We start from the raw sequence: 51,466 nt of genomic DNA, 5'->3' as shown, positions 1-51,466 counted from the left end.
CCGAGGGCATTTTTACAAAAGTCTTGGGTTAGACAGAGTAACACACTTGAGCAATAAGCTCATATGGACATCTTGAGCTAGTTTTAAGTGTAGCCAAATCTGCCTGAGAGGAGCTCATACTTTATCGAGCCAGTAATACCACAAATACCACTACTGACGCGAACTCGTTGTTCATTGGTGGACGCATTAGTAACGTACTGCCTTGCATTAATGATGTAGTGCCTTGCAAGAAGTATAAATGAATCTTTGAACTTCACTTGTGTTTTGTTTGTGGTAACAAGCAACAACTAAAAATCGTTTTCCCAATTAGAGCTCCACCTTGTCTAGAGAATATAATTTTACACCAACAATCCACGATTCTTCAGGAACAAATAGCATGAAGTACTTGCTGGAACTACAATATAAGTTAGTAATACTATTATTTTGTATTATATATACTTATGTGTGTGTGTAATTGTTATGGTTCTAATTCCAACCGTCAAATGGGGACGTTCAGTTTCTCCCCGATTACATCTGCTACCTGGGATCCAATGCGGTACTATCATTCCTGGCCGTCTACATGCCAGTTTGAAACGACAGTCAGACCTTTTTTCTATGAAATTTTTAAGGTTTTTGTGGAAAAAAGTTTTCGATTTTGCCTCCATACTGTGTTGGTCCCTGCCAAGCCACCTTTGAACATTCAATTTTGATAGGCTTAGTACAGCATTGATTCTTCCAGTTTTAAGTTAGATTTCGACATACTGCTTGATATAGTTATCATACATAAACGACATGTTTTCTAGCGCCCGCCACTGTCTGCTAAAACGGGGACTTTGAGGGTAATAAAAAACGGTGTCGTCCCCGTTTTGAACGCCACCGACCAATATTGAAATATATTTTAACTATTAGACCTATGCTTTAGTTCTGAGGCAAATCTGTGATAATATGTTGTTTATTGAGTGTTTAAATTGAGTAGTTGTTAGTGTAGATGTTAAAAAAATAAAAACAAATGACAAAAATACTTCTTGTCTTGTAATTTTATTATATTTTTCATGGTTAACTTTACTTTTCTTCTTTCAGTAACAATTTTTTTCATTAGACTTCGAATTTACATTGTTTCATGTGAGTACCCCATTTTACCCAACAGGTTGTCCAAAACGGGGACATTGCATATTTTTCAGAAAAATGTTCTCTCTGCTTCTATTTTTCTCTCACAAACGATGTTGTTTCCGTATAGCCTAGGGCCTACTCAGAAAAGAAAAAGTTTGATTTTTGTTTTAAATTTGCTTTTTTAGGCCAAAATATGTTAAGTGTCCCCCACTTTGGAGGACTCTCCCCTACGATGTAATGACGTAAGGTGGGAGGGATCGTGTGAACCTAACCCACAGGGACGACGCCAGGAAATTATTGACCCATGAGCAGGAGCTGTATGTGGATATAAGGATGGGCAAGTATAAATTACACGAGTTTCACAAATACGTATTCATGCCCCCTACCCCTCACTCTCCTTTCCCTCTGTATTTGTGCATTAGTCTTTTTCTATAATTTTTCCTTACTCAAGTATACGTTGCATTCTTCAAACTTTATTTCAGTTAGCAAGCTATCGTGGGAATCTCATTGTGTTATTTTCTTTAAAAAATAACTTTAATGCAGGCCCGTAGCTAGGGGGGGGGGCACGAGTTATCAGGGGGCTTTGTAAACCAAGTCCATTTTTCAAAAGTTTAATAGTATTAAATGAGGGTAAATTATGTGTCGGGGGTCATTAAATTAATTTAAAATATAAAATTTAGAAATATCATACAAATACTTCTGTTTCTTTTTCTATATCTTCTAAAGCATCTCTTGAAGTGCTAATGACTGCTACTGACACCATCTCTTAATACACACTCCATACTACAGAGCATTCCGTGACATTCGCTACGAGACTCGGCGGCAAGCGGCCCGGCGATCAGCGCCGGGCCGCTTGCCGCCGAGTTTCGTAGCGAATGTCACGGAATGCTCTGTATTTTTGATGATACAGATATTTAAGTTAATATGTACAATATTCACTTCAATCATAGTGCCTACCGTACATTCCACCCCCAGCCAAAGCAATAAAACTTGTTGACATTTAACGCAAATGCGGAAGGAATGTGGATAATGACATCAAGGTCACAGATTTCTGTCAAACTAGAGGCTGCAACAGGGGCACGGAAAGTACAGATAAAGAAGGCTCCCTATGAAAGAACTTTCTAAAGTCTGGAGAATCTTCTAAACACTTGCTGCTGCTTAGACTTCTGGTCATGAACAAGATGAACGAACGAAGTTGTGAACAAAATAATATATTATGCCTACATTTTCACTCTTCACCTCAAACAAATTAAAATACAAAATAGTTTTACCTAATGTCAAGGGGGCTGGCGACCCTGTCAGTGGGGACTGAGCCCCCGGCCCCTGCCTGGCTACGGACCTGCTTTAATGGGAGCTTTGGGAAAAATAATATAAATATGGGAAATTATAATTTCTAGGACTGAACCGATACCGTTGAAATTGCAATAATTTAAATTTGTTCAAAATATTGATCAATGTTGATGTATACATTTTCTTCTCCAATTATATGCATCAATTTACCAAGAAATTTGCTTTAGACTATTCAAGAATTGCATCAGAATATTAAAATATTAAAATACCGATACATCGGCTGAGCCCTAATAATTTCCATATCTTACTATTCAGAGCTATTATCCTTTCCCTGTGTCTATCTTGACACGATTTTCCTTTTTATATTGCATCTAATTTTATTTTCTCGTACCGTAATGATGACTACTTATCCTTGTCCTACAACACTGTGCTACCCCACGCTTTTATCCCATACATACTTTTCTTATCCCTTTAAAGTAAGAAGTTTCCCACATATTATGCAGGGTGGCGCATATTGTATCTACCAACATCATTTGGCAACACTGTGGGACCCGTTCGGATGAACGCCTCTACTGCCACGATTCGTGTCTGAACCGGCCAACGTTCCATGGCAGACTAATTGCTAGACTTGCAGCTCCCTAAGCATGGGAAACTTCTGCGCATGCGCACCTTCATTCCGACAGGGTTGCCAAATGATATTGGCAGATATAATATGCGCCACCCTATATTAGGTGACCGAGGCAGATTACAGTATGCTATATAACGATGACCACCATGAAAATTATCGAACATATTATTTACTAATGTAAAAGGCTGAAGCCTGTGTTCATGTGTGCGTCTGTTCAATCGGTTCTACAGTCGCCCTAGCTTTTTTTCTTTTGGGTCAGAATTTGTTTCTCGGAGAATCACAGAAAATGCTGTGAACATATATTTCCAGCGTTACATCTTGATCTTATATGTGCAGAATTTTCGATATATTGAAAACAGCCTAAGCGAATAAAATATCAACATCAAGACAATTGCAAGAGTTTGTTTTGGGATTAATTTGTGGTCAGATAAACTAATCGGGACTGCATCTTCAAAGTTTAATTTTAATTGCTGTGCAATGTACCTCCACCAGGAAACTAGCTAAGGACCCTTTGATTATAAAAGTGATTGATTGAATTGTTGTTTTAAGTTTACTTTATGCACAGTTAAATAGAATTAGCTCTGTATTGTTAGTATCAAATATACAACCATACTCTAGCTAGAAATTTTATAGTCAAGGATTTAGGGGTTATTTTTTATTCAAATCTTACTTTTAATAAACACGTAGAGCAAATAGTGAAGCGTTCAAGAACCTTGGGTTTATTCTTAGAATGGGGAGGGATTTCAAGAGTATAGATACACTAAAAGTTTTGTATTATTCATATGTAATGCATCTGTTATATGGAATACAGACGCAGCAAAGTACAGTGTAGCAATTGAAAGAGTCCAATCGAGATTTCTTAGATTTTTAAAATACAAATTTCAGAAAGTTTACCCCACATTTGAACACTACGACAACCTAATATATGAAAGTCGGTTTACAAAGCTGTGTCATAGAAGAACGTTACAGGAAATAGTATTCTTGTGAAAGTTGTTAAATAACGAAGTAGATGCTGAACATCTACTCTGCAAGATACATTTTCGAATCCCGTCGTCGAAAATTAGACTCCAAAACGAAGTTTTTCTTATAAAGAAGGCTAGATCGGAAATTAAAAAAAAATCTCCATTGTGGAGAATGTGCATCAGTTATAATAAATTGCTAATCAAGAATAACACCATTGACATCTTTTCTATGAACCTAAGGGACCTCAGTAAAGCCACTATTAACACAATGACCTAAGCTTCAACATATAATTTCCTAATGAAATGGTGTGATAAAGTGTGTGTGTATATATATAAAATAATTTTAAATGTAGTTTTATGTATGTATATATATATATATATATATATATATATATATATATATATAATATCTATCTCTATATTACAGAAATGTATGTATTTGTATTCACTATGTATCCTTCACATGGGCTCTGCAATTAGGTATGTACCTGTTGAGTTCAATAAATAAATAAATGCTGTAGCATGGTATTAACAATGATTACAGAAAAGACAAGCTTATGAATTCATTTCCTTAGGTAAAAAAAAAGAAAATTACAAAGACGGGGGGGGGGGGGCATTTGACCTAGAATGTTCTCGTTTTCTGTCCATCAGTCGATTTCTCTTGTTGGCTTATTTATTGTGTAGTAAATCTAGTTCCAATTAATGTATTTGTGCTAAAACAGTGTTTTATTATACACCAAATAAAGTTAGGGGAAAAATAACTGCATATTCTTATCTCTGAGAAAACGCACATGTAAAATAATATGCTACATGACCCCCTTCCCATTTGAAAATCTGGATGTAATTCCAAGATGGCGGCTTTTAAGATGGCCGCCATGATACACACTAGCCATATCCGAAATTTCACCGCCCTCCGTCAAGTCGTTTACAAATTAAAATGGTGGGGCCGAACTTGTGCCTCACCCTGTACTATCTGGAAAAGGATTGCGCGAACATTTTTTGTTCGTTATAATGCTGCCAATACTTTTTATCATACTTAGTCATCCCTTTTCAGAGGGAGGGTGACCCACGCGTTCGACTAGTGCGATTAAAATTATCCGATACGCCATCTGGTGGGCTTTTCAGGAACCACACTATGTAGGACACTTTGCTGTGTTGAAGTCGTTCAAAGCATGGGGAATGTGCGAAAAAGTAACTTCTATACTGTTCAGTTCTTGGCTTTAAATCGTTTTATGGGTCAGAACAAGCAAAAACTTTTCACGTGTTTCCACCCTGTGGAATAAACAAAATGACATTTGTAAATAAATCAGGGAAAACACAATTGATTGACAGAAGACAGGCATGGGGGAAAAATCTGAAATACAGCAAGGAAATTACGAAGAATGCACGAGTTTGCTAATTATTATTTTTTTTTCGAAAGAAGATTAGCCAATATTACCATGAAAAAAAAAGGTTTAAATTTTACTTTATAAATAAAATATTTTTCTTTCGAAAATTCATGAAGTGGCTTGCCCAATGCATCTACAGAGCATTCCCTGACATTCGCTACGAGACTCTGCGGCAAGCGGCACGGCGTCAGCGCTTGTCTTTCCCGGTGAACGGTGACTGGGAAATCATGTATTTTTCAAGAGAAATATCTCACCGACGCACAAATGCCATTGCTTTCATTTGCTTGCCCTACGACAACCGGATGCTGCGTACGTTTGATGACGTAAGCCCCTGTCAGTGTTTCAACCCCCCCTTTTTTTTTTAGCATAACGTAACCAAACCTAACCTAACCTTATCGGAAATTGTTCGTGGGGCTATCCGTGAATGGTTCGTGGGGCTATATGTCAGCTACCGTGCATAATGGTTTGTGGGGCTATCCGTCAGCTACCCGTGCATAATGTACAATTTGCACGAGTTACGAACACGATAGTAGGTATTTTTCGGTGAAGTATGTTGGAAACACTGCATGCCCACTACGGTAGTCAAGATTTGCCCGCTCTATTCTGTTATGGAAGCGAAAAAGGGAGTCAAAGAAATTACTCTATGTGAAAAATTTTGTTTTGTTTTGTGTAAAAATCATAATGGCTCCTTGAACTATGTTCCGCAATACACAATTGGCAAGTACGAACCATGCGAAACACAAAATATCCGATTTTAATGTGTCTCCGATCTATGAAACTGGTATCTGAAATCGACAGAGAGTACGTTTCAAACATGTTCGTCATTGAATTTTTTCGTGACCAAAAAAAGCAAATGCCTCTGTATAACATAACCACGCACGTGTCAGCAGTAAGAATAAGCGTCAAATTTGCTGCTGCCACGTAATTCGTCTGCTAAGAGGATGTTACAAATCTTAAGAACAGATTAAGACGAGAGAAATGCAAGTTTATGATTAGTGGGAATGAATGTACAGGTGATTTAGAACCTTTTTCTTTAGAAAGCATTTAGCGATATTATTTTAATGCTAACAGAACTTAACCTAACTACGAGAGCTTTAGGTTTAGTATTAGAAGAATGCTGAGGGACCTAATCTTAAAACATTTTTGTGAAAGTAATCGCTACAACTTCACAGTATGTGTTACAGACGTAATTGCATACATAGCATGATGAAATCACGATAAAACAAAGACCGAGTCTACTGCCCCGCGCATCTTTTTTGAGGTTCCAGCAGAAAAAGAACGTGGCAGCAGACACTGCCATAACATAAACATCCTGTAAAACATTTAAAAATATATAAAAACCTTTTGAAAAGCTTTTAGGGCATAAACTTAAAATAGGTTTTTAGACACAATAAAACTCCATCAGTTGTTGCGTTTTTTAACGATACCTGTAAAGGAGAAAAATAGGTTAAAAACCTAAAATCCGAGGTCTAATTATTATCCACAGAATAAGTGGATTTCTTCAAACCTATTTCATAACGCATTGAAAGCACAGTGTCCATTTCTTGTGGAGAAGGGAAATTTTCGCTGCGTCACGGGAAAGTATGGGCATTAAAGGGTAATTTCTCTTAGTTGGAGGGAAATATTTCACGACTGTGTAATGAAACGGGGAATAGTCTGTGATCTTTGCATCGAGGTCTCTAGTGTCTGAATTTTGTATTTTAATTCCAAGGAAAATACATCTACTCAATTCACAATGTTGTATTTAGAAGACTACCTTGAAAGTACGTGCTTATTATCTTTTTAGTTTCCGAGAAGTATGCCACATAGCGACTATTGTAGTTTACCAACATAGGCTACTCTCGTGCTCAGCATGCATGTATTTAATGTCCTTTCATTTCTACTAATTACCAAGTGTATTATGCTGTATTCAATAAACAATGCGTTTATCACAATATTTAAGGTCTGTTTAAAAGTTTTTCAGCGAATTCACATTATATTTGATTTTCGAGTTAATTCATGTTTTAAGTACAAGGCTATTTTTGCGACTGTGTTTAAACCAATCTGAAGTTACAGGAATTAACATTAGTTACAAAAAAAGAAGAAAAAAACTTGCAAAGAAAATATTGTTTAGTATCTGGAAGTTAAAGTGCTTAATACAAAATTATAGTAAAAAAAAATAATGTTATTGGCCCAAACTACACACTTTGGCACACACTAGACAGACTTAATTTTGTGATTTGTATTAAATGCACATAGTAAAATCTTTCTCATTTTGTAGACAGTGGCAATGTGTGAAAGTCGAGGAGCTGATATTCAGGTGTCCTAAAATGTTTTGGAAGGGAGAGGGAGCATGGCTGTAGGCAGGAAGAATTTTTTTTGGGTGGGGGGGTTCCACTCATAATTGTTCCCATGTGCATCGCAAGAAATTTGAATAATATAAATAATAACAATAATAATGAAAATGTCGTAATAATAAACTATTTTTTCCAAATGTATTATTATTATTATTATTATTGCTGTCCTTATATCCTTGAGGAGACTTTTCTACTTTATCCATCAGAAGTGTGATTATGCAGCTCAACTGTTTTCATTATTATTTTTTTTGTACGTTTCATGCAATGTGTACTGAAATGCTTAGTTATATTTTGTTATTAAATTTTAGATACCTTCAGGGAAAAGCTTTAAAAGTAAGATAATTTTTAGTCATAAAGTTTATGTTGTTTGACCATTCACAAAACTTAATTTTTGGAATTTTGAAAACTGTGGAACCAATTGTTCTTTGGATTAAATGGTAAATAAACATAACCGGGTGCCTGTATTGTAACCTCAATTTTTCGATCTTACGCTGTTTTTCTTTGGTTATTCTGTTCGAATACTAACTAACTGGACTTTATTTCCGTTATTAACAATAAAACTAACAAACGCTCTGCTATTTTGTAACTTGCAATAAACAATGTCAATTCAGAATGAGGGGGTTGGGGGTTTCTATGGACCAGTTTGATCCCACTTTCCGACCCTCATATTGTTCCTATACTTACCAAACAGCATTATATACAACCACTATGCACTATACAAGTATATGTGATTTATAGGACCTCATATAGGTTTACTATGTACTATATCGACCGCTGGGTGAAGGATAGTGAATGTAACGTGCTACGAAGCTGGATATTCTAGGTTTGAACTCTTATCAAGGGGGATTTAAACCCCTATCGAACAGGGAATTAAAAAGTTTGAAGGGGACTCTAAAATAAATATGGCCATGAGAGGGATGTGCATAAACCTGAACAACTGTAATATGCATTGGTGTGACTGAATGAGACAGAGTTTTGTCAAGATGATGATATGCACATAAAGGGATACATTTTGTGAAAAGTGACATGCACAAATGATCACTCTTTTAAGTTTCTACTGTGAGAAGTATTTCGTCAATTGAAAACTACCCGAAGAGTAAAGAAAATGTGAGAATGTTAAAACAATGAAACTGAATCGTCCGAACCTTCTCTAAGAACATAGCAACATAATCACAATGCCAGGAGCTCCGGATCTGACCTACTCCAGTAACAATAGGAACAGAATAGAAAAATGATTATGTACTAAAGATGCAATAAATTGATTTGATTTTTGTTATTCAGTTCTGCTTTTCTGCAACTTTTGGCTAAATGCTTCAATGAGCGTCGGTGTTGATATGATTAAATTTGATGAAAGAACACCCATGTTGTGATTCAAACCCATGACTTCTGGGGCCATACCATACTGTGCTAACGACTGTGCCATGCAAATAGTCTTAGAAAGCCATGAATACAACTAACATAAAGCTACACATTTGGCTTTCCTAATAAAGGGGGATCTACCAGTAGAAGCATGAATAACTACGGAATTCATTCTAATATATGGTCGACTGCCATATCGCCGCATATTTTCAATTCAGCTAGCAACAGTGCAAAAATTTATAATGAGATGTTTTTTATTCTGATTTCATGATACACGCTATACATTAAACACATTCTGTACTCGTTATTTAAAAGAGAAGGTATGGAAATTTCCATAAGTGAACTCTAACTATTTTAAATATATATATATTTTTTAGATTTCCAGGCACCCTCTATTTTTTCTACCCCTGCTGTTATGTAATATGAAATGTGTTTCAGTGTGTGGAAAGCACAACTAACGAAGATATTTGAACCCAAAGTATGGCCTTGTAAGTAAAAAATCTGTCTCTGAGTACTTTTGCTGTTTTTGCATGTAAAAACGAGTTGCAGGCACCAAACTTCGGAGTCCTAACCTAACTACGTAAAATTATAAACACCAATACACCTAACACTCCTAACTCCGGGTTCGATCCGGGAACTTTTCTAACGATGGAAGCGGCCCCGGTGCCCACCCAGCGTCGAATAACATGGGTACCTGGGGAAAACCCTGGGGGGTAAAGGTGGTCAGGGGCGTGATGCTGATCACATCACCCCCACTCATGACCGGATCAAGAAAGTGTGGGGCGTTACCCCCACACCCCCTATATGCCTTCATGGCATGGTGCTATGCACAGGGGAGCACTTTCCTTTTTTTTACTCCCAATTATGGTTTCACTTCTATTTTGGTTTTGTAACTTTCGAGTCTTTTCTTTTTGATTTATGTTATTTTATTGACCTTTGTCATTAATATTTTGTGTTTAAAGCGGTAGGCAACATCTTGTTTGGTGTTTTTTTGGGTGCTATATTCACTTGTGCAAAATCTTAAGTCGAAGTTCGCCGTAACACATCTGTGCAAGCCAAAAACAACAGAAAACATACATAAACAAAATAATCTTGATAAATCATGGAAAATATTTCATTTTTAGTGGAGATTCAATAGGTATAGTGGAACCACATTCAGAAGAATCTGTGCAGACCCACAACTCCTATGCATCATACAGTGGTCGCTCTGCAAAATGTACCACATATTCTCCTCTATTGCATCCAATATCTTCGAAGGTAGAAAAGTACAAACTTACACTTCACATTCTATGCAATTTACAGATAATACAGCGTATGTGAGATATATATCTTAATGTCTGCTTGTTATTCTTCTTTCAGTGATCGAGCACTTGCCCCAAGAACTCAGGGATAGATTCACAGAAATGCGAGAGCTGGACTTGCAAGTGCAAAGTAAGTTTCTTGTCCTTAATATTGTGAGTAATTGGGAAATTATATTTCACTGTGGTCTTGTTTCTAACTTATCCATTAATTTGCAGAAGAATAAATAACCCATGGGACAACAGCCTGTGAGGACCAGTGCCTACCTACTGGCTGCCAACTTCACTTCCACCAGAGGTGGGAGATCATCTGACCAGTGCGGGGTGATGTGTGGTCAGCACAACAAACCCCTAGTCATTGTTGTGGGTTTCCGTGGCCGTTACGATACTCATCCATAGCTCCCCAATTTCCTCACGATGGTGGGTGGCCACTGGTCCCATATAAAAGCCGAAATCTCAAGGAGAAACATTGTTATGCTTCTCCAGGAGATTTGAACCTGCGTGCAGCCTGTAGTTGGAGCCCAAAGCATGACACCATAGACTGGATGGCCACGGCATGGGAAACTTTGCAGAATATAATTCAAAAGTTTTAAAACTCTTGATAATATAGGTTATTTTTGTTACTAATAATGCAATTTCAACAAAATAATTTGTCAGTTGAAATTGGTTCACTCTTGCGGGCCAATACTTATGTAGACTTTCTGTTACCTTGTCAGGTCTAGGAAAATTCCACACAACACTGTCAGGGTTCCTAAATATCCTGCAAATTAAGCAAAATGCATAAATTTTAATAGTTCTACCACAGCACTGTGGAGGAGAAATTGATTTTGTGATTAAATGATGTAAAGTTGTGAATAATTTTAATTCAAAACTTTTGTCAATTGCTATGGTATAGTTGTAATGGAAAGCTTACACAAGGGCTCAACTGATCACGTCACCCCCATCTTCGGCCGTGATCAAGAAAATATGGGGGCCTTACTCCATACACTCTATACGCCTTCATGGCATGGTGCAAGGCACAGGAGAGCACTTTACTTTTTTACACAAGGACTGTCCAAAAAAGAAACCGAACTTTTAAAATACGAGGTGTGGCTAGAAAAAACCCAGACTGTTGCTACAAAATGTTTTATTGGTTATTTTGTACAATACGAACATTATCCTCTTCAAAGTACTCCCCTGAACTATCGATACACCGCTACATATGGATCTTCCATTGCTGGAGCAGTGCTGGAAATCATTTTCTGAAACCATGTTCATGACCTCCGTCGCTTTTGTTTTCACAGATTCTACGGTCGTAAATCTGGTTCCTTTTAGTGCTGATTTGACCTTTGGGAATAAAATAAAGTCGCATGGAGCGAGATCCGGTGAATAGGGTGGATGTTCTAACACTGGTATCCCATGCTTGGCCAAAAAAAAAGCCTTGACTGACAATGCCGTGTGGACAGGAGCATTGTCCTGGTGTAGAATCCATGACTTGCTTTACCACAAATCAGGTCGTCGTCTTCTTTGTCACTCACGAAGGGTCGTCAGCACCGTAATGTAATAATGTTGGTTGTTTTGCAATAGCTCGAATACTCTTTTTGAATCAATTCACCAACATTTGCAATGTTTGATTCAGTTTTTGACGTGCAAGGCCGTCCAGGATGCAAGTCATCCACTTCTTACATGGTCACTTCTCGTCCCTCTTTAAACCTTTGAAACCACTCAAACACTTGCGTGCGTGATAAACACTAATCTCTGTATACTTCCTTCAACAAACCATAAGTTTCTGTGATGGATTTTCATAGTTTCATAAGATACATCAAATTAATATGCTGTTCCACTTTCACACTTAACATTTTTCCGACGGAGCACGGACATACGGTTCACTTCGTCCACAAGCTACAGCGGAACTGATCGCCGCGCACTCTGGGAAATCACACAGTCCATAGGCAGGATATCATGTTATACACTCATGCACCGCTTGACCTTGATGCGCTTGCTGTTTGTCGACAGCAACATCAATCTGGTTTTTTCTAGTCACACCTCGTAGCATGCCATTGAATCCAAGATTTATATTTATTTTTATAAATATTCTGAACTACTGCTAATTGTTATAGTTTTCAAGCATCAATTCAACATATTATTGGCTCATCTGTAATAAGGAACTTTGCTTCTATTATCACTAGTTAGCTCATACTACAAGTTTTATATATGTGGGTTGAGATTTAATAGTGACAAAGTCTGACTACCATGCGAGAGACCCAGGTTCGATCCCCAGTGGGGGAGAACCGGGACTTTTTCAACCTGTTCAAGCTGCTCCGGCATCCAACCAGCATCGTATAAAGTGGGTACCTGGAGGAAACTCTAGGGGGTAAAGGTGGCCAGGGGCATGGTGCTGATCACATCACCCCCAGCTCGGCCGAGATCAAGAAAGTGTGGGGCCCTAACTCCACACCCCCTATACGCTTTCATGGCATGGTGCAAATCACAGGGAAGCACTTTAATTTTTTTTAACTATTTATTTAAAAATTATACAAAAGAGATACCTCTGTAAAACTTTTACAGCCCTTCGATGTAGTCACCAACATTGTGTACAACCATTGTCAGCAATGTGGAAGTCGTAGTAGTGCCTTTTCTGTTGATGGTTCAAATGGAGCGGTCTATTGCCTGAAGAATCGCTGGAAGCAAATGCCCTTCATCTTACGGATCAAATCAATGGGGGATGTTAGAGCACCTGCCAGCCCCATCGAGCTAACAAATCAGCCACAGGTTGCACTACATGCACCTGAGCATTGTCCTGCAAAATGATGGGAGAATTCAGCAGAAAGTGTTGCCACTGGGAGGATTCAGCTGACCACTTCTTTTGCAACACAGGTCGCAGGCAATGCAGATTCCCCATCCGCCTCACAAAGACCTAGATGACACTGTCATGCTGCACAGCCGTGGACACATTCAATCTTTATCCAACTTCACTGTTCCTGCCTTGAAAACATTGTTGCAACTACACAACTTTAGACCACCAACTCCAAGTATACTCTATTCCTTTCATCACTGTGCATGCTCCCAGTTTTGGAAGGAAGATTCCACTTACTGGGAGGTAGGTTAGGTATGACACTAATGTGTGGTGTAATCGAGAAGCACCAGTTCCATTTCATGGCATATATACAGCCACTATTAAATCTCCAACCCACGTAGTTTTTTGTCAGTATAATATTCAAACACACACATTTTTTAAAACCGTAAGTGCTGCTGACTCAGACGTTGTTTCCATGTTTTTAAAGTATTAAGTCACACAGTTCTAATGCTTTGGTTATTATTTGCAGTAGTGTCGAACTAATACATACAAAGGTACATTGGAATCTTGGCAGTGGTAATGTGATCCACTGTGAATTGTGCAGAGGTTTGTTTTTTCTTCAGACATTTGTAATGTCTCTGTAATATTCATTGATTTCTGTTGTGTATTTTGGGCAAATGTCTTTCAAGTCGTTATGTAAACATATTTTCTTTGTTCCAGATTCCATGGACAGCCTGGAGAAACGTGTGAGGACATTTTTTGCAAATGCGAAAAAGATGAAGCAGGCAGAAAGGGATGCAGAATACGATGCAATCCAAAAGGATTATTATAAAACACTAGAAGATGCAGGTGGGTCTCAAAGGATACATTTGTGTATGTATTTTCCATAGATACGTACATTTTGAAAATTTGTGCGTTTACTCACTAAATATATTCACAGTATAAAAAGTATAAAAAACTTACGTGAGTGAGTATAATGGTCGTAAAACTACTTGCAGACGAATTGTCGCGAAGCTACGCTTCGCTTCTTCAGGTATTTCTTTTCAGTATATACTTCGTCATATATGTAAAAATAAATCCAGGATTAGGTAAAAAAGGGTATTGGGATATGGAATTTAAAATTACATAAAGTTAAAAATGCCATGTAGGCTAAGAGAAAAATTCTAAAAGAACAGTGTACCCATACTACCATACAGAATGAATGACTACTGTAGCATACGAATGCTACATCCCCTCCAATGAGATCTGCACAGATTCCAAAGCAGCGTGGGTCACTTCCGGCGTGACATGGAAATTAACTGACTCTTCACTCTTTTTTCCCCACCGTTTAAACATGTTGATCCAGGCCTCATTCAAGTTACCATCATCCCTATTTAGTTTTTTTTTACCCTATCAACACAAATATTTGCAGCCTCGTGAACGCAAACAGAATTAAGAATAATCTATACATGAACTTCTACATTCGGGCTGGGAGGCTCTGTAGTTGTAGGGAGGAAAGAGAGAAAGAAGAAAATTGGATAATTAAGGTGGGGTTAAGAAATGGTTATAAAGTAGAGGAAATGAGGAGAATAAAGAGGGGGCACTTAAAGTCTTAATAAGGAAAGTGGAAGGAATGGGATAAGTAAGAATAACGACGTAGGGGAAATAGAATACAAATACGTCGGCATCCCATATGTAAAAGGGGTGTCCGAAAAATTTGATAAGATTCTAAAAGACTTCAGGTTAAAAGGGGGAATGAGAGCTCCACGAAATATAGAGGAATATTTTACAGAATACAAAAAGGATGGAAAGGGGCGAAAAGAGGTCAGAGATGAGAAGGGCGTGTATAAGATAACTTACTCTTGTAATAAAGCATATATTGGACAAACCGGAAGAAGCATGGGAACTTGCTGGGACGAGCATGACAAGGATATTAGGGAACAATCTCCGATGACCGGGCTTTCTGAACATGTTTTAGAATTAAATCATAAGGTTAGAAAAAGAGAATTGGTAAAAAGAGTTCATAAACAACCTGATATGAACGTTCACGAGGCTGCAAATATTTGTGTTCATAGGGGGATAAAACTAAATAAGGAACTTGAATGAGGCCTGGATTAACATGTTTAAACGGTGGGGGAAAAACAGTGAAGAGTCTGTTAAGTTCCATGTCACGCCGGAAGTGACCTGCGCTGCTTCGGAATCTGTGGAGTTCTCATTGGAGGGGATGTAGCATTCGTATGCTACAGTAGTCATTCATTCTGTATGGTAGTATGGGTACACTGTTCTTTTAGAATTATCTCTTAGCCTACATGGCATTTTTAACTTCATGTAATTTAAAAAAAATTCCATATCCCAAAACCCTTTTTTACCTAATCCTGGATTTATTTTTACATATATGACGAAGTATTTTATATACTGGAAAGAAATACCTGAAGAAGCGAAGAGTAGCTTCGCGAAACATCGTCTGCAAGGAGTTTTACGACCATTATACTCACTCACGTAAGTTTTTTTTATACTTTTTATACTGTGAATATTTCCATAGATACAGATCTATAACCTTTGTCAGAAAGGTTCCGTGACTGATGCAAAAAATAATACATTCAACTCACAAACATTGGTCCTTGGTCCTGTCAAAAATAGCCTTCTCCGCTATCCATACACAACTGCCAGCATTTCTGCAGGTCTCAGAAGCAAGCAGAGGAAGACTCTTCTTTCATGCTTCTCAGCCCATCTGTCACAGCCGTTTGGATTGATATCTTGATGCCACTTCCCTTTCAACGGCATTTTCACACTGTAAAACAAAGGAATTGCATGGTGACAGATTGGGTCAATATGGAGGATGTGGAGGAGCAGGTGGGGCCTTTCATTATCATGCAAGAGGACCATTGCCCAGATGATGACGCACATCCCTATTCAATTTCAATAGATCTGAAATAATTCAAACAGTAACACGACGGTCTTCTTGAAGTAAGTTCGTCACATGTTTCACATTTTCAGTGGTATGTGCTGTTGAAGGCAGTCTTGATCGTGGATCGTCTTCCACGGAAGCCTTCCCAAAGCCTCTTGTGCCATTCAAACACACGGTCTTAGTGTCTGGTCACCATAGGCTTGATCTATTGTGCTCCGTTTCTGAAGGTGTTTTTCCAAGTTTAACACAGAACCTACTGTTAACTCTCTGCTCCAACTTTCGTGTCCTTCGTGTCACTTGTGTAACTCCTACTAAACAAGCAAACATGATGAACAGTGCATTGCTTGGTGCATCCATAATACCTGGTGGTGCTTGCAAAAACCATTTCCAAGGACATGTCTTTCCACATCACATATCACGAGACTAAATAACACCCAGTTCACATGTTTCAATATGACAGTTCGAGAATAATAATAAAAAACAATCCTGTAATTTTTCTTACAAAGGTTAAACATTTTGTGTTAATTTCCTTGCCATCTAGAATATATATTGCCTCTGTGGCCGAGCATATTGAGTTGTACACCTACGATCTTGCCATTGGCAATCTCAGATTCAAGTACTGACTTGTGGATAGATATTTTCATTTTTTGATTAATGTAATGTAAACATAATTCATTCTCATTGTCATAAGACATGCCACAGAAGGAATTTACATATTTTAACTAATAATGTTAATAACATTTTTATAGTTTTTTATGTACAGCTTGTTGCTGCATGTATGTTAAAGCAAAGAGTGACAGTTTCCCACCAGGCTTGCATTTATTTCAGTATCGTCGGAATGGGCACTGCTACTAAAAATATGAGTATGAATTTTTCCCCCAAGTTGCAAGTGGAAAGGTTGTTTCTCAAGTTGATTGTTAAGCTAGACACAATGTTTGAAAGATACAATGAATAAGTATTTTCAGAATCTCATGTATTCCTCGTAGAGAATCAAACTCAACTTCAAATAACAGCTAATCAAATGGGAGTTTTCAGCTTTCTGATGACAAGTCAAATTTTCAATGTGTCCTCTTTCCGTTCTTGTGTTTTTCTACGCCATCGGAAGTTTGATATTCCCAAGAGAACAAGTAAAATAATACTCCCATAAGTGTAATGCTAGTTTTTCTCCCCCTCCTACAACCACCCAGCGCACATACCTATTTTTTTCAAGCTCGCGGCACTGAAAGGTCAGTCCACCAAAACTGTCCCTCCTTGCCTTAACAGGGGTCTACTGACTGAAAGTCTTTCAAGATGAATATTATAAGATTCGTTGAATGTTGTATTTGTGCTGTACCTTTCAGTACAACATGAGGTAATTCTTATTTCCAGATGAAAAGGTGCATCTTGCTAACCAAATGTATGACTTAGTCGATCGCTACCTCCGCCGGCTGGATCAAGAATTGCATAAATTTAAAATGGAACTAGAAGCTGATAACAAAGGAATAACGGAAATTTTGGAAAAACGTGAGTATTTGCATGACACAATATATATTTTTATGAAGTAGACGTAATACAAAAAGTAAGAATTATTCCTTTGATGATATATCAAAACAAAGCAAGCTATTACAAAACTTACTGCCAAGATATTGTATTGGTCTTTTTGTTTTGAAAAATTATTCGTTTTCATTTCATTTACTAACATTTTTTTAAAAAAAAATCCTGGAACTTTTGTTTTGTTATAACATCGTTGTCTATTATTTTTCGTGACTAAAATTACATTTCGTATGAAACAGCAGATTATAGTGAATTTCAGTCACTAAAAATAATCTTATTAATAATATTTTTTTGTTTCTAAAGAAATTATAACTTAAAACCTTAGAGACTACTTGAGGAAATTATTGAAACTTCTACCAGTTTAATATTTTTTTTTACATGTATGTATTGCTTGTATTGTATATTTATATTGTATTTTACGACTGTTAAAAGCATTAAAAACACAGTTTTTATTGTAATGTTTATTGTGACACAATCTCTTAATCAAACATTTATCTTTAATTTGTATCATTAATCAAACTAAAAATGGGCCTCCCCGATGGCGCAGTGGTAGCGTCGTTGCCTTGTAATCAAGGGGTCCCGGGTTCGATACCTGGTGGAGGCACAAGTGGTTCGGATCCCACTTTAAACTGTAGGTCCAGTCCCGATTAGCCTTACTGTGCATAAAGTGGACTTAAAACATCAATTCAACATTCAAACTAAAAATAAATGTCTGAAGGGAATGAGCATTCTCCCGAAACCTTACAAATATATATATATATACACACACACACACAGGAATAGGGTTAGAATTGGTGCCAGAAGGGCGGATAAATACAAATAATGAAGGAGACAGTAAACACTTACCACACGAATAGAAATAATTCAATATTTCGCGATCTGAGTTGCATTTTCAAGAAGGTAGATAAAAGATTGACGACACTTTGAGTAGAGGCACAGAATACTGACCGTAGTGTCTCTACGGTCAGTGTTGCCAGAAACAGTTGAAAGGAAACACAAAATACTTTAGCCAGTGTTTACTGTAAGGTGGGTGGGTAGTTTCGGGGAGGAGAGGAAAGAGTTACTGGTTGGCTACGTTGAGTCCGGGGGGTATAGTGGCGTGCATGCCTGCTATATAGGCCCTTTCCCATCGCCTGCGGAAAGATGTGTCAGAGCGGGGGGGTAAAAAGTGGATGATGGCAACACGGAAGCAGTTATTGAAGGTGGTGTTATGGCTGTTGGTGTGGATGGCAACTGTGAAATCGGAGTTTTGGGTGGAGGAACGGTGATTATTTATCCTTAGATTCAAGGGGGTGGAGGTTTTGCCTAGGTAGAAGTTGCCGCAGATTTGACAGATGAGGGTGTAAATTAGGTTGGATGAGTGGCAGGTGCCCTTAGGGTGAAGGGTGAACTCACCTGCCGCTGTAGGGATCAGGAGGGTGGGGGAGGTGATGAGTATGGGGCAAGTCTTGCATCTGGGTTTGTTGCACCTGTGGGCTGGGGGAAGGGGTGCGGAAGGGGTGGGGGTGTTTCGGACCAAGATGTTTTGGAGGTTGGGGGAGCGACGGAAGACGACCCTAGGTTTTTCCTGAAAGATGTCTCTGGTCTCGGGATCACTGTGCAGGATGGGGAGGAGGGAGTGGAGGGTATGTCTGATTTTCGTAATGTGAGGGTGGTATTGGGTGATCAGAGTTGGAGGGTTGGTTTTGGGTTGTTTGGTGCGGTTGTGGGAGTTAGCTCTAGTGATTTGTTTGTTTATGAGGGTGGAGGGGTAGCCACGGTTGGTTAGGGCTTGGTGCAGGCGTAGGTTGTAGTTTTTGGCGGGATGAGGGGGATGAGTTGAGGCGCTGGCCTCTGAGGGCAAGGGAAAATGGGATGGCTTTTTTGGCGTGGTAGGGGTGTGAGCTGGAGTAGTGGAGATACTGGAGGTGGTTGGTTGGTTTGATGTGTATGGATGTTTCCAAGTGGTCTCCCGCAATGTGGATGTCCACATCGAGGAAGGTCACTTGGTCTTTGGAGTGGAACCAGGTGAATTTGAGGGTGGTGAACTCATTTAGTCGGTTTAGGAATGTTGTGAGGGAGGGTTCGCCATGTGTCCAGAGGAGAAAAATGTCATCAATGAATCTTAGCCAGAGGAGTGGTTTCAGTTGCTGGGAGTCAAGGAATTCCTGTTCCAGCCTGCCCATGAACAGGTTGGCATAAGAGGGGGCCATGCGGGTACCCATAGCTGTGCCACGTATCTGCAGGTAATGTTGGTCACCGAAGCAGAAGTTGTTGCAGGTAAGTACAAGGTTGGCTAGTTGTATCAGGAAGTGAGTGCTGGGATTGTGGGGTTTGGGTCGGCTGTTAAGGAATGATTCCGTGGCACGGAGGCCATGGGCATGGGGAATATTTGTGTAAAGGGATGTGACATCAACTGTTGTGAGGATGGTGTTGGGTGGTAGGGATGGTAAGTTTTGGATGATGTTGAGGAAGTGGTTGGTGTCACGGAGGTAGGAGGGCAGGGCTTGGACGAGGGGTTGGAGGTGAGAGTCTAGAAAGGCTGAAATGCGTTCAGTGGGTGAATTGTAGCTGGACACAATGGGTCTCCCGGGGTTGTTAGGTTTGTGAATTTTCGGGAGGAGGTAGAAAGTGGGGGTGCGGGGGTTGTCAGGTATGAGTGAGGAGATGGTGGAATTGGATAGGCCCTCAGGGGGTCCTCGGGAGAGGACAAAATCCCGAATTTTGTCTAGGTGTGTGGTAGATGAATCAACTGTGGTGGGCTTGTAGGTCGATGAATCAGAGAGTTGACGGGAGGCTTCCGCCACGTAGTCAGAGGAGTTCATGACTACTGTGGTGGACCCTTTATCAGCGGGGAGGATTTTGATGTCTGGGTTGTTGCGGAGGGACCGGAGGGCTTGGTGCTGGGCTGGGGTTAGATTGTGGTGGGAAGAGGTGTTTTGGAGGTATGTACTGTCGGAAACATTGTTGACAACAGAGGTGATGTATCTTTCGAGGGGGTGGTTGTTGGGAAGGGAGGGGGGATCATGGGGGGAAGGGGGGCAGAATTGGAGGAGACTGGGATGTATGTCAGAAGGATTAGCTTTGGAGGGGGGATTCTTGGCCCAAAAGTATGTCCACCTAAGTCTGCGGGCGAAAGTTTGTATGTCAAATAATAGCCGGAAATTGTTAGGGGTGGAGGCTGGGGAGAAGGTAAGACCTTTGGAAAGTATGTCAATTTCGGTGGTTGTGAGGTTGTGGTTGGAAAGGTTCAAGATAGAGGTGCAGTCAGTGGGTGGTTGGGGGTGAGGAATGTCAGTATGCTGGGATGATCTTTTGTCCGAGGACTGGTGCTCTTCTGTGGTGTGGTGGGAGGGAGGGGCAGGGTTAGAGATGGTAGGTTGGGGTGGAGTGGGTAGTGGCAAGGGTGGGTCTGGAAGTAAGGGACATGTGGTTTTGTGTTGGTGTTGTGGTGGGAGGGGGAGGGTGCATCCTGCATTCAGGGCTTGTCTGCAGAGAATGGAAAGTTTTTGCAGGTGTTTTTGGTTCAGGTTGTGGGCAATGGACTGGGAAAGGTTCCAGAGTGTGTTTATTTGGTTGTTGTTGTCTCCACATTCATCCCATATAAAGCCTTCATTCTCCGATGAATGTCAATTGGGGGCACATTTTCTGTACTTAGAAACTTGATCACCGCACGCTGCTTCAGGTGCACCAACATAGTATAGTTACATGCTGCCAATTACCTCGCTATAGAGGTTTGAAACTTGCAATGAAGAAGCGGGAAAGTCTTATGAGTACAGTACATGGCTGCTCAAAATACAAAATGTGTTTACACCTTAACAAAGAAATAGGAGGCATTAGTTTTCAGCATGCCCTTGTATGACAGGTTGAACAACAGGCAGACTCGGTGTCACTCAGCCAAAGTGCTTTTTTTTAAACTAAATAATGATTTGCTATTGTTATCTGCATCTGTATATGTTGGAATTAATGCCACAATGCACTTTCTACACAAACTGTACCTTGGAAGCGTTATCCTGGCACCAGGTAGTCTGTTGTTTGGTGGAAGAGCTTGCGAGCTATCTTTGCTTCATTCGACCCACAGGCAGTAGCACTGGAGACAGCACATGCTTTATTCTCTGCCAGCCAGAGTTCGCTGTCCTCTTTGGGAGGGAAATTTGAACATTTGATTGCCACATTCGCGACCGACAGGAGACTAGAAGGCAACCAAGTGTCTCAGAAATAATAATAATGTAATAAATGTTAAATTAAAATAATTATAATTACAAACTATACAATAAGAAAAGGTAAAGTGCTCCCCTGTGCGTAGCACCATGCCATGAAGGCGTATTGGGTGTGTGGAGGTAAGGCCCCAAACTTTCTTGATCCGGTAGTAAGTGGGGGTGATGTGATCGGCATCATGCCCCTGACCGCTTTTACCCCCCAGGGTTTCCCCCAGGTTCCCAATGCTGGGTGGGCGCCGGAGCAGCTTCCAACGTTAGAAAAATTACCGGATTTCAATCGGCCGGGGATCGAACCCGGGACCTTTAGCATGATAGTCAGACATGTTACCGACTGAGCCACCGTGGCTCAATACAATATTAATATTATAGTACTACAGGGCTGTAAGGGGTGACCCTTCCGCGTAGTACACCCAAGTGTCAACCTCACTTCCACTTAGTTCACCCTGAATTTAATTTTGCAGACTAATGAGGCTCTTGCATCTGGACATACGTCCAGTATAATCTTCATAGGACTGTGTGTGTTTTGTCCTTGTTTAAGCTGAGGGCTCCTTTACAGCCTCAGCTTTTAACTGAAGTCAGAATATTTTAATCTCCGGCATTACAGTTGCGTTCTTAGATACATTTTAGATAAGGTAAGGGGCTGGACCCTGAATCATGTGACGGGTGCAAAATAGCCTAAGTGCTGATGCACCCAAAATTTTAAATTCATTCATTTATTATATTATTATAATATTAAAATAATAATAATTAAACTATGTAAATTAATTAATATTGTATTATTACATTTATTACATGAGAAGGTAAAAAATGCTGTTAGGGTAGATATAGCAGCATGTATTCATTATTTAGCTTACGATCGCCAAAATTTGTATAATCAACTGCCCCAGTAAGAAAATTAATATGAAATCGATAAAGAATTGATTGAATATTTATTATTGAATATTATCTCCATTGCTCTTTAATTTTGCCTTAGAATAAGCTGTTAGGAAGGTAAAAGAAACTAAAGAAGGACTAAAATTAAATGGTGTGACTCAGTTGTTAGCATATGCAGATGATGTAGACTTACTGGGGGATGATGTGAATACAATTAAGAATAATGCTAAAATATTTTTGAAAACTGCTAAAGAGATAGGTTTGGAAGTTAACAAAGAGAAAACTAAATATATGCTTACAGGCCGAAACCAAGTGTTAGGTAATAATCAAAATCTAATTATTGATAACTCGTTTGAACCAGTTTCCAAATTCAAATACTTAGGATTAATATTAACAAATGAATTACATTCTTACTATTCACTTCTCATATGTACTTTTCAACATTTGTTTAACGTCTTCCGTACAATTATATATTTTTACATTATCTAAATTTTCTCTTCTTACTTCCTTTGTCACCATATCTTGTATAACTATAGTGTTCCTAAACGTTTCTAATACCATATATGGACCTTCGTACTTGAAAAACAGTTTTTTAATTGTGCGGTCAATGGCCTTACTTATTGGGTGTGTTTTACAATAAACTATATCACCCCTCTTTACTTCTATCTTCTTTCCTTTCGCTTCCTCTTTTGACATCCTCTTCTTTCTTTTGTTATACAGGTCATTGAAAAATTCTTTCCTTGTTCCTCTTTCCATAACCTTCTTTGGCCATTCTAAATCATCGAAAATCATCGGCTCTGCTTCATATCCCAGGAAAATCTCTATCGGGCTCATATTCGCCTCAGCTGATATAGAGTTATTTAATAACATAACTATCCTGTTAATTACTGCACACCACCTTGTATGATGATCATGACAGTACATTCTGAGTAACCTCACAATCTCTCCATTGTAACGCTCAATTGGATTAGAACTTGGATGATATCTTGTTACATTAATCAATTTTATCCCTTTGAAATATGTATACTCCTTGAAATACTCTGAAGTAAAGTGAGTCCCGTTGTCTGTCAACATTTTCTTTGGACTACCATAATGTTTGATAAATCCTTCATCCAACTTCTTGACTATCTCTTTGGTTGTGGCTTTCTTTAAAGGATAGCACATGATAAACTTGCTACATATGTCCACACACGTCAATATGTACAAAAATCCCTTAGACCTAGGTAATGGTCCTATTAGATCTATCGAAACCATGTCTAATGGCCATTTAGCGATAATATGTAATTCTTCTTTCTTAAATTTTATCTTTGAAGGTTTAGTTTGTATGCAAATTGTACAATTTCTAACATGGTTAACAACGTCACTCTTCATAGTCTTCCATACGTAAAATCTTCTGGCTAATCTCAGCGTTTTGTCAACTCCGAAGTGGCTAGATCCTTCATGCACGATCTCAAGTACTCTTCTTATCAAAGTTCGTGGTACACTAATCCTTACTTGGTTCGGATTCTCATAACTAACTTGGAAAACGATGCCATTTATAACTTTGTATCTGTTCTTTATCTTAGACATCCTTGTTTTCTCGTTTCCTTCCTCTCCTTCTAACACCTTGATAATCTCCCTTAGTTCCTCATCTTCCTCTGTTCCAACTCGCCATTCCTCTTCTTTAATACCATTTACTTCTTCCTCGGCGATAGCGTTGATTTCTAGCCTAATCACTTCCTCTGGTTCCTGATTTCTCTTTAAAGGTGCTCTACTTAGAGTATCTGCAACATGGTTTTCCTTTCCTTTTATATCTATAACATCAAAACTGTACTGTTGCAGTAATATTGCCCATCTCGTAAGCCTTGCATTCCACTGTCTTGCAGAATTTAACCAAACTAGACTCTTGTGATCACATACCACCTTGAATCTTCTGCCTTTCAGATATGCAGAAAACTTTTCTATTCCAAATATTATCGCCAAACACTCTAGCTCACTTATAGTATACACTCTTTCAAAGTTCTTCAAGCTTCTGCTGGCATATTGTATTACATTATCTTCATTGGATTCGTTTTTCTGAAATAGGTATTCTCCCAATCCAATGTTTGATGCATCTGTGCCTAAAAAGAACATTTTCCCGAAATCAGGTTGGCTTATGGCTGGTGCTTGTATAAGGTCTTGCTTAAGTCTTTGGAAAGCCTCCTCTTCGTTTTCCTCCCATTTCCATTTTATATGTTTTCTTAGAAGTTCGTATAATGGCTTGGCTTTGCTTGCGAAATTGTGTATAAATTTTGATCGCCAATTACATACTCCCAGGAATCTTTGAAGTTGTTTCCTTGTGTTTGGCCTTGGGAACTTGCTTATCGCGTCATTTTTGTCTGGGCACATCTTTATTTCACCTCCAGATACTACATGACCTAGGAAACGTATTTCCTTCCTTGCAAAAGAGCATTTTTCCAATTTGACAGTTAATCCTGCTTCTGCCAATTTACTTAATACCCAATCTATTTTTTCTATGTGTGTCTCCCAATCTTTTGTATGTATACACATATCATCCACATATATAGCAAGCCATTCTCTTGTTTCTATACTAAATATTCTATTTAGAGCCGTCATAAAAGCTGATACTGACGAATTTAAACCATATGGAAGCCTTCTAAATTGAAATAACCTTGATCCATATCGAAACGCTGTATATTTTCTAGACTCTTCTATTTCTACCTGAAAGTATCCCAAAGTCATATCAAATGATGTGAAGTATATGCTGCCTGAAAAAGTGTGTAGTAATTCATTTATTCTTTCTACTTGATTTCTGGGAAGTAGCACTTGTTTATTTAGCTCCCTTAAATCCAGTACGGGCCTCACACCTCCGTCCGGTTTGTCTACCACGTGCATTGGGCTTACGTGTACGCTATTGGAGTTTTCTATTATCCCCCAACTTAACCATTTCTTCAATTCCTTTTCTACAGCTTCTCTCTTTGCAAAGGGTATAGGATATTGCTTTGACACTATTGGACTCGCTGTGTCTACCTCAATCCTATATGTGTATATATCCTTAATATATACAAAATTATATTAAAGATGAAATAAAAAGTAGGCTTAATTCAGGAAATGCATGTTACTTCTCTCTTCATAAACTTTTGTCTTCTCGTTTAATATCTAAGAAACTAAAAGTTAAAATATACAAAACAGTAATTTTGCCTGTTGTATTATATGGATGTGAAACTTGTCCCTTACATTGAAAGAGGAACATAAATTGAGCGTATTTGAAAATAAGATCCTTAGGAAAATCTTTGGACCTAAAAGGGATGAGGAGACAGGTGAGTGGAGAAGGTTACATAATTTAGAACTACATAATTTGTATTCATGTCCAGATATTATTAGCATAATTAAATCAAGAAGACTTAGGTGGGCAGGCCATGTGGCACGAATGGGAGAGGAAAGAGGAGTTTACAGGATTCTTGTTGGGAAACCTGATGGTAAGAGACCAGTAGGAAGACCAAGACGAAGATGGAGAGACAACGTTGAGATGGACCTAAGGGAAATCGGTAGGGATGGAAAAATATTATATAGATCTTGCTCAAGATAGGGAAAGATGGAAGGCCTGTGTTGCTGCAGCCATGAACCTTCGGGTTTAAGAAGGCTAGGGAGTTAGTTAGTTAGTTGAATATTTATTGAATAACAAGAGAAGGACTAAAAGTAAGGTTCTTTTGTGCATATTAACCAAGTTGCCAACTTGGTCATTATGACCAAAACTTAGCTTGTAATGTAGGGGTCCTGTGATGGATACCCAGTTAAGGCACATAGTGGTTCGGATCCCACTTTAAACTGTAGGTCCAGTCCGAATTAGCCGTACTGTGCATAAACTGGACTTAAAACACCAACTCAATCAATCAAGGTTGCAATAAAATCTTTGCCTTCCATTAAACTTGGCAGAAATAAATAAAACACTGATTTACAACAAATGCTAAACAAGTATATATTTTCATTATGTAATTTTAGTACTAAGTAAGTCTTTGGGGGGAGCAGGGTCCGTACCCCCCCTCCCCTAAATATGTCCTTGACAGTATATTAACTTGCTACTGTGTTTTTTTTTGTTCCATAAGATATGAATTTGCATATTATGCATAGAAATCAGCTCTCAATTAGCCAAACAGTAATTTAATCTTTGTCAATGATCTTAGATTCAATTCCTGCTGCCGGCCCCTGTGGTGGAGTGGTTAGAACATCGTGCTACATGCCAGGGGTCCCAGGTTTGAATCCTGGCATGGGTGTCCATTCATCAATGTCATTATATCATCACTTATCCCCATCTGTGCTAATTAGCAACAGTGGCACAAATGCGAAGTAAAAAAAAAAAAAAATCAATCAGTTCGTGCTGGCTTCAATGCAGAAAGGCAATTACAGCACTGAGATTAGTATGTATAAAAAATATATATTTTGTTAATTTGTAATTACTACTAATCAGCATTGTATTACTATATTTGTTCAATCTTTCAGGTTCCTTAGAGTTAGACCAGCCTCAACAGAATAGTTGTCAAAAGGAAAATAGGTATAGCTTTGGTACGCCAAGAAGTTTACAAGGTAAGACTTAATTTAAGGTTTTAAGAGGATGACGGACAATTTCCCCTAGGTCCTTTAAACTGCCCCAGCTGCCGAGCACTGTTACCAACTTTGCTCTTTTGGAGCCAGATCTAGCTCTTTCGTACACTCGTTTGGCTGTGAACTGTGGCACTCACTCTCTTCGCCCAGTGTGATGCCATCACTGGCTCTGGCCCACGTAGACCAACTTTTGCCATGAATATATTCATTTTGCATGTAACGTGATATTGTTGTATTGGCTGCATCGCACCACTCCCTCGTACCTCCCCAGCTACTTTTACACAGCGCTGTGGCTGAGGTGAAGATGACAATATTGTTAACCGGGAATCCTTTATTTTTCGATTTCATAAAACCATCGGTGGATTATTGAGATAGATGATGCCGCCAGATCTAGATGGTAAAAACTAAGAATAAATTGTCATCACTTTAATGTTAACGGTAATAGTAGCGCCCCCACCCATCTAACACCTAAAATTATCCTCTGATGCACCTTATCCAGCCTTCGTTAATCTAGCTTCTTGAAAGCCAACTTTAGCTCCATTTATGGTGAAATTTAGCTCTTTTATGTGCATCAGGTTTGGCAACACTGTCGGGATGGTGTAGGAGGCAAGGAGAAATGCATTGAACTTATGGGACCCATTATTTTATTCATTCTCTTGGGAATATCAAACATCCAATGACGTAGAAATGTACATTGATGGAAAAAGGACACGTTGAACTATTAGTCATAGGAAAAGTCGAAACTCCCATTTGATTAGCCGTATCTTGAAGTTGAAGTTGATATTCCATAAGGAATACATGGGATTCTGTAAATACTTATTGATCATATTTTTCAAACATCATGTCTAGCTTAATAATCAACTTAAGAAACCGCTTCCACTTGCAACATGGAGAGATATTCATACTCTCTTGTATAGTCAAGGGCTTTTTTAGTAACAGTGCCAATTCCGACAAGACTGAAATAGATGCACAACTTGTGCGAAATTGTCACTCTTCCCCTTAAGTTCTACTGCTACTTCACAGGATGAGTGCGACAGGAGTGTATCTGTCTCGAATTAAATTCTCCTCTTTCTGTGTGAGGATTCCTATCACTGTTATTTGAGTGCAAATGAAACAAGCATAAAAGTTTTATGCAACAGTGTTTGTCTTTATTAACGAAGCTTTCATCAGTCTAAATGATTTACGATAATGTGCTTCACAGTACAATTGTGAAGGAAAGTAATTGAATACGAGGGTCACTATTTATATTTTGAGCCTTGGCAACATTGATTGAAGTTAGGCACGATTTGACGTTTGCACGGAATCGTCTGGCATTATTGACCATAACATACTTCAAATGTTTTGTCAATAGCTTCATTTGTGTTTTTTATGTTGCCTTGGAGATTGCGCGACAACAATAAAATGGAATTAACTCGTGAACATTTTCGTGCGATGATTTTTTACGATTTTCGACGTGGATTATCAAGACAAGAGTGCATCGATCAACTTACTTCCACATTTGGCGATGAAGCCCCATCCTTTGCCACTGTGAAACGCTGGTATAACAAATTTAATTGTGGCTGCTATTCGTTCACCGACGAGATTCGCGAAGGTCATCCAAAACAGTTGTTGTTCAAGAAAACATTGATGCTGTGCAAAACCTAATACTGCAAGATCGTCATGTGACATACTGTGAGATTGAGGCAACCATAGGCATTAGTTCCACCAGCATATATAAAATATTACATGATCATTTAGCTGTGAGAAAGGTATGTTCTCGTTGGATCCCACACAATTTGACAAAAACTCAAAAAGACGCTCGCGTCAATTGGTGCAAACAAATGGTCAATAAATACAAACGTGGTGCTTCAAAAGATGTATATAAGATTGTAACAGGTGACGAATCATGGATATATGCATATGAGCCGGAACGTAAACAGCAGTCGACTGTATGGGTGTTTCAAGGTGAACCCAATCCAACAAAAGTTGTTCGCGCTCGAAGCACATCGAAACAAATGGTCGCCTGTTTTTTCGGGAAAACTGGTCATGTGGCAACTGTGCCTTTAGAAGAACGTAGAACGGTCAACTCTGAATGGTACACAAAAATTTGTTTGCCAGAGGTCTTCGGTCAAATACGGAAAACAAACAAACGTCGTCGGATCATTCTTCATCAAGACAATGCCAGCTGTCACACATCTCGTCTAACAACCGACTTTATGAACAGTCAAAAAATCGAATTGATGGGTCATCTGCCGTACAGTCCTGATTTGGCACCCAATGACTTCTTGTTCCCGAATAAGAATAAATTGCGTGGACAATGATTTTCATTGGCGGAAGATGCCGTTGATGCATTCAAAAACCATATTATGGAGGTGTCTCAAGAAGATTGGAAAAACTGCTTTGACAAATGGTTCGAACGAATGCAAAAGTGTATTGACCATAAAGGAGAATACTTCGAAAAACAATAAAGAAGTTTTCAATGCCAAATTCCTGTTTTTTGATTGTTAGGCTCAAAATATAAATAGTGCCCTCGTAGCAAGAATTTTATTCTAAAGTGAATTAATTGAATTTTTTGTTTTATACAAAGTATTGTTTGCGTAAATCTTGAAAAAGGAAACTAGCTTTTTAAGTACTGAAGATGCATTGCAGGTGATAATGAGTAGAGGCATGTATATTTCGTTTTTGACAAACACAAAATGTGAAATAACATGCTGTAATGTTCATTTCTCATGTTCTTGAAAGGCATTTTCCCACGATGTTTTGTCACAAAAGAATGGAAAATGAACAGAAAAATAAACTGTTAGACACAAAATTCCTTTACACAGGAAGGAATAAACTTAATACTATTGACAAGTACATAAATGTACTATAAGAGGGGAAAATTTTATTGTGTGTAATAAGTATAGTTTTTAAATCGAATTAAGGTTATTATTCACAATTTTAACACAGACTGCTGTCTGTGCCCAGTTTTTGTATCGAAATCTTGATCTTCTATACACCATAATTGTTTGGCTCTAATGATGAGGTAATGATGATGGTGCAAAGTTCGTTGGCAATAATTTACATAAAATATGTGTAGATTAAAGTGCTCGGTCAACACTGACCTCAAGATTAGTACGGGGTGACTACTCACCGGGATTTCCTTGAATTCTGGGAATTCTGCATGAATTATTGGCTCTGGGAATTGTGCGTGAATTTTTCTCCGTAGACGTGAAAAATTGCAACTTTCATTAATCCAAATCCCTTTGAATTTATACATATTTAAAAATGCCCCGAGGCAAGTTTTTCACAGTTTAGCCTTTATTTTTATCAAGGAACGAAAAGAAAGCTGCATGGAAATAAAACAAAACTCTCTCAGTCCATTTACTCTGTTAGTGTACTTTGCAGAAGAATCTATCTGACTGACGGAAGAATATTGCAAGTTAAGATATCTTGAAGTTCAGAAGTTAAATCTGAGTTTGGAATTCTCATATAAATGAATTAACAATTTTTCATAGATTAGTATATCCTGTAACATTTGTGACTTGTGTTTGTACATGTATTTCAAGTCTGAGTATGTGAGATGACAAATTTAAACTCCTCATTTTAAATTAAATAATTTAAATACGTACACCGTTTAATTGAATTGAATTGGAATTTTTGGATACATTGGAATCACATGGACCCTTTATATTGTTAATATTTTTTTTTTGTCGGGGAGGGGAAGGTGAGAGATTGTAATACGTAAGATTGAAATAGAGAAAACCTCTGCTTGTACAGTGGGATTCATAAGTATTACCAAGCAAATTACCCATCACCATGTTTATTCCCTTGTTTTATGCAATGAGAGCTTCAAGAACTAACACAAAACACCAAACAAGCTGCTTACAACGTAGGATGAAGAGTTACGGATCCTACCGTACCCTTGAATTTTTTGGAAAGTTCACCATGAAAACCGGGAATATACTTGAATTTTATTACGGTCTTAGAGTGGCCAGCCTGTAGTAGTATTTTGTAAATGGTGTTGAATTTAAATTTAAAATTTTTTGCTGTTGCAGAGAAGAAACAGAATTCGAGCAGCATGTCCGTGCCGGAGAAGAAGACTGCCGCCGTCGAGAAGACTCCATACATGGAACCTAAGGCAGTCTCGGCACCGACTGCTGCCGCAGCGGCATCGCCTGGACCTACCTCGAATGTTAGTTATAATTTAGGCCACATGGGCGCAGGAGGAAACGCAATAGCAGCTGCTGCTTCTCAAGCCATTGCTGCCACTCAGCAGGTAATAGAGGACCTTTTTGTTGTCTTTGTATGCTGTCACTAGTTATGGCAATTTGTCAAGTTTTTCCTATACGTTTCTTCTTGGATTATTACATTAGCAATTCCATAGGTGGCAGACTCGACACTTCTGAAGCAGTTTTATTCATATTTTATTTCTTTGTATATGATTCATGAAACATAATAAAAAAATATAATGCAGGAAATTTACAAGTACTAGTCTCTCTTCTTGCATTAGAAAAATTTATTCAAATGTATTCTATTGGGATGGGACTGATTAATCTGTACTCCATCGGTATTGGCCGATTGTCACATTGGTGTATCGTTAAAATTATCGATTATTTTAACAATCCAATATGTATCTATAAATATATAATTTAGTGCAAAATTCTGCATTTTTGTTATAATTTTTTTTGGATAATATCCATACCCTACTTTTTAAAAAGTAAATGTCTAAATATGCAACTTTTTTTGCACTGCAGTCACCTGGAAACAAACATTTATTAACGAGGTCAACGGATCATTCAGGTTCATTTTTCAATTGTTATATCTATCCATCTATGGTTATATTTGAGTTTGAAATTGTTATACAATTAACAACTTTTCGTAAATTATTACGTCCTGTAACATTTGTGACCGGTGTTTCTAGATATATTTGGAGTGTAAGTATGTGAAATGGCAAAGGTAAACCCCACACCTTACTGTATTTGAATTGACTTAGAATTTTTGGATACATTGAAATCACACAGACCTTTTATATTTTCAACATATTTGTGTGAGAGATGGTAATATCTAAAGTTGAAATAGAGAAAACATCCGCTTGTACACTTTAATTTTTGGAAAGTTCACCTTTAAAACTGGAAATTATATATATATATTGGATAAAAGCAAGGAGGGCCAAAAGGGCTAAGTAAAAATCAAAGAAGGTAAAAGGAAACACTCACCGGACAGTAGAAAAATTCAAAATTTTCGCTAACTCTGTAGCGTCATCGGTGTGAGGAGAAAGAGACGGAACCGGAAGTTGGGGCCCTGCAGAGTTGCCAGGTCCCCATCGAAGAAGAAGCGGTACGTAGAACGAAAAAAACACTGTTTCGTCACCAGGCTCGTCGGAAACTGTGAGTGGGCAGGATGGGTTGGGAGGGACGAAGGGATAAGGTATGTTGGGAGGGTGGGATGAGGTGGGTTAAGGTAGGGACGTTACTGGTTGGCCTTGTTCAGGCCAGGTGGAGTGGTTGCACTCATGGCCGATATATAGGCCCTCTCCCATCTTTTGCGAACAGAGGTGTTGGTTGGCTGGTTTGGGTAGGAGATGGATGATCGCTACCCGGAAGCAGTCATTGAAAGGGATGTTGTGGTGGTTGGTGTGGACGGCGACAGTGAAGTCCAGGTTGTGGGTGGAGGAGATGTGGTTATTGATGCGGAGGTTGAGGGCAGTAGATGTTTCCCCCAGGTAAAAATCATCACAGATGTTGCAGGTGAGGATGTAGATTAGGTTTGAGGCATGGCAGGTCCCCTTGGGATGGAGGGTAAATTTGCCAGTGGCCATGTGCAACTGGAGGGTGTGAGAGGTAATGAGGATGGGGCAGGTCTTGCACCTGGGGCGGTTGCATTTATGGGCAGGGGGGTGTTGGATGTGTGGTGAAGGAGTGCTGTGGACCAGGATGTTTTGGAGGTTGGGGGCCCGTTTAAAAACCACTGGGTTTGTCGGGAAATATGTTTTTGGTTTCAGGATCACTGTGGAGAATTGGGAGAAGAGAGTGTAGTGTGTGCCTGATTTGGTTGAGGTGGGGATGATGAGTGCAGGTGGGTTGGTGGCAGCAGGTTTCTTGGTGGTAGTGGTGTGTGAGGCAGCTCGCGATATTTGCTTGGTGACCAGGATGGAGGGATATCCACGGTTGACCAGGACCTGGTGTAGGTGGAGGTTATAATTCTGGCAGGAGGTGGGTGAAGTGTTCAGGCACTGTCCCCTGAGGGCCAGAGAGAATGGAATGGCTTTTTTGGTGTGGAAATGGGTGGGAGCTGGAGAAGTGTAGGTGTTGCATGTGGTTGGTGGGTTTTATGTGGATGGAGGTAGTCAGGTGTCCTCCCTCGATGTGCACGTCCACATCCAGGAAAGGTGATCTGGTTGTGGGAGTGCATCCAGGTGAATTTTGAATTTTAGGGAACTGAAGTGGTTAAGTTGGTCCAGGAAAGCTGACAAGGATGGTTCTCCATGTGTCCAGAGCATGAAGATGTCGTCGATGAAGCGGAGCCAGAGGAGGGGTTGGGTAGCCAAAAACTCCATTCTGGTACCCATGGCTGTACCTCGGATCTGTAGGAAATTTTGGTTTTAAAAGGTGAAATTGTTACAAGTGAGGACAAGGTGGGCTAAGTGGGTCAGGAAGTTGGTGCTGAGGTTGTAAGGTTTGGGCCTCCTATTGAGGTAGAATTCTATGGAGTGGAGGCCATGGGAGTGGGGTATGTTCCGGTTCCGTCTCTTTCTCCTCGCACCGATGATGCTACGAAGTTAGCGAAAATTTTGAATTTTTCTAGTCTGTCCGGTGAGTGTTATATATATATCCAGTGGCAACCCTAATAAAAGCCACACTTTCTTCCTTCCCACCCCGTAAGCATTGGCACCTTGTAGTCATTGTTACATTCTCCATTTTACCTTTGGTGCACGGCCTCTCATTGTTGTCAGTCTGTTTTTACCAACTGTTGCAGCTGGTCTGGTTAGTTAAGAAACATTAAACAGTGCATGTGACCGAGTATTGTGCATTTCTTATTACTGGATTAAAAGTGCCGCAACCAGAATTCAGTTTACCCAATGATCTTGCCATGGTGTCATGTCCTTACCTAATCCCTCTTCTTGCCAAAACCACAGCATGCACTACGGTTGACAGTTGAAAGCGTTGCAACATCTTTTCCCTTTTCTTGTCTATCTTTCTGAAGATAACAAATGGCAATATACCTTCCAGTAGTACACCCTTAAGCTCTGGCATCTGGATCCATGGCCAAGTATAATCCTTAGTGTGGTTTGTGTTGTCCCTCATCTCATCCAATTATCATTATTGATCCTCATCTTAATGATTAGTCAAAAGTGGCAGAAAAGCAAAGTAAAATAAAGGAAATCAATCATTCATTTTGTGGCTGCAAAGTGTGATTGTTTACTTACATTCTGAGAGGCTATGGCAATTTCATGATGGTTGTGGTAAACGTGGTTTTAGTATTTGCATATGTAAAATTTAGTGTTTCCGCATTGCAAATTTGTATGTTTTTTTAGATTAATTTCGAATGCCCACTGCCTTCATTAACTGAGGATGCGGCAGCTGGGACGGAGATGGTAGTGTGTCACTGCTGTGTTTGTTCCCTGGTGGCAGTAGTTCCATTTTTTCCCATCTGGCAGCACTGGTGCATGTTCCTTGGGTTGCGTCGTCTGCTGTGCTTACCGCTGGCAGCTGTTTTTGGTTCCGTTGTCTGGCGGCGGTGACTGGCAGGTTAGCAGACAACCCAACCCACCAGTCACCAGCCTGTCCACTGCACCTATTCTCGTGTGTAAATGCTGGGAAAGATTGTACAAGCCAGTTGTGCATGCTACCATAGCCTCCAGACTAAAAAAAACTGCATGCTACGACACCATATGTCCTTGACTCGAATTCCAGCCTTGACATGGGTGTTCTTTGTGAGTGTCCCTTCATCACTTCATCTTTGCAAGTAGCCAAAAGTGGCGGAAAAGTGAAGTAACCCAAACAAATCAACCACTTGATAACCAATCCATAACCACCCTGACCCAACCACAGATTTCGACCTTTTCCATCCTGCCCACTCTTCATCTTAACAAACACTGGTGAAAAATGCATTTTTTTTTGTGTTCAATGCTTATTGCCAGTGATCAGAACGCTACATTTTAAAAGTAGCTTCCCTACAGCTACAACTACATTTACCGAAAATGAGCTTACTATGCTACTTCTGTTCGCTACTCGCTACTTTTGCGCTACTTTTTCGTTAAGGGTATTCAAGAGAAGCCCCTAGCAGTTGTACTTACTAGAAAATAGATTCAGTTATTTATTATCATCATACCCATCATTCTATCATTTTGATAGCAGTGTTGCCGCAGTAACCTATTTTTACTACAGAGTTTGAGAATAATGTGTGCGTATATAAGTGGCAGATTAGTACAAATTTGATATCAGAGTATTACAATTAGGGTGTTACACATATTTCCCATATTTTTATGTTATTATATCAACATATTTATCTTGAAGATAAATAGTATTTGGCCGGAGTATATTGATGTATGTCACTTAGTTATCTGGATATCAAAGTTATTCATATACCAATCAAATAAATTACGTGGATATCTATAATCTGCGATATCAGGACATTTATCATCTAGATTATCCGTATTGACATTATCTTGTAATAGATGTGGTCTTTTTGAACCTTTTTAACACCTACACAAGTAAGTGTTATTGTCGATTTTTTTTGACACTGTTGCCTCCGCTACAACTACAGGAATTTTGTAGCTTTGCTACAGCTACAATTTCTAAAATGTAGTGCTGCTACTGCTACAGCTACAAATTTTGTAGCTAGCTACAAGTAGCGCACTACTTTTGACCACTGCTTGTTGCCTATCATTTTCCATCATATATAGACATTTGCTTTGTTTGATATTTTTTAACAGTTTTCTTTTTAATTTGTGTGTATTAACTGTATGAGTACATGTAACATATAAACCACATTTGATTGTATTTTGTTGCAGATGCAGCAAGGTAGGAGAACCGCAAGCTTGAAGGCTTCTCTAGAAGCAATAACACTTGGTGTCCACGCTCACGAGTTCAGTATAGGGAGGGAACTAGCCGGAGCAGCTCAATCTGCTATTGCAGCCACTCAGGAGACAACGAAGAAGCAGAAGAAGTAAGTAGTTTCAATTAAGAGTACTAATTTGAGATGATGATGAAGTAATTAATTCTTGCACCATAGTGGCCTCCGTAGAGAACGCTCTATCTTAATGCGAAACTCTCATATTTTACAGAAATATTTTGCCACATTGATGATTTTTTTTTCAAGAATTAGATACGGAAACAAATTTAATTACTCAAGATAACTATAAAGTTGGTCCCAAGAGTAGACTAAACAGGAGTGAGGTAACAGCATGTAACTGTGCAATACAATCTAATATATTGCTGATTCTACCATATTGCTGCAGATTTTAAAATTTGGCTACAAACTGCAAAAATTTATAATGGCATGGTTATTATTCTAATTTAATGATACACACAATGTAGAAAACACACAAACATTAAAAGAACATATACTGTACTCCTCACTTTTTAAAAAAGAAGTAATGGAAATTTTCATGTGCGAACTCAATATATTAGAAACAATTTAGAACTGAATTTGAAAATTTTCAGGTACCATGGTAACTGAACACACCTGGCTATAGAAATCAGATTTTTTAGTGTTTTTTTTTAAAGCTACGTTTATATTAATGTTGATAGAGACTACAGTGTCTGTGTGTTTCTCCCTCATAGGAAAGCCAATGCTGCAGCAGCTGCTGCTGCCGCCGCCGCTGCTGCTGCCAGCGCTGCTTCCGCAACAGCATCGACAGTCACTGCACCGTTGCCAGTGATCACCAGCATCACCACGACAGCTACCGCCACAGTTCCTGTAGTGCCCGTGCCCCCGCTGCAGGACCCATCACCCCCTCAGGTGGAGGAAGCGATGGTTGACGCCATGATCGACAACAGCTCTGACAATCCAGACTGGACGTACGATCCCAACGAGCCGAGATATTGCATTTGCAATCAGGTGTCATATGGTGAAATGGTTGCCTGTGATAATAAAGATGTGAGTTATTTCTTGTATGCACTATTGCCTGCATTATGCAGTTTCTCTCACTTGCTGATGGAGGTTTCCCTGAAAAATAACATTGAAAAGTGTGTTTATCTGCTTGAAACAACTAGGGGTGTGCGTGATCCCAAAAAGTCTGTACTGGGCTCGGAGAAAAAAAAGAAAATTCCCATCCTGATCCCATCTTCACGAAATGATTTCCCGACTTTTTTGGATCCCTGACAGCCGGGAAATTCAAAATGGTAATTTTTAAAAGTGGTTAATTCTCGATTTTTCTGCACTGTATGTGTCTGGAACTTCTCGGAAATTGTTAGTTTTTATTCTAAAATGTAAAAACAACCACTTAAGGTGAAAATGACATGTAGAATTTGAGATTTCCAGTGTGTCAGGAAATTTCGAACATTTCCCACACCAAAAATTTCCCAACTTAGTCTGGAAGCTGTGATTTTTTTTCCATCCAGAAGGTCAAGATTTAAAAAAAAAAATTCCCATCCCAACCAAAAAATATCTGTCCCACATACACCTAGAAACAACCATACCAGTCTGAAAAGTAATGGAAATGTCAGGGATATTTACTGTGTTTCTGGAAAGAATCAACATGTGTGTAATAGTGAACTAATAGTATGTTTTGAACAAAGAAAGAAAGGACAAGCAAGACATTTAAAATTTATTGTTTACAAACTATATTTCAGTTTGAGTGTTACCAGTAGTTACAGTAAAAATTTCATATTAATTTTGAACTACTTCCGTGTAGAAATCTACTACTATTGGAATTTACCACTTTATTGTTGTAATTTTTGGTTTGTGTTTGGTAGATAACAGTTGGGCTGAAACGTTCGTAGGCTAACATAGTAAAAAATATTTTTTTGACAAAATTCGATTTTATTATTCAATATAGTTGCCTTCGAGGGCGATACAACGATTATAGCGGTCATACAATTTTTCGATGCCATTGTTATAGTACGATTTCTCTTTAGCCTCAAAATAGGCCTCAGTTTCGGCGATTACCTCTTCATCAGTGCTAAATTTCTTTCCAGCGAGCATTCTTTTAAGGTCTGCAAACAGGAAAAAGTCACTGGGGGCCAGATCTGGAGAATATGGTGGATTGGGAAGCAATTCGTAGTCTAATTCATATAATTTTGCCATCGTTTTCATTGATTTGTGACACGGTGCATTGTCTTGATGAACCAGCACTTTTTTCTTCTTCAAATTGGGCCGTTTTTTCGTGATTTCATCCTTTAAACACTCCAACAACGCTATGTAATAATCGCTGTTGATGGTCTGGCCCTTTTTGAGGTAATCGATGAATATAATACCATGCGCATCCCAGAATACTGATGCCATAACCTTGCCAGCCGACTGTTGCATCTTTACACGCTTTGGATTCGGTTCATCACGTGCAGTCCACTCGGCTGAGTGTCGATTGGACTCTGGAGTGTAGTTATGGAGCCATGTTTCATCCATTGTAATATATCGACGGAAAAATTCGTGTTTATTACGGTTGAATATCGCTAAATATTGCTCCGAATCATCAAAACGTTGTTGCTTTTGATCGATTGTGAGCACGCGCGGCACCCATTTTGCACACAGCTTTCGCATGTTCAAATATTCATGCACAATATGTCCAACACGTTCCTTTGATATTTTTAAAGTCTCAGCTATCTCGATCAACTTCACTTTACGATCATTTAAAATTATTTTGTGGACTTTTTTGATGTTTTCGTCGGTAACAGCCTCTTTGGGGCGTCCACTGCGTGCATCGTCTTCGATGCTCATTTCGCCTCGTTTAAATTTAGCAAACCACTTCTCAACGGTTGATTTTCCTGGTGCAGAGTCCGAATAATGTTTATCAAGCCAAGCCTTGGCTTCAACAGTATTTTCTTTCGCCAAAAAGCAATGCTTTATTAACACACGAAATTCTTTTTTATCCATTTTTTCACAATAACAAAAGCTGCTTCACTCACAATGGTATATCTCACGAACTAATTTTCCGGCAGCTGTGAAATTTATACACGTATCTTTTGAAGGTTAGTACTAAGTAAAAATCACATGGATTTAATTCTAGTAACGCCATCTATGAGTCAGCCTATGAACTTTTCAGCCCAACTGTTAGTTATTAGGAATAATATGTATGTTACTAAATTTTACTAAAACTGAACTCCATCCTCGACAGTCCTCTAAGGGCAAAGGCCTGTCAGAGCGACTTTTTTATTCGGTGATGCATGGTCAGTTCATCCCATCGCCACTGATTTCTGGCTTTCGAGGCTGGAGCCCACTAGTTCTTCTTGTCCTCATGATGCTGGGTCAATGCTGACATTTTGGGGGTCTTCCACTGGGAATCTGACCCAGGACCGCTTGCACCAAATGTGAAATTGCTAACCATGTCTATGGGTCAGCCAAATTTTACCATAATTATGTGTTATTTATGCAATAATTTACATAATTTTTCATAAGAAGAAATTCTTTGTTAATCATTACTCAATACATGACAAGTATCACATAAAAACTCGCCCCCTGATATTTGCTTCCCTCCCCATATTCAACAGTCAATTACTGTTACGTTTCCCTTCTCATTATTACCTTTACGTGTGAAGTAAATATTCCAGTAATTGGTTAAGTGGGATTCTAAGTGAGTGTTCAGCTAAAATATTGTAGTTTTCATCACACTAGTTGCTCTAAGGGTCACTTCATATCAAATCAATGCAAAAAATTAGATTACCCGAAATTTGGTGTCCATCTTTCCCTTGTGGTTGAAAGAAACCCCTGATTTTTTTTCGCTCTATCTGAAACAGTTTTCATTTCACAGCACTTCGAAATGTCATTAAATGTGTTTTGTCTGTCACTCTTGAGACCCTCGACACAAGATACCCTTGCTTACATTGTATCTTTTTCTACTTAACCCATGATCAGATCTCTGATATTTTACTCTCGTTGAAATGGTGTGGAATGACCCCTAATGATTTGATCTGGAAAACCTTGAAAGGTTAGGAAATTGTAGGCACCATGATAACATAACATTCCAGCTTGGTTACTATTCGTAGTAACAATGAAAAACTTTGTTGCTGCAAAGTGGTTCACCTTTCTTTACATGCGTGTAGTTGAAAATTATTATGAAAATAAAATTTCAGCACCATGGGCAGGCGCGTAGCCAGAATTTTATTTATTTTATCCCATGTCAGCAGCACCATCTAGAGGCGAAAAAGAATGATGTAAAATTAATTACCATTGTACACTATTAAAATTAAATTTTTGTAGGATTTCAGGGGCAGGGCAGGGAAGGCTTCAGCTCCCCGAGCCCTCTCCCTGACTACGTGCCTGTTCATGAGTGATTCTTTAACATCCTTGTACAGTAGCGGTGATTGGGTGCAAGAACTGGTGGGGCAAGGATAGTTCACTCTTTCTTCATGGATAAATGCTTAGCGTTAAGAGGCCTCAGCATGGGGTAAAAAGGGAAAGGGGGGGGGGGGTAACTGCCACCCTGCACCGCTGATAACCATCACTGTTCTTGTACAATTTTTTATGAATTATTTATGTTTGTTTGCCACGATTTAGAACATTACCATTTTTTTAGTGTGTTATATTCAGTTCCTCTTTAGAGTGCAAGATCCCCGCCCCTCGCGGAAAAGGGGCTCTCTTATTCCCTTTCTGAAAAGCGAAGACCCCTCGCTCCCCCCCACTTTTTTTTCTCTCTTTTCCCCAGGGATCAACCTTTTCCCCTAAAAGTGAAGAACAAGAAAGGAGGAGAGCATGAAAATGAAGGAGGAAGAAGAAACCAGCTTCTCTTTCATTTCGTCTTCTTCTTCTTTCTATGCTCCTCTCTTCATCGAAGGAGAAAGTGAGAGAGTGGCCGCCCCCTTAGAGACATTCTCTCTTTCTCTCTCTCGCTCGAGGGGGCGACTTCTCGCTCTCTCTTGAAAGAAAAGGACAGAGAGAGACAGCACCCTCTTCTCTCTCTCTGTGTAAGAAAGTTTGAACTCCTCCTCCCTCCTTCACTCCCTCATTAGCGCCAAAGAGGGATATCTCTCTCTCTCTCATCTCACACTTTCCTTTTCTCCATCCCATTCTATCTCTTTCTCTCGACAGAGAGAGAGAGATTTCTTCTTCTTCTCCCTTTTCAACACTCCCCTCCCTCCTCCCACCTCCTCTTGCCACCCACACAGGAGGAGATTCTTTCTCTCTCTCACTTGTCCCATTTTCCTTGTTGTCCGAAATCCTTGGCACCCCCCCTCCCCCCGCTCTCTCTCTCTCTCTGTTTTGTTGGGAGGTCCTGGGTGGTTGCCCACCCCTTGTCCCTTGTCCACACAGAGAGACGAAAGAGAGATGGGTCAGTGGAGTTGAGGGGGAAAGAAAGAAGGAAAGAATATTGTTCACTTATTCAGATTTATTGCTCGTATACAAGTTTATTTCCTTTTTTAAAAAGTTTTCCTGTACTTGTGATAGTAATTTCAAATTTTTCATTCAGCTGTCTTTTTCATAGCTGGTAACCTTGTGATGAAGGGAGAAAGTGTTACATATAACTTGTTTCTAGTATATTTCTAGCTTCACATACCAATCTCCTTGTTTTTTCATCATCCTCTTTTTTTTGTGTGTGTATGGATGAGCCAATGTCACTTTATACCTGTGCTAACATGCTTAATTCCCACCACCACTTGAAAATTGTAATAATTCAAAGTGGGTCAGAATATTTATCATTGTTTTTCTATTCCAGTGTCCATTTGAATGGTTTCATTATCCATGTGTTGGAATTACGGATTCTCCGAAGGGTAAATGGTATTGTCCCCAGTGCACATCGTCTATGAAGAGGAGGGGAAGAAAATAGATCCATCCCTCCCCTTAAGTTCTGTTCATTGGCCTGGTACATAGCATTCCTGTCACATAATTTTTAGTGAGATAAATTTCGTTCACATATTTTGTGGTATTTTGATGTTGCCTTATCGATCAGGTCCAGTGCTCTTGCAGGACAAATATGTAAAGATGTATAGGTGTAATAATTTCAGCAAAAATTAAATAATAATAATAAAAAAAGGATGTTCCTGAATATACGTATGTGTGTGCGTGAGTGAGTGTGGTGAAAGTTAGGATTGAGTTTTTTTGTGTTGTTTTTTGTGCCTCTTTTTAATGCATGCTGTAGTCATGTACAAGGCACATCCAAATGTGATGTTTTGTATAAGAAAGCCGTGTAATACATTTTTCTCATCAAAATCATTGTATTTTCTCTGTGTCACACAGTTATTCCCTTCTTGTTGTGAATGTTTTGCATCGTATGCGTGATTATTACAACATAATTTGACTGATGAGAATGGAATGCCAGTCCAAGCCGTAGACTTGGCAGTGTTGCTATCTACATAATCCAGAGTGTAACAGTATGAGAAAAATTCTGTATTTCACTGCATAATCGTCGCAGATTTTATGCCAAATTTCTTTGCAAAAAAAATAGTGTGACACCATTACGTGTGCCAGTATTACAGGCACTTAAAACTTAATTTATTACTAAACTGTCTTTGGTGCAAGATTAAGGATGCACAGTGAATAAACATGAAAATTGAATATAGTCCAAATCGATGCACATATTTTTTCTTGGTGACAGTTTATTGAACATTTTTCTAGTCTGAAAGAAAAAAGTTAACACATTAGTTTCTATTGGTTTGTGCATTATAGTCCAAATGTTACACATGAGAAAATTTACTACACTGTTGTGAAGTATGGACTTACAAAATGTAATCTTCCATGTCCGCATATTCTCCACCACTCACTATCATTGCTTTCGTTACATGATGTGCCAGGGTGCGACAATTATGCGGTGAAATTCAGTATTCATTACCGTGTGAAAAGTGTTTCATTTCTTGAGAAAATGAGAAAAAATAGTTTTCTCTATATATCTCTCCCCCTCTCGGTAGAGACCTGCCAGGAGATACATAGATAGAGAGGGGGGCAAGGGGTGAGAAAGAAAGAAAGGTGTCTTTCATCTCACCCCTACATCTCTTACTCTCTCTTCTTACTGATCCCTTTCTAACTTAATCATTGTATTTCTTTCTGTCACCCGAACTCAATCCACAGCATTCACACCAAGTGACATATTGCTTTGTGTTGTGATATAGGTAGGAGATGTGATTTTTAGCCGTACGGCCATGGTGAGAATGGTGGAGATGATACAATCTTGTTTCCAACCCAAGTGCCAAACTGGAGGATAACAGTGTTTATTTTCGGAGCCACAGAAAACTGCTTAGCACAGCATGCTACGACACTAGGGGTCCTGGGTTTGAATCCGAACCGGGGCATGGGTGTTCTTTGTGAGTGCCCCTTCATCAATTTCATGATATCATCACTCTTCCTCATCTTTGCGATTAGCCAAAAGTAACAGAAAAGCAGAGTGAAATAAACCAAATAATCAATAGAAAGCTACAGCTTTCAGACCAGGGGTGGGATAAGGATCGATGTGGTTAGATGCCGCCAGCGTGGTAGTAGTTTGCTTTGTTTTAGAGAAGTACAGGAATAAACAGGTAGACACTGAGATCCTTTTTAAATTGTGACTTATCCACAACTCCTCTGTTACAGAGGCTGGCTGGCTAGAAGCGATTGGCTTTCTTAAAATAATCTGTACCAATATTACAGTTAGTGTGGAGAAAATATGCTAAGATATATATACATTTATATGGAAATTCATAAGTAACTCATTCAACAACCTTTTGATGGCGAAATAGCTTTTTATCGAGTGATGCACGCTCAATGCATTGAGTCCCATTACCACTGCTTTCTGGCTTTCTAGACTGCAGCTTACTGTTGCCAGTTAGCTCCCAACGGCAATAAAACCTTGGACCAGTTGTATCAAATGTGAGAGTAACCATTTGGTTACTTCGGAGTCTGCTATTTAACATACACGTAATTTCTTTCATTCAGTGAACAATGTATATTTAGTGTTTTTTTGTTTTGTTTTTCATGTTCAGTGTAAAATAATTATGTATTTTTGTGGGGTTAGAAACGTACGGAACCTCCCATAAACTTTAATCACAGGAACTTTTACACACACATGTGAAGCTTAGGAACCTCCAAAAGCATAAATAAGTTTGTGGGTGAGCACTCATCAGAAGAAAGTCTTCGCAGTAAGAACCGTGATACTCGTGGGTTTCTAGTGCTGTGTAGATCCCTATTTTACAGCAGTATTAGCGGCTATACTACCCAGTACATCGTACTGTATAGTTCAATTCATATGTATGTGTAGTTATTAAAAGTACAGTGTATATATTGTACTTGTGTGTGTCTTCTGATCCATAAAGTGTACAAGAACTGAGTGGAGTGCAGACAGGTAACCCAAGTTTGCGTAGCTTACTGGAAACTGACGCTCAATACTTGACTGCAGTGATTGTTCTTGTTTTGTTCTTTGTATGAGTAGTAGTCCAGAAGTAAGTTTTCACCCCCCACTCTCCTCACCCCATATCTTGGAGGCAATGTACTGATGGAGAAAACAATGCTGTGTCAGGGACAGTCATCTGCTTTCAGTGTGTGGTGTTTGATGTGGCCTGCATGTATTCAGGGTCAAGCAGAAGTTAGTGACTATCGTGTAGTGTGATGTAAGTTTTTACAACAGGGAACACAATGATGAAAAGATGTGCTACATAGATATGGATGAAAGACTGAAGGATGGTCTTTCTCGAAAGTGGGAAGGTGAATGTCATCAGGTGCTGTGAGCCACTGACATTAGTTGAAAACATTTGACAAAGTCAGCCCTTCTCAGTGTTCTTTTTGATGAGAGAGCAAGACTTCTCATAGCAGCAAAAACATTTGGCCAGATTCGGTTAGAACACCTGCATGCTCTGATAGTTCTACTTCTCAACTTTAAAGATGGTGCAGGCTGGGCACCACTACAACAGACATAAGGAGGTGAAATGCATTTTTCTCAAATCTGTTTACATGCAGGAGCATAAACCATCAAGCTGGTGGTCACGATGCAATTTTTAAATTCTACGACTTTTATCTTTTTACTCGTATGTTTTTTTATTCACTTGTATGTTATTTAATAATGTATATTTCTTCCACTAACTGAACTGCTAAAACTTTTATTTTCTTGTTGGTTCATATTGAATGTTGTTCACTACAGCTGTATTAATTCCTATGTTTCGGAGACCTGATGCGTCCTCATCTTCAAAGGAAAGTTATTGTATTCGTGCATTCTTGTATTCCTACAAGCCCAGGATTTTAGAAGTAGTCAATGGGGATTGTTTGAATGGATGATAAGAAGGTCATATCACCTAAAGGTTAAAAGATTAAAAATCAGTAACTTACGTGTGTGAGCATGAGATTGGTGTTGGTTGAGGATTTAGGTCAAAAGGTATAGGAAAGAACACTTACTAAAAATATGACGTAAAATGTGCATACTTAAAACCGCGCAATACTCTATTAAAACAAAAGAACGTTCAAAGTTGCTTAAGGCAAAATGCCGATCGGTGCTCAGGGTAGGCGAATGTATGGTGTCAGCTTGTGCTTGGAGAAGGAAGACTCCTCCTCTCCGGCTTTTCCCCAATTGGGGCTCGTGAGTCACCAGTCAAGGTGAATTCTACTTCCACCTCGGCGGCTTTCCTAACCTCGGGGGTAACATGGAAGCCCATCTCAGCTCTATTCCCGGTGGCTTTATCCCATTTCTTAAAAAAGTTAATCCAACCGTCTTCCAAGTTTCCGTCATCCCTATTGAGTTTATTCCAATTATCTGCGCATATATAGACTGCCTCATATACAGGGTGCGGCACTTAAAAACTTCATAAGATATCATTAGATGAACAATTTGAATGATTAAGTGAAATTAAAACAAAATCAAACAAAAGCAATACACCAAATGAAATTTAATGTTGTGTGTTAAGATTTCTCACCTTCACAATAGATGCTGAAAGTGTCCTCCACCCACTTCAAGACACGTCTGAGCACGTTTCAGGAGATTCATGTACACCTATGTTAATTCTTGAGTGGTGATGCTGTTCATGACATTCTGGATGGAGGTCTTGAGTTCTTCAATTGTGTGTGGATTTGTTTCGAATACTTTCCCCTTTAACATTCCCCACAAGTAAAAGTCACAAGTTGGCAATCAAATACGGCATTATCACGGCTTCACCCAACAAGGCCTGATTCTCAACTGCTTTCACTCGACCATGGGTTCACAAGCCACCTTGCAACGTCCCCCCCGGTTGTACACCAGTCGTCACAAAGTTAGTTCTCTGCTACTTTTGTCGGGAACATGAGACGCTTTTATCACTCATCAGGGCTTGCTGGGTACAAAAGAAACAACACTGTTTTCAAAGTTAAAACGCAGTTTTATAATCGCGTATATTTCCTAATCACTTACCAATAAAAACACTAGAACATTCAATACTAACGTGGGCAATTCACTCACATATAACGAAAGTCATAGTACATAATTATTTGCTTACTTTCAACTTATCGGCAAGAAGAAAACCCAAAATCTATACTTCAATTCTCTCCGTTTCCAAGTTCTTATTATTCTTCACCTTCACCTGTTTTTCAAACTTCGTCTGTCGTCAGGTGAGGAACATTTAGGTGGGTTCACTTCCTCGGCTGAGATTAGAAAGTGACGTCAACACGAACAGATTTAGACGTAATTATAAACATATATAAAAGTTCCAACTACAACTGTATCAGTCTAACTATAATTATCTGTGACAACTTGAACATTATTTGAAGTAACAAACATTTTAAACATCTTAACTTCTTACAAATATAAAATCTTAAACTCTCAGGTTCGTTACAACCTGTTGGTGAGAAACAGAATTAGTAACTCATGCAACGCCATCTTCTGTTGACATGTTCATTTAGATGTTTTACATGTTCATTAGCAAAGCAATTACATCGGGATTACAGCGGGCTGGTTTTACGTGCCGCACCCTGTACATTCCTATCAATTTGTTGTTAATTTTCCTGATGACTTCTCTTTTAGCGATCTTGTGCTGGTTAACTAATACATGCTCAGATAATCCTGTCTTGGGTATACCCTCTTTTACATCTTTGTCGTGCTCACTCCACCTAATTTGCATACTCCTCCGAGTCTGTCCCACGTATTCCTTTCCGCATTCACATACTATCTTGTACACTCCCTTTTGCTCTTCAGTATGATAAGAAGGTGGTGACCAAGGTTTCCGAATTGCAGAGGTCAAGAACTAAGAAGAGTGTAGCTAAAAAATTATGCACTGAAATGCTGCTATTCAAGCACGGTAATTCCTTGGTCAAGTTAGTCTCATTCTGGAAGAGAGTCCCGTCACACACTCCACTCCATAGCCTTTGCTGAATCCTCGGTTGGCGACCAATGACAATCTAGCATCATCCTCTGCCATATCATTCACTCGCAGATGACCTTTGTGTCCTCGCTAAACAGGAAAGTGGTGTTGTTTATAGCAGGAAAAGCTCTCGGAAACGAAGATTCTAGGTTCACAAATTACTTACTGAAAAGGGAAATAGGGAAAATATATCTGAAAAAGTGCAAACAACAGCAAAATCTGAATAACATGGGTAAACCAATTCTATGCTAATTTTCATTTTACATTTGCTTCTGTCCTGATTTCTGTTATTTTAACAGGAATTTGTCAAAAGAAAAAAGCTTAAATATTGAAGATGAAGCAAATATAAATAAATTAAAATCCAAAGCATAAACCACTTACATGCTGATTTGTTCCTCCATTTCTGTATTTTAAAAAAAATACATGATTGTTTCATCTCTGTAACCTTCAAAAGCAGCGAGAGTACTTCTTTCACTGTACTGAATATTTTTTGAAAGGGATATATACTAGGAATAAATTATATATATTAGTGAATCCACCTTGCTTTTCCGCTTCTTTAGATTAATAGTAATGATGAAGATGAATGATGGATGAAGAAAAAGTATGTGAAGAACAAACATAATGATTCGAACTTGTAGGACCTCTGGCATCACAGGGAATTTCAAGATGGGAAAGGACATTTTCTAGCATTCCTAGTGAATTTCATTCTGAGCCAGGAACACCATGGGATATTGGCGTGAGGGATTGAATGCATGTGGCCGGTGGCTTTATGCTGTGCTTAGTGTTCCTTACTGGCGATTCAAAAGTGTATTATTTCTTTAGTGCTATGTTTAATAAAGTTAAAGAGGACAGTGATGGATAAAATAGAAGATTTGCGTGTGAAGCCATTTGGAACAAGACCCTTTCTGGAGAAATTGCAAATCGTTAATGCAAAGTGTCATCTCTTGAGCTTGCTTCAGTGTATAAAGACAAAAATCGGGAACACACAAGTACTGGGGTAAGTTGAATATTTTGCACTTAAATTAATAGTGATAATTTTTATTTCTAGCATAGGGTAGAGTATTTCGTAAAAGGTATGGCTGTATCAAAAAACTGCATCCTTGTTTCATATTTTACAGGATGGGGTTTATATAGCTTTATTGTACTTCCTTATTTTATTATTTGAAATTCTACACGTAGATTAACTGCAATCGCAAGAATTGTTTGTTAGTAATCGCAGGAATAAGATACAATTTTCCACACAATATTAAATCTGATATGGATGCTGAGGTAAATTTGCAGAGGGACTTTTGGAATATGTGGATGAATCAAGGGTCGGAGATGACCCGCTTGTTAAAACCAGCTTACACCACTGCATGCAAGAGGCACCAATTATTACTAACTGTTCAGCCTTGCACTTTTGAAGACCTCAATAAAGTCATAGCACACACACACAAAAGATCTAGCAACTAACAAGAAAGAAGTAAGTGCAAAGTTGTATTAGGGAACCATTAAATACACAAACAATGTATTAACAATACACAGTTTTGTTAACTTTATTTTCAAGTAGGAAAATTATGTTGTAGATTAGGTAACTATTGACTGTCCGCATGGCCATAACTTTAAAAATATAATCTAGGACTATTTTGCTAAATGTCACATTTGAGAAATCATAAAAAAAAAAGACTATTTCTATGTTTCTCAGGTCCCACGATTACGAATGTGAAAATTTTGAAAGGTAAATGCCCCCCTTTCCTCCACCAAGTTATGCCTATGAACGTCCGTCCATCTCGCTGGCATCATCAAGGGTCCAGAATATTTTAGTTGAGGGGGATCACAGAAAAGTGACCTATGGCTCTGCTTCTAGAGCTCTTTACGATCTTATTATGACTGACTGTTATTTAAAAATAACTTTTAAAATAGTCTTTAAAATGGTATTCTACTAATTTTGATCAATTTATTTTGGTAAACAAAACTCCTCATGTTTTTCAGCACTAATAATATCAATATGTACGCCCTACTCAATATGCTTGAACTGTTCATGTAATTTCATGCAGCAGGTGACTGATAGCAACCATCAGTTCAGAGCCAATTTCTGGGTGTAGTTGTAGGTGGCGCTTCATTTTGATTCACGATGTGATAGCAGATGTTTTGTTTAGAGTTCTGTGCAAGTGATTTGACATATTGCCGTTTTCAGTGTGCATTTATTTGTGCTATTTTCATGATTCACATCGATATACACGTAATTCACCCACCACCCTGATGAAAGTGTTGTTTTGTCGAACGGTTTGTTTACTTTGGTTTGTAGTCATAGGCGGAGTTCTGGAGAGGCCAGGGAGGCCTGGCCCCCCCAACTTAAAGAAGACTGAAAAAAATAACACATGATTAAGTTCAGTTACTACATTTTTGTTATGAAGCCATACCGCAAATCTTGATGTTCTAAAAACCCTGAAGCCAAAGACCTGCTTTCAGCTGTAAAATCGTTGGATTTCATAGTTTTATCCCAGTCCCTTCAGAAAGCTGATACCTCAATAGCTAAAAGTTCCAGTGTAGCCAACGGAGTGATTAAGGAGCTCGAGTCCCAGCGAAACGAAAACACTTGGGACAGAAAATGGAATGGAATAAAGGGTGTTGACAAAGAATTAGGTCTAAACATTTTTGAAGGTGGAGGTGAGATGAAAGAAGGCACGAATCCAGAATGGCCTAGACTGATATCAAACAAATTAGATGTTTATCTGGTTTGTTCCTCAGTTGGCCAGAGAACCAGAGAAGAGATATCTACTGAAACACTTTCTACATTTCAAAGTGAAGAAAACTGAAAGAAAAAAAGAAAAAATAAAAGTGTGATTTTTTTATCCATTGCTGGATATTTTGATTGGCGAACTTAAAAGAAGATTTAGTGGTGAAACTTTGGAAGTTGCTGAAGCCAGCGACAGATTTATTCGTCTGGATGAAGAATGAGTTGCACGTTTCATTGAGATTTACTCCATTCCTGGTATTGATACAACAATGTTGATGGCAGAAATGAGTTCAGGTTTGAATTTGATAAGTGCACCTTTGAAGAACGTTGTTCCAAAGATAGTAGACACAGTTTTGAGCAAACGTACAGAAACACACACAAATTTTAGCAGTCTTCTGAAAATTGCTCTTACCCTGCCATCAAATGTGCCTCTTGTGAGAGGACATTTTCTGCTATGAGGCGAATCCACAACTGGTTGCGTTGCACAATGGGTCAAGAGAGATTGAACAATTTAATGATCTTATACTCTGAATCAGATGTTCTTAAACAAATTAACTTAGACGATTTGATTGATGTGTACAGTTTGAAGAAAGAAAAACGTAGAATCAGTTTGTGTTGAGTCAACAGTTATTGTTGACGCATCAAAAGAACTTTTCAATTTAATTCTTCTGAAATTTCTGAAGCTTACTATTGTACCGTAACTTTCTAAAAGTAATACGAGTATTGTATCAATAAAAAATTAATGAAATGCAAAATGCAATAATCGTACTGTTTTTGCTTCTTTTAAAACTGACAACCAATATACTAATTAATATTTGTTTACTTAAGCGAGAAAATTTAACATTTTCAAATCTAAAAGGCCTAAAACTCAGTGTTTTTAAGTTGTTTTTTTTTTTTTAATTTCCGGGGTAAGCCTCCGGACCCCTTATAAACTAGGAGATATTCAATAACCCCCACGTACATCATATGCTTCTCCCAGAGTCTGCCCCCCCCCCAAAGCAAAAGCTCAAACTCCGCCCATGGTACCAACAAGATGGAGCAACATGCCACACTTCTCGAGTGAGCGTGGCTGAGGAGGAATCCTTTTTCCCTTACAAGAGTCATTTCAAGATGATTATGGCCTCCCAGGTCACCGGATTTGACCCACCAGAGTCACTGTGGAGTCACCTGAAAGGCAAGGTCTATCGTGACAAACCACGCACCCTC

General features: G+C 38.8%; 1 protein-coding gene across 1 annotated transcript; it reads left to right on the top strand.

Moving 5' to 3' along the window:
* The first annotated feature begins 6,981 nt into the window (after positions 1-6,981).
* Ing3 (Inhibitor of growth family, member 3) lies at positions 6,982-42,451 on the top strand. The gene is made up of 9 exons (XM_083133644.1): positions 6,982-7,120; positions 10,412-10,483; positions 13,847-13,975; positions 17,382-17,516; positions 27,098-27,181; positions 31,216-31,436; positions 36,174-36,328; positions 36,946-37,261; positions 41,973-42,451. The coding sequence occupies exons 1-9, from the start codon at positions 7,093-7,095 to the stop codon at positions 42,081-42,083; spliced, it is 1,251 nt and encodes a 416-aa protein (XP_082989770.1). The 5' UTR covers positions 6,982-7,092; the 3' UTR covers positions 42,084-42,451.
* The last annotated feature ends 9,015 nt before the right edge of the window (positions 42,452-51,466 follow it).

The sequence above is a fragment of the Lepisma saccharinum genome, chromosome 13 (assembly GCF_977018435.1).
Source record: "Lepisma saccharinum chromosome 13, izLepSacc3.1, whole genome shotgun sequence".
In the NCBI taxonomy this organism is placed as follows: domain Eukaryota; kingdom Metazoa; phylum Arthropoda; class Insecta; order Zygentoma; family Lepismatidae; genus Lepisma; species Lepisma saccharinum.
Note: the sequence above shows the minus strand (reverse complement) of the source record. Positions and strands in the feature narration are given on the sequence as shown.

Excerpts from the sequence above, each read along its gene's own strand:
- Ing3 (XM_083133644.1), top strand. The coding sequence starts at position 7,093 with ATGTTGTATTTAGAAGACTACCTTGAAA. Across the intron at positions 31,437-36,173 it reads CCATTGCTGCCACTCAGCAG|ATGCAGCAAGGTAGGAGAAC; the intron begins GTAATAGAGGAC and ends ATTTTGTTGCAG. Across the intron at positions 37,262-41,972 it reads TTGCCTGTGATAATAAAGAT|TGTCCATTTGAATGGTTTCA; the intron begins GTGAGTTATTTC and ends TTTCTATTCCAG.